At 43.2% G+C, this 72,089-nt stretch overlaps 4 protein-coding genes across 5 annotated transcripts in view; 2 read left to right on the forward strand and 2 right to left on the reverse strand.

The window, feature by feature from the left end:
- Nucleotides 1-3,849, reverse strand: part of LOC120049821 (CMP-N-acetylneuraminate-beta-galactosamide-alpha-2,3-sialyltransferase 1-like) — a 13,147-nt gene extending 9,298 nt beyond the window's left edge. The window contains exons 1-2 of the mRNA XM_038996270.1: nucleotides 3,485-3,849; nucleotides 495-688 (exon numbers count right to left, since the gene is read on the reverse strand). Coding sequence (XP_038852198.1) covers nucleotides 495-688; nucleotides 3,485-3,745 — 455 coding nt within the window. The 5' untranslated portion in view covers nucleotides 3,746-3,849. The remainder of the gene's footprint in view (nucleotides 1-494; nucleotides 689-3,484) is intronic.
- Nucleotides 3,850-41,879: 38,030 nt separating this feature from the next.
- LOC120049826 (ceroid-lipofuscinosis neuronal protein 6 homolog) lies at nucleotides 41,880-51,188 on the forward strand. Its single transcript, XM_038996282.1, has 8 exons — nucleotides 41,880-41,966; nucleotides 43,272-43,389; nucleotides 46,819-46,917; nucleotides 47,534-47,722; nucleotides 48,008-48,063; nucleotides 49,472-49,594; nucleotides 50,123-50,408; nucleotides 50,822-51,188. Exons 1-7 carry the CDS (start codon nucleotides 41,908-41,910, stop codon nucleotides 50,391-50,393), a joined length of 915 nt encoding a protein of 304 aa, XP_038852210.1. The 5' UTR covers nucleotides 41,880-41,907; the 3' UTR covers nucleotides 50,394-50,408; nucleotides 50,822-51,188.
- A 184-nt stretch (nucleotides 51,189-51,372) lies between these two features.
- LOC120049836 (calmodulin-like protein 4) lies at nucleotides 51,373-59,292 on the forward strand. 2 transcript variants are annotated; one of them, XM_038996299.1, is made up of 5 exons: nucleotides 51,373-52,039; nucleotides 52,126-52,156; nucleotides 52,523-52,663; nucleotides 55,797-55,985; nucleotides 59,180-59,292. In XM_038996299.1, the coding sequence occupies exons 1-5, from the start codon at nucleotides 52,037-52,039 to the stop codon at nucleotides 59,275-59,277; spliced, it is 462 nt and encodes a 153-aa protein (XP_038852227.1). In that variant the 5' UTR covers nucleotides 51,373-52,036; the 3' UTR covers nucleotides 59,278-59,292. The 2 variants fall into 2 exon arrangements, with proteins under 2 accessions (XP_038852227.1, XP_038852221.1); XM_038996293.1 differs by having other exon boundaries at nucleotides 51,373-52,156.
- A 5,313-nt stretch (nucleotides 59,293-64,605) lies between these two features.
- LOC120053247 (relaxin-3 receptor 1-like) lies at nucleotides 64,606-70,741 on the reverse strand. Its single transcript, XM_039000395.1, has 2 exons — nucleotides 69,686-70,741; nucleotides 64,606-64,671 (listed from the first exon to the last, which is right to left on the reverse strand). Exons 1-2 carry the CDS (start codon nucleotides 70,739-70,741, stop codon nucleotides 64,606-64,608), a joined length of 1,122 nt encoding a protein of 373 aa, XP_038856323.1.
- Nucleotides 70,742-72,089: the final 1,348 nt, after the last annotated feature.

The following is a 72,089-nucleotide window of genomic DNA, read 5'->3' on the forward strand; positions in this document are numbered from 1 at the left end:
AGCTTGCGTGCCCCCGGTTGCCCCCAGTCTGCCCCAGTCTGCCCCAGTCTGCCCCAGTCTGCCCCAGTCTGCCCTGTACGGAGCTTGCGTGCGCCCGGTTGCCCCAAGTCTGCCCTTGCGCGCGCCCCATTATCCAAACGATTTGAGATGCGGTCACCAGTTGAGTGTGTGTAGCAAGCCATCTAGTGTAAATATCAACAGTACTGCCACAGCAGCATAACATTTGATCAACAATTGATTTACATAATAGTCAGTCTGGTGGGCTGATCGCCCGTCTTTCTGCTGCGTGTTGGCTGTTGCCGGTGGGTGCCCTTCTTTTCCAATTTTGAGCACCTACAAGGTCTGTTTACGGCCCTGCTTTATGGAATCCTGTGATCCTTCCTTAACCCATAGGAAGACCCACCCAGTTGACTAACTCAAAATGGCTTAAGTCTTCAATGGCACTGCCAATGCTTAAACAGGCTTTGTGACAAGTGCGCCCTCCGTAGGCCTACCTTATGACGACGTCACTGGAGTCTATGAGGGCTCCGAAGTGGGAACCCTTGAGGTTCCCAGAGTTCCCCACCACAGCACAGCTTCCATGGCGCTCATGGCCCGCGTCCATGTGGAAGTCAGCATCAGGGATGACCTGGAACAACTTCTCCACCACCTCGCTGAATTTGGCTGTGCTATTGTCATTCTGGATTTCCTGGTGATAAGATGGTACTTTATTTGATTGCACCAGTCAACACATAAAACACCAAAAATACACAATGGACACGCAGCACAACTCAGATGACAATCATAACATCAGCACAAACCAGTCAAATCTGATGATGTATATTGTGTGATTTGTATACAATGATTTCATGTTCACCTGCCCAGCAACTGCAGAGGGAACTGAGCTGTTAAATCTGCTGCAATGCATCATTCCTGAGTATTCTGAGACTTATGTTTGGATTGTACATGGTCTCTGTCCAGAAAAACAGGTTATTGGTGACTACAATAGCAATCAGTTAATCAGTTGTCAGTGACAATGCTTGTATTGCAGCGTGTGAAAGAGCTGGCCTTACTCGATCACTTAAAGAGGCTTAAAAACAGAAGTGTGAATATTATTTTTTTTATTGTAAAAGGGCAGGATAAAACAGGAAAACTGACAGCTAAAACTGTGGTTCACCAGCTGCATTCACACAGGCAACCAAATTCTGACCTTTGCTCCACAAGGATCTCTAAACAATGACACCAGTTCATTCAATAATTCGGTCAGAGGGACCACAAGTGTTCAATTAACCAGCCAATCAGGATTCAAAACCAATTAACAGGGAAGAGGCACAATTTACAGTGTTGCCTGGAATGACAAATGGTTAAAATGAGAGGAATTCTGCATCCAACTTGTTTTATCCGGTAGATTAGCAATACATTAAGACAATGTCCTAGTAGTGAAGGGCTCACTCATTCACACAGCCTAAACCCAACCAATACAAGTTCATTCTGAATTAAACAACAAGAGAAAAAGAAACATGCAACAGTATTAACAAGATACTTAACATGTTTGGCCATTTCAATGTATAGTAGTAATGAGCGTTTGGGACATTCATTGACCAACGTTAATAGGCTAATCGATCTCCAAGGCATTTCTAGTCGATCGCCAAACATTTCTGTAAAAAACCCAACGATAAAGCCTTGTGTTCCTATTTTTTTATTATTAGTCTCGGGCTGTTGTTGTTAGGTGCAGCCAATTTAGCTTCCCTGCGCCCCGGGTAGGCAAACTGTTGCCATGTCATGTGTCTGAAGGTACAAACTCTGCCTTCCCGGTGGGCCTGGAGAGGAAATTAAGTCCACTATGCCAATGCTGGTCAATCAGATTGCTCAAATGACCGAGTCTGCAGTAACGTAGCAGGCATAAAAGAAAGCTACGGCAAAATTGATACTGTGAGATTTCAAAAACATGACTAGATTGACACTCAATGAGTACAGCAAAGAGCTGCTGTTTTTATGAGTGAGTTTGTTTAAGTTCTTACCCCGCAATGTCAACACTTTGTATTCAACACTTGTATAACCAACGCTACATCAAGCAATGCAGCAGTAATGATTGAGTATGAAGTGCATCTATAGGCTTGCGATGTATTTTTAGCGGGTTGGGTCTTTTTTAATATCAATGAATATTTCACTTTCTCTGTTCATAGGAGTAACAACATGAATTTCTGCATGAGGCAGAAATAATGCGGTGCGACTCCAGTTTCGCCATCAGCTGGAAGACGGTGACCCTTTTTGGTCAGTGTCAGTGGAGGGAAGGGAGAGCGGAGAGATGTTGAGAGACGGACCCTCAGTCTGCTGCTCTCTCCCTCCGCTGAGACTGACCATCAGATGTAGGCACCATCAGCCCAGTAAAATAAACAGCTAATTATTTAAATGTATGCTCACTCAGCTGTGCCTCACAACTAATACAACAATAGATCTATTACCGGTGTGATCATATAGTCCACCTCAAATTTGGATTAAAAATAAAAAATGTCCTGAACAACAATGCATTGGCAGGTAAATTCAAGCAAAGCCAGTATGCGGTGATAATGTATTGGGCCAATAGTTTACTGCACAAACCTCATTGTTACAGTACTGTTTTTAATTGGTTATTGTTGCATAGGCTTACAATTAATCATGTTGTTAAAATAATTTTAAAAAATCAGAGCGGTAGATCTCGGCATGCATTTTGACTCAGTGATCTTGACTCAGAAAAGGTTGGTGACCACTGGGCCAATCTATATTGGAGGCTACTGTGACAGTTGATCAGTCTCATGGGCAAAAACTGGTTGAATAAATGTTTCCACATCATAGGTCTATGACCTTGCATCAAAATGGAACATTAATTGGACTTGCATAAAATCATCAATGTGAGGGAATTGCGTCTTCACCGAACGTTTAATCTAAATACAATAACATGGTATGTTTTGTTGATTTCACGTTAGTTGACAGCTCAACCGAAATGTAAATCAAAACGAAAAAGTTTGAAATGATGTCTGCGCTCAGTGGGGTTGTTCTTTAGAGATGGGGTAAGTTAGTGCAATAACGTTTTGAATAAGCAATCATTACGCTTTGAATAAGCAATCATTACGCGCCACAAGCTACTCTGGTGGGATCGTGTTTTATTTTTCCTAATTTATTTTTGTTTTCTTTTAACGGTTGACTCAATAAGCATAGTCTTTTTGATGTTGCTAGGGTCAGTGTATAGGCTATAACTTTAATGAATTATAGGCCTATTGCTGAATGCGAACGTGTTGGACTTGCGCTGGAAATGCTTCTATTTATACAATGTTTGTCATGGCTTTTTGTTTTGTAACGACCCTGGGTTTATGAGCGCGGATATCGATTCTGCCGCTCGAGCATGCTTTTGGGCCACAGTTGATAGCCCGCTGGACTTCGGGCTAGAAGGTCGACGCCAGCTCCCTGCCTGTTACATTAGTTAAGACATATTTAAATATTAATCAAAAAAATATATTTAGCCTACCCGCCACCACGTTCTGGTATCATCGGGGAGTTCCTTGTTCTCTCTCGTCAGAAATGGTTTGATAGATCTGATGAAGCGCTTCTGAAACCATGGGTCGTCGTCCGGCGGTGGAGAGAAGATACGGTCCAGCGGCCGAAGGGCATTTTTTACAAAATCAACAAATGAATTGGAGGATTGCTGTCCAGAATAAAACACAATGATAGTAGTGATGCAGAGTAGAACCTTGGTTAGAAGGCATTTTCTAATCCTGAAGATACTCATTTCGTAGGTGGTATAGAATCCTCACCACCTGTGAAGAGATCAATAATGAATATGTGACAACGTCCCTAATAATGCTGGTTTCAAATCATCAAGGATCTGGCCGAGCTTTCAAGACTACTGCGAACTTGGAAAGAAAAATCGTTTGATTCTTCTTCTATGAGGTTTAACGGCGGTTGGCATCCAATTTGTTGCGTTACCGCCACCTACTAGACTGGAGTACAACTCCCTTATACCTTGCTTGAAAAATTAAAATGTACTAAATAAATACCCTACCATCTAACACTACACTCACTAATTTCAAAATTATATAAAATTAAATTAACACCACCCTACTCCATTAAATGGGACATCACCACTTAACACACCCTGTAACTCTTCTGATGTCAAGTCTCGCACACCCAAATACCTCTTTGCAGCTGCCACCACAACCTCAATTTTCTGCGACTTGCTATAAATGATACAAATCTAATCTTACTGAAACTTATATCACTTTTGGCCTATCCCTTTGTACTGGTATACCTCTACTACTCTCACCACTCCTCTACTTTCTTCACTGGGGGTACAATCACTGTGGAAGCCAAGCCATATTATAACCTATGTGTTGTGATAATTGCGAAGTAAATCACTGTGGAAGCCAAGCCATATTATAACCTATGTGTTGTGATAATTGTGAAGTAAATCACTGTGGAAGCCAAGCCATATTATAACCTATGTGTTGTGATAATTGTGAAGTAAATCACTGTGGAAGCCAAGCCATATTATAACCTATGTGTTGTGATAATTGTGAAGTAAATCACTGTGGAAGCCAAGCCATATTATAACCCATGTGTTGTGATAATTGTGAAGTAAATCACTGTGGAAGCCAAGCCATATTATAACCTATGTGTTGTGATAATTGTGAAGTAAATCACTGTGGAAGCCAAGCCATATTATAACCTATGTGTTGTGATAATTGTGAAGTAAATCACTGTGGAAGCCAAGCCATATTATAACCCATGTGTTGTGATAATTGTGAAGTAAATCACTGTGGAAGCCAAGCCATATTATAACCTATGTGTTGTGATAATTGTGAAGTAAATCACTGTGGAAGCCAAGCCATATTATAACCCATGTGTTGTGATAATTGTGAAGTAAATCACTGTGGAAGCCAAGCCATATTATAACCTATGTGTTGTGATAATTGTGAAGTAAATCACTGTGGAAGCCAAGCCATATTATAACCTATGTGTTGTGATAATTGTGAAGTAAATCACTGTGGAAGCCAAGCCATATTATAACCTATGTGTTGTGATAATTGTGAAGTAAATCACTGTGGAAGCCAAGCCATATTATAACCTATGTGTCGTTGTCACGATCGTCAAAGGGACTGAGAGAGGACCAAGGCGCAGCGCGTGGAAAGTACATCTTCTCTTTATTAGAAGGAAAAACCCGAAACAAAAACAAACAGACGAACGTGAAGCTAAGCAAGAACTAAGTGCATACATGCAACATAGAACATCGACATAGACAATTCCCCACAAACAGCTAAAGCCTATGGTTGCCTTAAATATGGCTCCCAATCAGAGACAACAATAACCAGCTGTCTCTAATTGAGACCCAATTCAGGCAACCATAGACTTTCCTAGATACCTACACTCAACCATAGACACAGCTAGACTTCTATACTAAACATGAACCCAACTACTCTAATAAACCCCCTAAACTTTACAACCACCCTAGACACTACAAAAAACACATACATTCCCCATGTCACACCCTGACCTAACTAAAATAATAAAGAAAACAAAGAATACTAAGGCCAGGGCGTGACATAACCCCCCCCCTTAAGGTGCGAACTCCGGGCGCACCAGCACAGTCTAGGGGAGGGTCTGGGTGGGCGTTCGTCCACGGCGGCGGCTCCGGCACTGGTCGTGGTCCCCACCCCACCACAGTCACTACCCGCCTCCGTAGCCTCCTCCAAATGGCCACCCTCCACATTAACCCCACCGGACTAAGGGGCAGCACCGGACTAAGGGGCAGCACCGGACTAAGGGGCAGCACCGGACTAAGGGGCAGCACCGGACTAAGGGGCAGCACCGGACTAAGGGGCAGCACCGGACTAAGGGGCAGCACCAGACTAAGGGGCAGCACCAGGATAAGGGGCAGCACCAGGATAAGGGGCAGCACCAGGATAAGGGGCAGCACCAGGATAAGGGGCAGCACCAGGATAAGGGGCAGCACCAGGATAAGGGGCAGCACCAGGATAAGGGGCAGCACCAGGATAAGGGGCAGCACCAGGATAAGGGGCAGCACCAGGATAAGGGGCAGCTCCGGACTGAGGGACGGATCCTGGCTGGACGGCTCTGGCGGATCCTGGCTGGACGGCTCATGGCTGGCTGACGGATCTGGCTGCTCATGGCTGGCTGACGGATCTGGCTGCTCATGGCTGGCTGACGGATCTGGCTGCTCATGGCTGGCTGACGGATCTGGCTGCTCATGGCTGGCTGACGGATCTGGCTGCTCATGGCTGGCTGACGGATCTGGCTGCTCATGGCTGGCTGACGGATCTGGCAGATCCTGTCTGGCTGGCGGCTCTGGCAGATCCTGTCTGGTTGGCGGCTCTGGCAGATCCTGTCTGGTTGGCGGCTCTGGCAGATCCTGTCTGGTTGGCGGCTCTGGCAGATCCTGTCTGGTTGGCGGCTCTGGCAGATCCTGTCTGGTTGGCGGCTCTGGCAGATCCTGACTGACGGATGGCTCTGGGCAGACGGACGGCTCTAACGGCTCGGGGCAGACGGACGGCTCTGACGGCTCGGGGCAGACGGACGGCTCAGACGGCGCTGGGCAGACAGACGGCTCAGACGGCGCTGGGCAGACAGACGGCTCAGACGGCGCTGGGCAGACAGACGGCTCAGACGGCGTTGGGCAGACAGACGGCTCAGACGGCGCTGGGCAGACAGACGGCTCAGACGGCGCTGGGTAGACGGACGGCTCAGACGGCGCTGGGTAGACGGACGGCTCAGACGGCGCTGGGTAGACGGACGGCTCAGACGGCGCTGGGTAGACGGACGGCTCAGACGGCGCTGGGTAGACGGACGGCTCAGACGGCGCTGGGTAGACGGACGGCTCAGACGGCGCTGGGTAGACGGACGGCTCAGACGGCGCTGGGTAGACGGACGGCTCAGATGGCGCTTGGCAGACGGGCGGCTCAGATGGCGCTTGGCAGACGGGCGGCTCAGATGGCGCTTGGCAGACGGGTGGCTCAGATGGCGCTTGAGAGACGGGTGGCTCAGATGGCGCTTGGCAGACGGGCAGTTCAGGCCCCGCTGTGCAGACGGCAGACTCTGGCCGGCTGAGGCGCACTGTAGGCCTGGTGCGTGGTGCCGGAACTGGTGTTACCGGGCTGGGGACACGCACCTTCAGGCTAGTGCGGGGAGAAGGAACAGGGCATACTGGACCCTGGAGACGCACATTAGGCCTAGTGCGTGGTGCCGGAACTGGTGGTACCGGGCTGGGGACACGCATCTCAGGGCTAGTGCGGGGAGCAGCAACAGGACGCACAGGACTCTGGGGACACACAGGAGGCTTGGTGCGTGGTGTAGGCACCGGTGGCAAAGGGCTGGAGACACGCACCATAGGGCTAGTGCGTGGAGGAGGCACTGGTGGTACTGGGTCGGGGCGGGGAGGTGGCGCCGGAAATACCGGACCGTGCATGCGTACTGGCTCCCTTGAGCACTGAGCCTGCCCAACCTTACCTGGTTGTATGCTCCCCGTCGCCCGACCAGTGCGGGGAGGTGGAATAACCTGCACCGGGCTATGTAGGCGAACCGGGGACACCATGCGTAAGGCTGGTGCCATGTACGCCGGCCCGAGGAGACGCACTGGTGACCAGATACGTTGGACCGGCTTCATGACATCCGGCTCAACGCTCAATCTAGCCCGGCCGATAAGTGGAGCTGGAATGTACCGAACCTGGCTATGCACGCGTACAGGAGACACCATGCGCTCTACTGCGTAACACGGTGTCTGCCCGTACTCTCGCTCTCCACGGTAAGTACAGGGAGTAGGCGCAGGTCTCCTACCTGACTTCGCCACACTCCCTTTAAGGCCCCCCCCAAGAAATTTTTGGGTTGTACTCACGGGCTTCCAGCCTTGCTTCTGTGCTGCCTCCTCATATCGCCTCCTCTCGGCTTTAGCTGCCTCCAGCTCTTCACGAGGGAGGCGATATTCTCCCGGTTGTGCCCAAGGCCCCTTACCATCCAGTATCTCCTCCCATGTCCATGAATCCTGTGTAGGTGGATCCTGTTGCCGCTTGACACGCCGCTTGGTCGTAGATTGGTGGGGAATTCTGTCACGATCGTCAAAGGGACTGAGAGAGGACCAAGGCACAGCGCGTGGAAAGTACATCTTCTCTTTATTAGAAGAAGGAAAAACCCGAAACAAAAACAAACAGACGAACGTGAAGCTAAGCAAGAACTAAGTGCATACATGCAACATAGAACATCGACATAGACAATTCCCCACAAACAGCTAAAGCCTATGGTTGCCTTAAATATGGCTCCCAATCAGAGACAACAATAACCAGCTGTCTCTAATTGAGACCCAATTCAGGCAACCATAGACTTTCCTAGATACCTACACTCAACCATAGACACAGCTAGACTTCTATACTAAACATGAACCCAACTACTCTAATAAACCCCTAAACTTTACAACCACCCTAGACACTACAAAAAACACATACATTCCCCATGTCACACCCTGACCTAACTAAAATAATAAAGAAAACAAAGAATACTAAGGCCAGGGCGTGACAGTCGTGATAATTGCGAAGTAAATCACTGTGGAAGCCAAGCCATATTATAACCTATGTGTTGTGATAATTGCGTTGTTTGTTCTCTAAATCCTGTTAATTCATATGCCTTGCGACCGTGATATATAGTTCTAAAAGCCGAGACAATAAGAAGACACAGTGGCAGAATAAATTCAACCACATCTTCTCGGTCTATCGTTCTATCATACAGTACACGCTTTTATTTTTTGTTGTCTTAGACTATCTGGCTAAAATGCTTGCTTTCCAGCCTAACTTCCATTCATGGGCAACGTGAACTAGTTAACATTAGCCTCCTACATATTGAACTTCCATCCTCTCAAGCCAGGGGCACAACAATGTATGAATTAATGGTTGAATCAGAATCTCCCTAATAATCATTGGCCAGTATGGATAATTAAGTAAAACCACAAGTCCAAATCCCTATCTCCATCCATGGCTAATTTAGGAAAGAGACAAATTTCAGCTAGCTAGCCGCCGGAGGACAACACAACCAGATGCAACAATTCAAGTTTTTCTGTCAATGACATATGCTCTCAATGGGATTTGATAGGAGCAGTGGCGACCCGTCTTCAGGGCAACAAAAATATATATATATAAAAAAAAATATTTGATTGTTGCCTGTTTTGCATGTTATTTCGGCATTAATATGTGTCACATATCAGTTTGTAAGTAATGTAAAAAATGTAATAATTGAGTTAATAAGGCAGCATACAAACATGGCCTCTTTGCTTTCTTGAGTAAAGCAGCTCCAAAATGCAGGTGTTGCAGCCTAGCTCAGTGTTTTCTGTGGTGTTGGGGCAGCCAGCGGAAAATACACAGCGTAGGAGTTGGTCATGTTCTCTAGTTGCACCGTGATTGGCTCAGTGTTCTGTCACTCATGGGGATACTACGTCACCCGCAAAATCTACAGGGAGAGCAAAAAAATTCACGCCCCTTGGTGTTGCCATAGATTTACATTAGAAGTGTCCATCCAAGAAGGCTCAAGGTCATTGGCCACAGATACAATGACGTCAAATTACGTTATATCTACCCTAGCTTTGATTGGACTGATCATGTCAACATCATGCTTTCAAAATCTTAGCTAGCAAGCTAGACAAGCAGTCATCAAGGAATCAAGTCGACAATCTACTGGAAAATCCTTTTCAATCCTTGTCATATAAAGAGAAATTATAGATATCGGTGCTCATCAGCCATTGGACATAAACATTACACAACCAGCTGGAAATCGCAAATTCAACAATGAGTGGTTTGCAAGGAAAGGAATCCGTGGCTAACTGCAAGTGTTGCAAAGCAACCACTAGCCCGCTAGTCAGTGGAGGAGTGTGTGTGGTCCAAGTCTGGATTTAAGAGTCTCTTTTCCAAGCTTAAAAGGATAAACATTCACATGCAACACCATAGGCCAGAAAAGATTGAATATATTGGCCATACTGTCAATCCAGCATGACTTCTGCAGCGTTCAAAACAACTGGAAACTCGGAACTAGGAAATCTCAGACTTCAGTGAGTTCAAGACAACTGGGAACCTGGATAAAAACGAGCTCCGACTGGGAAAATACGTGTTGAACAGAATTCACAGATTCCAGGGGTATCGTCGGATGGGGCCACAGTGTCTCCCGACCCCTCCTGTCTCAGCCTCCAGTATTTATGCTGCAGTAGTTTATGTGTCGTGGGGCTAGGGTCAGTCTGTTATATCTGGAGTATTTCTCCTGTCTTATCTGGTGTCCTGTGTGAAGTTAAGTATGCTCTCTCTAATTCTCTCTCTCTCTTTCTCTCTCTCGCTCTCTCTCTCTCGGAGGACCTGAGCCCTAGGACCATGCCTCAGGACTACCTGGCCTGATGACTCCTTGCTGTCCCCAGTCCACCTGGCCGTGCTGCTGCTCCAGTTTCAACTGTTCTGCCTGCGGCTATGGAACCCTGACTTGTTCACCGGACGTGCTACCTGTCCCAGACCTGCTGTTTTCAACTCTCTAGAGACAGCAGGAGCGGAAGAGATACTCTGAATGATCGGCTATGAAAAGCCAACTAACATTTACTCCGGACCTGTTGCACCCTTGACACCACTGTGATTATTACCATTTGACCCTGCTGGTCATCTATGAACATTTGGACATCTTGGCCATAATCTCCACCCGGTACAGCCAGAAGAGGACTGGCCACCCCTCATAGCCGCTTCCTCTCTAGGTTTCTTCCTAGGTTCTGGCCTTTCTAGGGAGTTTTTCCTAGCCACCGTGCTTCTACACCTGCATTGCTTGCTGTTTGGGGTTTTAGGCTGGGTTTCTGTACAGCACTTTGTGAGATATCAGCTGATGTAAGAAGGGCTTTATAAATCAATTTGATTTGATTTGATAAGCATTCTAGTACAGTTAAATAGTTAACACACACGGACGCAGCGGTCTAAGACACTGCATCTCAGTGCAAGTCAGAAACTCGGCTCTCCTTCTAGAGCTCCGACCTGAAGATCACTGACGTCATGATTCAACCTTGTTTTTTTCCCTGAGTTACCAGTTGTCTTGAAAGCACCATACATCCAGAGAATTACAGACTTTGATAACAAAGTTTGATGACAAAATCTCCCCACAGAAGGACCGCTGCGCCACCTTTCTGTTCAAGTGAGCACAGCACAACAAGGTGAGTCCAAAAATGTCTTGCTTGTCCTAGAGAGATTTACACAGCTATCAAAACGTCACACTAGGGTAAGCCTACATTAAACACAGCCCTTATTTTAAGTGTTTCTAAATTCCCTATGTGAAAATAAATTGTGGAAAAACGTTTCGAACCATTTCTCTCTTTGACCCCTATCTTTTATGGGTATTATGACTCATACTGTGATACTGTGGTAATATATAGGCTTTGCCCAAGGAACCATGGCGGAGTTAGTGCCCACAAAAAGACGGCATTAATATTGTCCTCTATTAGGCTACAGTTTAAATAAGTTATGATGAACTTGACTGGGTGGTGAAAGTGCACGGTGATAAGCTTGATGCTGTCAAGTATGCTCTCTCTCCGGCACTCAAGGTCGCCATGCTCCCGCGCCTCAGCCCGGAATGACAGGTTCCCCGCTTCAGCAGAGGTGACCGGTCCTGATCCCCGGGATAGTAATTTTGGTCGGAGTCCTGCGGCTGGAGCCGCGCGTAAGGGAGGGGGTACTGTCACGTGTGCTCCCTCTCTGACCTCTAGGTCACCAGGCTGCTGATTATTCCCATTAAAACTTTTTTTACCTTTGATGCAAGAGAGAAAGAGACAAGAAAGTAGTCAAGACGACTAGCTTGATTAAGTCTCCTCCATGTATATCTCACTAGGTCTGGGTTTTTTAGTCTCCAAATATACACTATTTCTAATGTGTCCATAATATTTGTGATTTCCTTAAGAGCATGGTGATGATAGTTTGTAGAGTGATTACCTTTACGGTCCATTGAGGTACTTAACACTGTGTTATAGTCTCCTACCATAATGATTAGATCATTTGTTGCCTGTCAGTTCAATAAATTGGTATAAATGTTTTCGAAGAAGTGTGGATCATCCTGATTTGGAGCATATAGATTAATGAGCCAAATCTCTTTTTCGTCCACTTTCATATTCAAAAGGATCCACCTTCCTTGCGATTCATTCCTGACTATTTGCACATTCAGATCGACATTTTTGTTAATTAATATCATCACACTTTGAGTTCCTTTGTCCATGACATAAAATTATTTCACCACCTCATTCCTTTTTCCACGCAACTTCATCTAAGGATGTAGAGTGAGTTTCCTGTAAACAGTATATGTTATATTACTTTTCTTTTAGCCACGTAAAGACTGATCTTCTTTTTATATAATCTGCGAAACCAATTATAACTGGCTATACTTATTTCACCCCTTACCATAACTAGATACTATTCTCAGTCTAAATTGACAATAATTAGTGCTTGTAAAGTTACTGCCATCAGAGGTATTTGTCACGCCCTGACCTTAGAGAGCCGTTTTATTTCTCTATTTGGTTAGGTGTGATTTGGGGTGGGCATTCTATGTTGTCTATTTCTTTGTTTTGGCCGAGTATGGTTCCCAATCAGAGGCAGCTGTCTATCGTTGTCTCTGATTGGGAATCATACTTAGGCAGCCTTTTGCCCACCTGTGTTTGTGGGTAGTTATTTTCTGTTTAGTCTCTGTTACCTGACAGAACTGTTCGCTTTCGTTTTGTTACTTTGTTCGAGTGTTTTTTTTAATAATAAAAATAATCTTGAACACTTTCCACGCTGCGCTTTGGTCCACTCCTTCCGACGACAGGCAGTATTATGAATGTCAAAACTAGAGCTTTCAAATGTCTGATATTTAGAATTCAAGAAATAGGTTCTAGCAATATTTGTTTCATTCCCTTGCCTGTTTGCCTGTGAGCCAATGCCACAGATGTTAGAAAATTGAGACAAGATATTATGTGTGTAACAAATCTGAGTAGGTTGATGTGTATGATATTGGATGTGATATAATGAGAGTGTGTACGGTGTCTGTATAAGAGTAAGACTATAAAGTGTGTTGTCCAAATAAATAATAACTCTGCCAATTTGCATGGTTGAGTGTCTATGTGTGTAACATGTAGTGCGTATAGCCTTAATATTCATGACGATAATTGTAATCCATATCGTATCACCATCATAGTTGCATCATAATTACCTTTAACATAACTGAAAAACACATCCCAGCATTTCCATAGCAATTTACGTTTTACATGATCGTGAAAGAGACCTTGCATTACTCTAGAGACGGCTTCACTACAGTACAAATGTATTCCGCACAATATGTTATTATTCCCCAATGCCCCTATTCTGATATCTTCCCCTTGCTTGTTGTAAACATATATAAACTTGTAGACAAATACAGAAAAAAGATAGACAAACAATAAACACATGAAATTATAAAACAGTTCTCGACAATAGGGAGAGAGGGAGAGAAGAGAAAAGAAAGAGGGAGTGAGAGAAAAGAGCAAGATCAGGTGTGAGTGTGTATGTCCAGTCGTGGACAACATTTTTGAGAATGACACAAATATTCATTTTCACAAAGTCTGCTGCCTCAATTTGTATGATGGCAATTTGCATATACTGCAGAATGTTATGAAGAGTGATCAGATGAATTGCAATTAATTGCAAAGTCCCTCTTTGCCATGCAAATGAACTGAATCCCCAAAAAACATTTCCACTGCATTTCAGCCCTGCCACAAAAGGACCAGCTGACATCATGTCAGTGATTCTCTCGTTAACGCAGGTGTGAGTGTTGACGAGGACAAGGCTGGAGATCACTCTGTCATGCTGATTGAGTTCGAATAACAGACTGGAAGCTTCAAAAGGAGGGTGGTGCTTGGAATCATTGTTCTTCCTCTGTCAATCATGGTTACCTGGAAGGAAACACGTGACGTCGTCATTGCTTTGCAAAAAAAGGCCTTCACAGGCAAGGATATTGCTGCCAGTAAGATTGCACCTAAATCAACCATTTATCGGATCATCAAGAACTTCAAGGAAAGCGGTTCAATTGTTGTGAAGAAGGCTTCAGGGCGCCCAAGAAAGTCCAGCAAGCGCCAGGACTGTCTCCTAAAGTTGATTCAGCTGCGGGATCGGGGCACCACCAGTACAGAGCTTGCTCAGGAATGGCAGCAGGTGTGTGAGTGCATCTGTACGCCTGGTGTCAAGAAGGGCAGCAAAGAAGCCACTTTTCTCCAGGAAAAACATCAGGGACAGACTGATATTCTGCAAAAGGTACAGGGATTGGACTGCTGAGGACTGGGGTAAAGTCATTTTCTCCGATGAATCCCCTTTCAGATTGTTTGGGGCCTCCGGAAAAAAGCTTGTCCGGAGAAGACAAGGTGAGCACTACCATCAGTCCTGTGTCATGCCAACAGTAAAGCATCCTGAGACCATTAATGTTTGGGGTTGCTCTCAGCCAAGGGAGTGGGCTCACTCATAATTTTGCCTAAGAACACAGCCATGAATGAAGAATGGTACCAACACATCCTCCTAGAGCAACTTATCCCAATGTTATGGGAATTTTATGAATTATGTATACATTAAACGTAGAATTATAACTAACAGAATTATATCCTGTCTGATGAATCATGTTTGTCCATAAGAAAGAGGGACTGTTGGTAGGCAAGGAACTGTGGCAGACAACTTGTGACCACTGTGAAACTGATAACAGGGATGGAAGTCACCCCACCCAAGGAGGGGAGAGACCTTGGGCTTGTAGTAGATTGTTTAACAGGTGGCAGACAGTGTGAGAAGACTGGTGAACTATGTTGCCATTGTATCTGAGAGGAGGAGGGACATTTATGACGAAATGTGAGGTATATAAACCAATGTACATGGTATTATGACAGAGCTCTCGAGAATAAACGCTATTGGCTAATTTTGGTGGCTGGTCTCTGTCCATTTTATGCAAATAAGAACCTTACAAATTCTTAGAAACGGACAGAGGGTTTTAATTGAATTGGTTAATGATAAAATTCCTCTATCATTTGGTCCTTCGAGAGCCGGATCTAAAAATCTGTCCCTGTCATCTGAAGGTAATAAGCCGAGAACCATGCACGGGCGGGACGTGGTCCCGTATAACAAAGTCCTGTCCCCTGACAATTGGGGTTCTATAACAGGCCGGTATACACCCCAGACCGACAGGGACGGTGACTAGATCCAACGAACATTGCTTTTCCCAGTCAGCGACAAGGTCAGTAGCCTATATTCTCGATTCTGGGGGGAATGATTTAAGTTATCTTTGATTTGATGTTCTAAAATGTTTAGAATTTATCAATAATAGGAGCTTTGCTATTCCAAACAGATTCCCAGGGTTTTGTATGACCAATATACACAGGGTTTTGTATGACCAATATACACAGGATTGTAACAGGTCCGCGATGACCTGAGGTAAGGTGCGCTACCATAAATAAAACTAAACTTAATAACTGAGGCCCGTTCGCCTGAGATTAAGCTGGGATACTAAATGGGTGTTGTTAGGTAGGACGGACGTCTTGTACAAATAATAAGTAACAGGATAAGAACCTACTCAACACATGGATAGTGTCCAAAAAGGAGGAGAGGGAAGCCTAAAGTAGCGGAGTGAGGTACGAGATGTTGGTGTACTTTAAAAGCCCTCGGACACAACCCGAAATAAGAGGTTAACTAGGGATTTATGACTCCTGGGTAATAGCTTATAGTTGTATAGGTAAGACCTAATGTCCGATCGACAGTCAACGCTATAGATAAAGTTTCCAGAAAGGAGAAACACACATTAAACATTACATACACATAGAGTGTGTAGAAAATACCATAGAACATAGCTAAAGTAATCAGATGACAGTAGGAAGCACACACATAGTTCATAGAAATACATACACATAGATAGTGGTAAATGCCATAGTGACTAGGAACGACAAGGATTTATCAAACATGGGTAGTAAATCCTCAAAAGAGGTCCCGGAATTAACGGGAGATGAGCGCTTCATGGAACAGAGAGATAAAAGAAACATTGATTTCGGTCCAAAATGGAGAGAAAGGTTTAAATTGCGATGAGACAGGACATGTCGCCCGGGAGTGTAAGGCTCCCTGTAAACATTGTGACCGAGTTAAAAAAAAGTCAAGAGAGGAAAGGAAGAGAGAGAGAGGAAGGAGAATCATCGTTGGAGAAACGCTTGGACCTTAAAATTAGGGCAAGTTTCTGGGAATTGTCTCGTTAGAACTTGACGGATTTTATGACTAATTAGACAATTATAAATAGGGTTATTCGCAAGGAGTTTTCGTCATTCCAATAGTGATGGTGGTCGAGGGGTGGAACTCTTGCCTACAACGCGGGAGACTCGGGTTCGTGTATCAGACTATGCACCAATAGACTAAAATTAATTCGGATTGTAATCCAACTATTGATATGTTTTGCCTGGAAAGATACGGTCGCTAGTGTTTGGATAGGATATAAATTGAACGTTTTAATAGATTTTTTAGGTTAAATTGAAAGACTCATCCATTCTAAATAATAGCGAGTCGATTTCGATGGAATAAGTTGTCTTGCCTAAATCGTCCGCTGGAATAACGTATTGGGAATGGATCCGTATTTAAATGACTGAATCATAGAAGAGACAGTTGCTTAAATCCAATGAATTCTAAATTATAACGGAAAGATAATTACGATAGAGTTGTGTCCATCGAAATGTTTTTAGTCTTATGGATTGACTGACATACATTATAAACTTAGCGAAGTACATGGTACTTTTAAATTTTGGAGTAGAGAGAGTTGGAACGTTTGGTTTTACTCTTACGATAGAACTAAAGCAGAACTCAGTTTGAGGAGGGGGTATATTTTTGCCTAGATGCAGGAATAAGAGAGTTGGTTGCAGTGTTGCATGTCGGGCATCAAATAAAATTTGATTTGATTTGCCGACTAATTTTCAGGGTAAATGCTGGAGGCAGGTTGAGTTGTTACGAAATGACATTGTGATATCATTGCGTGATAACGTAAAACTGTGTCATTACGTAGAATACACTAACGGTACTCAAATTGATTTGAAAGTTGTTCAGGGACAGACTCCCACTCTTTTCTGTACTTCTGGCAGTACAATTTTGATTGGGAGATGTTGATTGATGTTGTAAGTTCTGTTCAAAATCAAACATTCGTGACCAACTATATTCCTTGGGTTTGGCTTGTCGAACCCGTACTACTGCTGTTGCAGTCAGCAAATAATGATTTGCAAATCGCTGAAATTGCTGCTGCCTGGGGACGGGCTGACGTCACTCACAATGCACTTTTGCAGCCAGGCAATGATGTTGTGACGGAGGGGGTGACAGAGAAAATTGTGTCATTTAGAGGGGAAATGCGTGCATTAAAGCTTTGAGACACTTTTCAAAAGTTGCTAAAAGTTCCAAATACATTTTTTAAAAAGTAGCTGAATTTGTCAGGATAGTCTGAAAAGATACTAAATATAGAAACCAAATTGCTAGGTGGGCATCACTGGTTAGTTGTGCGCGCTGGGTTATATTTGGCTGTAAGCAATTCAGGTCGGAATAGTTGAATCGTAAAAGTTTTGTGATAGTTTCTGGTTATTGATTTTTGGTTTGATTGTTTAGGTAACAGCAGTGAATTTGAAGAGGAAGTTAACGTATTCTAAACATTATAATCTGTTTCCATTACATGGAATCCAGGTCCGGTCAGTAAAGGGGATTGCAGGTTAGTTAATTTTATTTTAAAGGGACAGTGCACGTTAATCACAGTTGTGGGTATCTAATGGCAGGATATTCCTATTAAGAATTTTGAGAGACTGTCTGCAAACGGACTGAATGGGTTTCACATATGACCATTGAGGAAATTTAAAAGGAATGGTTATTAGGTTTTGTTTGTAGTCAACGGTTGTATTTCTGAGTCCGGGTAGTCTGATAAAGTGTTTTTTTTCTGGGAAAAGGAATGCTTCATTTCCTTTTAACCTGTTTTCTGGGGCTGTTATCTTGAAGGGAGCGAGTGAGACAGAGGCATGTTTCTACCAAAATTGCAAAGGCCTGGATATGTTTGTTTTTAGCCTTTGGGTTTGAGGAATTTTCCATTTTCTTAGAGACACGATATCAAAACGGGGTACACACATGTGGAATATGAGAAGTTTTTTTTCTGAGTTTTAATTAAACACATGAATTATTTTGATAAGGGAATGTACTGGGAACCTGGGATACAACATGTAAGAAATTGTTTGATGGTTTTTCTTCAATTTGTCTAATATAGTATGGAAAATGACTGTAAAAGGGTGATATGACTCTTGACCTCTATCGTGGCTTTCCCTTGTGGTCGGATCAGCCTCATGGGAGGGCCATTTGGATGGAGATTGAGAGGTCATTTGTGATACTGATTTTAAGGTAAATTGAGTAATTGATAATTATGAATGACTTTATAGTTCTTTTACATGGTGGTAATTTGAACCAATGAGAAGACAGAGGCATAGGCATAGCCTTGGGTTAATTGTAGACTTATGTTAAGTATTTAGAACATAATCCAGGCCAACAGGACAGGGATAAATTACATTTGTGTGGATTCCGAATTATTGAGAACACAGAGATAACCTTAAACAAACCTATGTAATTACTTTGGAGATGGCCACCATAGACAGGTAATTTTTCAAAATCTAGGAGTTCAGACAGTGAGACACTTAGTCAAGATTTGGCAACAACCCATATAATAGACAGACAGATAGGAGAAAGGAGAAGCCCTCCCCGCACTGCTAAAACCTTGAAGGTTTGGGAGCAGAGAGGAGAAGGTGGGGAAGGGGGGCCAGGAAATCAGCAAGATAGGAGTGACACAGACTGGGTCACGGTTACTGAGGGTAGACAAAAGAGGGAATGAAAACTTAGATGGTTTCAGGAACTAAGGTGTTAAACACGGATACATTGCCCAGAAATTATTCGACACAGCAGGCCGAAATAGTAGCATTGACCAGTGCCTGTGAAATAAGAAAGGAGAGAAAGGTTACTGTTTACATAGACAAGCACATATATATCTAAGACCATACAAAGCAGCACAGATAACTCTTAAGGTAGATAAGACACTTGACAGAGAATTGATACAGGATAGACATGACATACAGGGATACTTAGTGATTTGATCTATGGTAGGACTATGGCAGCAAAAGACAAAATGATATGGACAAAAGAGGCGGAGAGCCAGTTTGTGACTATTAAACAGTTATTGGTATCTGACACTGTTCTGGCATTCCCTAGGTTTGACCGTGAATTCACACAGACGGTGGATTGCAGGGAGGGGTTCATGACATCAGTTTTGACTCAGAGACACGGAGGGAAGAATAAGCCTGTGGCCTATTATTCCTCCCGTCTTGATGAGGTGACGCAAGCAATGCCTCTGTGTTTGCAGTCAGTGGTGGCTGCAGCACGGGCTGTGGAGGACTCAGCCTCTGTAGTGCTTTATCATGATTTGACTTTGAGGGTACCACATGCCGTCTCAATCTTATTATTAGAACATAAGATGGCGTACATGTCACCAGCTAAACATTTGTCTTGTATGATTATTTTGTTAAATATGCCAAATCTAACAATTGAGCGATGTACTACCTTGAACCCCTCCACTCTAATTCCCATAGCCACCGATGGGTGTCCCCATGACTGTGTAGCGGAGACGGAGAAAGTAGTTCTCCCCAGACCAGATCTAACTGATTTGCCTTTGCCATATGCTGAAATAACTATGTTTGTTGATGGGTCTTCCAGAAAGAACCCGGATGGCTCAAATGCCACTGGTTATGCAGTAGTGACTCTCACTGAGGTGCTTGAAGCGGAAGCTTTAACAAAGAATTACTCTGCTCAACAAGCTGAAATTGTTGCTCTTACCAGGGCTTGGGAATTGGGGAAGGGTAAATGCATTACGATACATACTGATAGTGCTTATACTTTTAACACAGTCCATGTATTTGCAGCTCAGTGGAGAAACAGGGGCATGGTTACCACGGCAGGTAAACCCATTACCCATGCGCAGCTAATCTTGAATTTATTGGAGGCAGTTTTATTACCAAAGAAAGTAGCAATTTGTAAATGCGAAGCACATACTAAAGGCACGGACAGCGTCAGCATTGGTAATAGACGGGCAGATGAGGAAGCTAAGAAAGCGGGTGGAAAACCACACTCACACAGACTCAAACTTAAAGGAGGAAGTTAGTATTGACACAGAGATACTGAAGGAAAGTCAGCTTAGAGCCCCCATTAAGGAAGTTGCTAGATGGGTTAAGATGGGAGCCGTTGATAAAGGAGGAATATGGCACAAAGGGACACTATCTATTTTACCTAAGTCATTGTTTAGATGCAGCAAGATTGATACATGGGCGGGGGCAGGTATCAACCGGAGGGATGAGGGTCTAGTGGCCTATTGATGGCCCAGTGGCCTAGGCAGGATAGGAAAGATGTCGTGGCCTGGTGGCCTATGTGATAATGAACTACTAATTTAAAAAAAAAAATTGTAATGAATAAGCTAAAATATTAGGTCAAGATATTATCCCTAGAGTGGTTTACTCGAATATATGTCTTTAAATAATGGATGACATTTTAGCTAATCATGTAGAACAAATAAAATGCCAGAGTTAGGGACCAGAACAAGTAGACAAGTAGACATAGAAGTTGAAGATATACTAGCAGAACCCAGGAGAAGACTTTCTGGTAACCAAACCCGTATGTCCAAGATTTTGTGTCCAACAGGTGAATTACATTTGATGAATGACAGGGGAAGGTGATTCACTCAATCCAACCAGGAGACTGGGGGGGGATCCCGTCCCTGAGGAGAATAGACGGGAAGCAACCCGTTGGGAAGGCCCATACCAGGTTCTGTTAAACCACCGCTTTGCCATTAGAATAGCTGAGAGAGTCACTTGGGTTCACGTTACCCACTGCAAGAAGGTATGTACACATATAAGCACTGCTGATCACACATAGAGTTAGGAGAAGAACCGAGTACCAACTGGGTCCGGGGGTTACCTCCTTAAACGAAGATTTCCTACCCCGACCGTTCCTCACTGTGTGTGCTCCTAGAAGTGTGAATATGGGGTGGTACCTAGCAGACCGACTAAGGGCAGGAGAGGGTTGGTGGTTTTTGGGAAGAGTAGGGGCTCTGAGCTGCATCCTAGTCTTTGAAACCTTTCTGATTATCCAAATCAACCACCTGTCGGTACTAATTATATGACGCCATTGTCATGGATAAGAAGTAAAAGATAAACTATATAATTCACTGATGACTAACAAAATAAGGAGCCAAAGAAGATCAAGATGTAGGATTTAAGGTAAACATTAAACAATTCCCTAGGAAAGCAAATAACTCTACAGGGATTGGGATGGTCAGATTGAAGTACTCGGCCAACCCACCTCGGTTCACTTTAACTTCTGATGAGTGCCAGTGTTAAAGATACAAGGATGGCACCGAGAAATTAGATGATTTGAATGGCTGAAAGGTAATCGTTAATGTGACGGACTTAGGTTTGGAAGGACAGGAGACAATTCTTAACCTCACAGCACCTATAACTGATGTAGGGTGGGCTCATACCAGCAAAGGATGCATACGACAGAAACTACCAGAAAGGGTGGTTAGGAACTTGCGCCCCGGGTTTATTGGTCAGACCAGTTCGAGTTAGTCATCAGAGGCCAGTTATAGGAGGCCACAGTAGGTACAGGAGGCGTTTTGACCAGGATGAGAGTAGCTTTGTCTAGATGGATGCTATTGGCATCCTCAGGGAAGTTACAGATTAATACAAAGCTATGGATCAAATAGGTGAAGACTTAACCACTACCTTATATTGGTAGTTGACAATAAATACAAATGTGGATTGGATTAATGACATCTATTATAAGCAACAGAGATTCGTGAATGAGAATGGGGATGCAGTAAAGGGGTTTTCTGACCAATTATCCGCCACCTCCCTCGTGGCCTGACTCTCGATATGTACATTGGCAGAAAAGGGTGGGGTATGTAGAATGATTGGGATTCATTGCTGTATGTTTATTTTTTAAATAACACAGCTCCAGACGGATCAGTGACCAAGGTTCTGGCAGAGAACTATGGGATGGATAATTCTCTTACAAATGGATTTGACAGTATGTTTGGGAAATGGAACATTGTCATAATCACTGTGTTGTGGGCCACTTTCACCTGTATGAGTGTTTTGGTTCCGTGTGAATGCTGTTTGATTCTAGGTGTGAAAGGTCTCATTTCCAGGACTCTGGAGAAATCGATGACACTACAGATGATGAGATACGGACCGATACCGAGCTCTGACTAGTGGGATAATAAATACATGTCCCCAGACTTAGTAGATGGACCCGGCTCCTTCACATACGAGGAGCCTATGCTGGACGAAACCATTTTTAATGTTTAGGGGTTTTCCTTGTTTAGCGATTTAGACTGTTTCTTTGATGAAGATCATAACGAAAATCCTGATAAGAAGAGTTATGATTCTGATGTAGGCCTAGAACAGTCAGTGTAAATGCATATATTGCATATATTGTCACGAATCCCGTTTCCTGAGTCTGTTTTTTGCCTGTGTTCTGTCCTGGAGTGTTTTTTCCGGCGTCCTGGAACGCACCCTGTCTGGTTGCCGGGCAAGGTAGCCAGTTGGGAGAGTTCTGATTACCCGCACCTGTATCCCATCAGCTATCTGCACACCTGGTCCTGATCATCATCTCTCCTCTTCTTAAGCCCGGACCTGACATCCATTCCCTGCCGGATCGTTAGCCATGAACAGTATGTTGTGCCCACGAACCAGCCTCCAGTTGATAGAGTTTGTTTTGTTTTGTTTTGTTGTTTTGTACGTCTTGCTTGCCTTTAACTTACCTCCGTTTGTTCTGTCTACAACCATTCACCCGGAACCCATATCCCATCCCTGTCTGCTCGTCGCCAGTTTTTGTTTATCCCTTGGATCTGCCTATCCAATCCCATCAACACACCTCCGCTGCCCGCTCCACCACCTGGAACTATCTACCTCCACGTTCTCATTTATTAATAAATACTCACCATCTTCATACTCACCTTGTCCTGGTCTGCTTCTGGGTCCAATTTTGGTAAACCCTGACATATATTGGTATATAGGTTGATTTTGGATAACCATAGATATTTCCAATAAAAATAGATGTGTGGTTTTTAATATTTAGTCAAAGTGTGGAATATTATCTAATAAAAATAGATGTTTGTTCGTATGTATAATATTTAGTCAAAGTGTGGATTGTTATGGGAATTTTATGAATAATGACAAAATTATGTATACATTAAACGTAGAATTATAACTAACAGAATTATATCCTGTCTGATGAATCATGTTTGTCCATAAGAAAGAGGAACTGTTGGTAGGCAACTTGTGACCACTGTGAAACTGATAACAGGGATGGAAGTCTCCCCACCCAGGGAGGGGAGAGACCTTGGCCTTGTAGTAGATTGTATAACAGGTGGCGGACAATGTATGTGAGGAAGACTTGTGAACTATGTTGCCATTGTATCTGAGAGGAGGAGGGACGTTTATGACGAAATGTGAGGTATATAAACCAATGTACCGGAAATGATAAACAGAGCTCTCGAGAATAAATGCTATTGATTAATTTGGTGGCTGGTCTTTGTCTATTTTATGCAAATAAGAACCTTACAAATTCTTAGAAACGGACAGAGTGTTTGCTTTGTTATAATTGAATTGGTTAACGAACACATAGGAATAAAATTTCTCTATCACCCAACCATCCAGGAACAGTTTGGTGACGAACAATGCCTTTTCCAGCATGATGGAGCTCCTTGCCATAAGGATAACTAAGTGGCACGAGGAACAAAACATCGATATTTTGGGTCCATGGCCAGGAAACTCCCCAGAACTTAATCCCATTGAGAACTTGTGGTCAATCCTCAAGAGGCGGGTGGGCAAACAAAAACCCACAAATTCTGACAAACTCCAAGCGTCGATTATGCAAGAATGGGCTGCCATCAGTCAGGATGTGGCCCAGAAGTTAGTTGACAGCATGCCAGGGCGGATTGCAGAGGTCTTGAAAAAGAAGGGTCAACACTGCAAATATTGACTCTTTGCATCAACTTCATGTAATTGTCAATAAAAGCCTTTGACACTTATGAAATGCTTGTAATTATACTTCAGTATGTGTCATTCTCAAAACTTAAAAGTCCGTATGTGTAAGCAAGCATGTAATTGAGTATGTGTGTGGTACCTTGCCATCCCAAATAAAATGCATGAATGTTTGATCCAGTGAAATAAAAAAAGATTTTGGAATAAAAATGGGTAAACATTGAAATAAATATAGAAATTTGGGCAACACACTCATTTTAATGACATTAATCCTTCCGATAAGAGAAAGAGGTAGCGCATTCCAAAAAGTAAAAGATTGTTTCAAACTGTCTGCTAGAGCAACCAAGTTTTCCTGAAACAGATTTGAATATTTCCTTGTCACTTTAATTCCCAAGTAGGTGAGTTAATCCCGGACAATCCTAAACTGAGAACTTGTAAAAGAGCACTTTAAAGCAGCCTTGTTTACAGGAAAAAGCTCACTCTTGCCTAGATTCAGCTTGTACCCTGAGATTGATCCAAACCTTTTAAGAACAGATAAGGCGCGTGGCAATGAGGTATCAGGGTTAGAGATAAACAAAAGGAGGTCATCCGCATATAGCGAGACTTTCTGCTCTGAGCCCGTCCTGCTTATTCCTTGAATGGCATCATTAGAGCGTAGTGCAATGGCGAGAGGTTCGATTGCCAAAGCAAACAACAAGGGGGAGAGTGGACAGCCCTGTCTGGATCCGCGGTGCAAGGGAAAATAGTCAGAGGACAAGTTGTTAGTCCGTACCGAAGCCATGGGGGAAAAATAAAGAATCTTTATCCACGCAATGAATTTGGGGCCAAAGCCAAATCTATAAAGGGTAGCTGTTAGGTAATCCCACTCAACGCGGTCAAACGCTTTTTCTGCATCAAGTGAGACCACCACCTCTGGGTCCTCCGACGCTGGGGAGTACAGTATATTCATAAGGCGCCTAATATTGAAAAACAAATGCCTATTTCTCACAAAGCCAGTCTGGTCAGAGTGTATTACTTAATGCAGCGAGCCTTCCATACGGATGGCTAAAAGCTTGGCTAGGATTTTGTAATCACAGTTTAAAAGCGAGATTGGGCGATAGGATCCACATTCCAGGGGGTCTTTGTTTTTCTTTAATAGTAATGAAATTGAAGCCTGATAAAGACTAGGCGGTAGCTTTGAGGTATTAAGGCACTCTGCAAATAGTCGAGACAAGAATGGGCAAAGCAGACCAGAAAACGTCCTGTAAAATTCGGTTGGAAAACCATCCGGACCCGGTGATTTACCACTTTTCATTGCGGACACTGCTGTTGCAATCTCCTCAGGTGTAAATTCTTCTTCTAGACAGTCATGGGTGTCTGTATCAATTGAAGGCATATTCAGGCCATTAAAGAAGGAATCAATCAGCAAAGGGTCTTGAGGGGATTCAGAGGTGTATAGCGCAGAGTAAAATTGTTTGAATTGATCATTGATCTCTTTATGTATAACTGTGGTGGCACCAGACGGGGTCCTTATTTGTGGGATTAAACGTGAGGCCTCAGATTTACGGATCTGATGTGCAAGGAGTTTACTGGCCTTGTCGCCTTGTTCATACACTCTGTACCGAGCTCGCAAGAGTAACTGTTCAGCTTGCCTGGTAGAAAGCTCATCAAATTCAGATTGGAGTAGTTGGCGCTCTTTATGCAGATCAGAGGAAGGAACCGTAGCATACTTCTCATCCAATGTGGCTATGGATTCGCTCAGGTCCCGAAGTCGCTGAGAGCGAACTCTGTTTTGGTTGGCTGTATAAGAAATAATTTGGCCACGTAGGTATGCTTTGAGAGACTCCCATATGGTAGAGCAGGACATACCTGGTGTTGAATTAGTTTCTAGGAATAAGGTGATTTCAGAAGAAATGAAATTGACAAACTCCTTATCTGAGAGTAAAATGGGGTTAAGACGCCATTGATAACACATAGGAGGTCGCTGGGGAAACTCTAGTTCAAGCACTAATGGTGAATGGTCAGAAATAACAATACTCTTGTAAGTACACTGCCGAAGGTTAGGCAGAAGTTTTTTGTCCAAAAAGAAGTAATCAATCCGGGAGTATGTTTGATGAACATGAGAATAAAAGGAATACTGTCTATCTGTAGGATGTAGGAAACGCCAGGCCTCAAACATGGCATATTTCTGAAGAAAGGCTTGAATAAGTAGGGCACATTTAGATGGGCCTGTAGTTGTTCGTGAGGACTTGTCAAGAACTGGGGACATTTTGCAGTTGAAATCCCCCCCTAAAATCAACAAATGAGAATCTAAATTGGGTATAGCAGACAAAAAGGAAGAAATGAAACTTGTGTCATCCCAATTGAGAGCATAAACACTAGCCAAAACAAGAGGGGTAGAAAACAGTTTACCGGTTACTATGACGTATCGTCCCTTAGGATCAGCGATAACCTCAGAAGCTACAAAGGGAGTGGCTTTATCAACCAAAATGGCAGCCCCTCTTGATTTACTATGAAAGTTAGAGTGGAACACTTGACCAACCCAGTCCCTACGCATCCTAAAGTGCTCACCAGTCCTCAAGTGAGTCTCTTGTAGAAATGCAACATTTGCATTCAAACCCTTTAAGTGTGTCAACACCCTCTTACGCTTCACTGGGTTATTAACCCCTTTGGTGTTCCACGAAATGTACTTGATCGCATTGTTTCGGCCCCTCTGGGCATTCCCGTTATACAACCCTGTCATTAGAGCATAGAATGGAAAAGCAATGAGCGCCCAAAAACCCCAGAATAACTTGTCTCAGAGTAATAATGTACGGTGGTAGATGTTTGGAAAAAGTACAGAAAAAAAAACAAAAAAGACAGAATGACAACATTAGAACTGAACAATTCAACCCCTCCCCCCACCCCCTCCCCCCATCCCAGACAATACCTCCCCAAACGAGGTACAAGCCTAAATAGAACATGTTCTCTTCGCACAGTATGTCTGTGAGAGTGCGGTCTTAAACCTAAACCCACAGTCCCGCTCTTTAAAGTCGCGTTTTGTTAGTGGATCAAACAGCAAAAAGAGATAATCATTTTTTAAATTAAAAAAAAAAAAAGTGAATCCCTTGTGCAGACGAAATTACAAAAGCACCACTTGCAGATGTATATAATTATATTCCCAGTCTTATAACAGGCATTTGAGAGAGAAAATAAATAAAATGTATAAAGGCTCTCAGCCGAAAACCTAATTTGAAGTAAGGAAATCGTAGTAAGACAGCTTACAACCAAGACCAAAAAACTACGTGTGCGCAACGTTGAACGCTTGCTGGGCATAAATGACGCTCAGAACTTTTAAAATTTAAGTGAAGACCCCAAAAAACGTGTCGCCTCGGGAAGCATTTACTGTTTACTGGGTCAATGCAAACGGATGCAGTAAGCAAATAACCAAGAATATTTTGAGTCACTGAGACACTATGTAAACAAACTGAATAGGTGAGCAAGACAGCCTAGAAAACACAGGAGTATAGTAAAACCTCAATACAATGAAATTAAAATGACTGAATGCTTGTAAGGCAAGCACACTAGATGATCAAAACATTAGATCACATCAAATAAGCCTGAATGGGTTCGCCAACTGTGGGGTTTTTATAAGTTTTTTTGACATGCTTAACTAACTATAAGCTAGTAGGGCTTCTTATGCATTAAAGTTTGAATTGCTGACTCTTGTGAACCTGCATTTTCCATTGGTCTCTACTCTTACCAGTGCTCTGTCTAACCATGAATATCAGCCTGAAATGTGTGTGTGTTAAAGAGAGCGCTGTACTGTATGAAATATGTGTGTGTATGCAACAAATGTATCAGTAGTGTGGGCGCTGTACTGTGTGACCGAGACTGTGCTAATCTTAGGGAGACACAGGAGGGGGTGAATCATAAGACTGCTGACTGTGGTGTACAATGGACAATAACAGATAAGCTATACACACGAAAAACATATGTGAGGTTCTGAGTCATGCACTATAACCCAATACTATAACAAACGTGATTAGCAACTATATCATATGTGATTGAATACTATAACAAACGTGATTAGCAACTATATCATATGTGATTGGATATTGACAAACTGTTGGCCTGGGCGCCTGGATGTCTGTGTGTGTGTGCTGGAAGTAACAGTTAGCTCAGATAAGAAGCTGGGAAGCTGTAGTTAGCCTTGAGCGAGAACAGTGGACAATGTATACAGGTGCAGATATCTCAGACAATGTTATAAAACTGTCTGACCCCAGTCTCTGGGGTGAAGGAGCGTAATCTACACAGCAACAATGAAGGGACACCAGAAAGCGCAAAGAAGCTGGGACCAGCTTATGTGCCAACATCAACGATAGGCTGGGTGAGTCTAAACCACGCCCAGTCTCTACTCTGACAGGCCGGCTCGGAAGCGGGAGCTATCTCTGTCACGAGTATAATATACTATCTTTGTCAGAAACAAATCAGTTCCTTGTTCCACCCTGCGGGGTGGTGCAGTGAACCCGTATATACGAAAAATGTATTTGCCATTTATTAACTTTTGAATTAAACAATTATTTTAACCAAGTTCAGGTGTGGTATTGTTCCTATCTCAGTTGAACTTTCGCAACCCTAACAATTGGTGACCCCGACCGTGAACTGAGGGAACTTCGCTGGACATTGAGTCATCCAGCCTTTGGCCTAGACTGTCGCCAGACGGGGTCCTCTCACAAAAAGACCGGTCTACTAAAAATCAGGTAAGCAGAGCCTATTGTTTCAAAACTGAAATTCTGCATATTGACTTTAACCAAATTTATTTTGTGAGAAAACCTAACTGGTGTAAGTTGCTAAATTTTTGAACCATATGTTCACTACAACAAAGTAAGGATAAAACTAACTACGTATTATTTAATTACGTACTACTTGATGGCGAATGCATTTTCAGTTGGCCAACAGAATAACAATGGAATGACTGTATGTGTATGACGTGATATTAAAAGCCTGTTTGTGTGTGTGTATGTATCTAAGCTAGGGTTGTTTTATTAAAAGTCTATAAGACTTTAGGGAAGTGATTGAGGACAATGGCCACATAACCACCGTGACAGGCGGAATATTGGACATAAGACAAGTTCTAATATTGAACGGCAATATACCGACTTCACGGATTTTTATGTATTTACATGGTATGTGGGATATAAGACAAATTGTCGATTAATAAGTCTAGGTGGACCCTCGACTAAAAGTGGACGGCAACATAGTCCAGGGGAAGGCAGAAGTATTGGAATATAAGATAAGTCTAGGTGGACCCTAGACGGCAATACACTGTATAAGACAGGTCCCCTGTTACAAGTAAACGGCAAGACATTGGATATAAGACAAGTTGGGTTTATATGCGCATATTACCGAACAGCAATGTTTTGGAAATAAGACAAGTTCACTGATTGAATAAGACATGTTGGATATAAGACAAGTCACACTGTATGTCTGTTGCTTTATGATTGTATCCCTCTGTATGTACTGTATCAGGCTTTTATGTGAAAGGGAGTAAGGACATATATACATAACGTAACCATATATACTTAAGTTACACATTAACCACATACTATATTCTCATATTATTAGTCACAGACACACTAGTCACTGGGTAATAATAGATAAGAACAAAATAACGATAAAATTAAGCAAAAAATAAAAAATAAATAACTACCTCATATGGCTCAAGTTGAAAAGGTGGATGGGAGAAAAGCTATGCAGAGAATGGACAGAAGATGGCAGTATTGCAGCACTCAGCGGTCTCCCAGTCGACGGGGAGCCTGTTTGAATGCTGGTGACAGAGAAAAACTTAAAACCAATTCGGAGTAGAGAGAATACATCTAATAACTTATTTAGGTTAAATTTACAGACTAATGTTATTATTGTTATGGATTGGCTGACATGCGATATAAATTTAGCAAAGTATATGGTACGTTTACACTTTGGAGTAGAGAAAGTTGAGAAGTTGATTTTACTTATACGATAGTTTTGATGAAAAATTCAGTTGGAGTAAGTAGATGTTTTGCCTAGAGGCATGAATAAGACAGTTACTTTTGGTATTGTATTGGCTACTAATTTTCAGGGTAAGTTACTAGGGACAGGATGATTTGTTTTGTAACGACGTAAAACAACGACACAATTACGTTACTCGAATGGATTTGGCCATTGTTCAGGTACACTATTTTCTGTACTTCTTGCAGTATGGTTTTGATTAAGAGATGTTGATTGACGTTGTAAATTCTATTCAAGGTCCAACCTTTGTGATAATTTGTGTTTGGTTTATCGAACCCGTACTATTGCCTGTTGCAGTTAGTTAACAGTGATTTACAGTGAACACAGGTTGAGCGCTAGTGAATGCATGTCTTGATTTGAACTATACTAATCTATTTGATAAAATTACTAAACCTATATATTCAACATTTGATAATGATTGGCAAATCCGTATATTTAACCACAACGTTGAATTTAGCATTGGGTATTATAGGAGGAACGGGATACAATTTGTACTTTCCCCACCGGGTGTGGCCGTATGACAGAAAAATTGTTTGTGTCATTTAGAGGGAAAATGCGTGCATTATAGCTTTGCTTCACTTTTCAAAAGTGGCTAAAAGTTATTGGTTTTTGTTTGGGTAACACAAGGGATTTCGAACAAGAAGTAAACGTATTCTGAACGTGATCTTTTTCATTATGGGGTACAATGACCGGCCCGCAAACTGGTATGGCTGGCTGGGAGTTTTTAAAGGGACAGTACACGTTTATCACAGTTGTGTGAATGAGTTACATGAAACATCGGGGAAATTTAAAACGAATGATTTGAGGGTATTATCATAATTATTAGGTTTTGTTTTTGTGGTAAACGTTTGGGTTAAGGGGTTTCCGTGTTCCGAGAGACAAGATAATATTAGGAGTTTTATTTTCTGAGTTTTATTTAGACAAGGGAATTTTTATGATAAAGGGTTCTTTATGGAACACGAATGTAAGGGGGTGGTGTAACCTTTGACCTGTTTTCATTGCATTCTCCTGACCTGTTTTCATTGCATTCTCCTGTGGTTTGATCACCCACGGGGGGATGTAGTGAGGATAAAGAATTTGTGGTCATTTGGGATACTAGTTTTGAGGTAAATCTATAAAGGAGTTTATAGCTCTTGAACATAATTGTAGTTTGAACCACTGAGGAGTCAGGATTCTGTTTTTTAACATTGGCTATGAAGGTTTTGAATTGGCTATTATTGATTTGGTATTACAACAGAAAAAATATATGATACATTGAGGTTTGAACAGGAGATATTTTAAGCCAATAGGGCAGGAAAGTATATAAACATTTAAATTATTAATGCCAATAAATAGGTTTCAGTTCTTAGAGGAGTGATCCTGGGGGGAGAGAGCTTATTAGTAAAGAAAGGATTTTATATTGTTTGCATTTGTTTTGGCCATTAGAAGATTTTTATTTAAATAGTATTAAAATTGACAGGGGTATATGACATATGTGATGATTTAGGATTATTGATAGTTTGATTAAGGTTATGTAAGGACTTTAGATATTGACACTATAAGACATGTTGTTGTTTTTTAATCCATGATTTTAGATCAAGTCAAAACAGTGAGACACTTAGTTAATATTTCAAAGGAATACATAGTTGTTATTGACTATTATGAGAAAAAGGCAGACAGAGGGGTCTACCCCGCACTGTTGAGACCTTGAAGGTTTGAGAGCAGAGTAGAGAGGGGGACCAGGAAATGAGCAAGGTAGACTGTGGAATAAGATAGGAGAGAGGGGGGTTAACATATATAAGCAGCACAGATACATTTTAAAGTAGATAAGTCACTTGACAGAGAATTGGTAAAGGATAGATATGAATGGACGCCCAAGCCCAAGGGACAATTGGACATGTGGAAAATGAAAGGGGCGTTCCTACATTATAATGTAGAACATAAGAATATTTTACTAATCTTACCTAAGTCATTATTTAGAGTAGGTAAGGTTGTTACCTGGCCAGGGCCAGGTATCAAACGGGGGAGGGGTACATTGTGGTCTAGGATAGCATGGGGCCTATTGGATAATAAACTAATAAAAAATAAATAAAGAAAATCTAGCTAACAAATAGGCATAGAAGTTAAATATATAATCAGATAGAACAAATGAGAAACTGTTTGTTAACCAAACCTGTATGTCCAAGATTTTATGCATTACAGGTGAATTAAAGGAGAAGGTGATTCACTCGGCCTGGGGGCATATCGCATTTGGAGGGTGAGACACACTGACACTGCCGAATGATCACAGAGTTAAGGAGAAGAACCGTAGCTAATAGAGTTCGGGGATCAACTCCTTAATGAAGAATCCCTGACCCCGCCCTCTCATCACTGTGTACGTTCATAGAAGTGAAAGTGTTGCTTGGTCTCTGGCTGATGATGTGTTCTCTGGGAGAGGGTGGGGCTTTACAGGACTGCTTGTAGTCCTGAGCTGTCTGATTAGGATACAATGGGGATGTTACCATCACAGTACTGCCAGAACCACCACCAGTTCCAACAGACCAGGTTCAGCCGGCCTCCTCCACCACTTCAAGACCAAGTCCCACACCATCACCTAAGCACTCCAATCTGGTACAGGTAATAAATGTGAAAGACATCTCAGATAGTGACCAATTGGGGACTGATTCTGGTTATGAGGGAAGTGAGAATATGTGGTTGGCCTATATGAGATACACTGCCAAAACACTTAATAGAAAGGACTGTGTCGTATGTGGACATGCCAGACCTATTCTGGCTGCTCACCCATTTGCCCTAAGCAATGGGAAAGGTTGGATGTGCATATTGGAAAGTTTCTATTATAATAAGCCAAATTCAACCCTGTGTAAAACTCTGAGTCTTGTGTTCCCAGAAGTCCCTCCCCAGAAGACACCATGGGGGGTTAAGGCATATGGGGAAATTACAGCTGTATCACTGGTACAGGTAGGGGTATAGACTATGGGAGGCTCCCTACTACTGCCTGCATCACTAATGTCACTATTAACTAGAGGTGTTGCTGATGTATGGTGGATGTGTGGACCTGCCAGGCGGTTGACCCCCATTTTGAAAGGAGATTGTCAGGGCACATGTGCTTTGGCCAGTCTGATAAAACCATTGACTATTATTGAGGTTGCAGCTAACCACCTCCTGGGAGCTGCACATGACACAGAGGCTCGGGACCAACCCAGGAGTCGGCAGAAACGTGACGCTCCTTGGTCCGAGGGTACAGATAACATCCACACCAACCTGTTGGGGTCCCAATAGGGGTTCCCCACTAATTCCAGACATTAAACAGGAATGATGGCCTGTGGCATTTATTGCCCATTATTGGCCCAGCTATTGTTGATGCTAAGCAGAATGCCTGGATCAATTATATCTACTATAATCAACAATGATTTGTTAACTACACCCACACTGCACTTATAGGGATGGCTGAACAATTGGATGCCACCTCTCGAACCGCTAGACAAAATAGACTAGCACTAGACATGATTCTGGCCAACCACGGGGGTGTTTGTAAAATGTTTGGAGAACAATGTTGCACGTTTATCCCTAACAATACCAGTCCTGATGGGAGCATTTCAAAAGCTCTGAGCGGGTTGGAAAAGTTATCTGTGGAGATGAGGGGTCTTGCAGGTGTGGAGGAGAGTGGACTGTTCTCCTGGCTGGGTGGTTGGTTTGGTGAGTACATTGTATTGATTCTGGATTTCTGACCCTAATAATTGTATTTTGCTATGTTAATGTGTTGTGCTGCTTGCATTTTACCTTGTGCCAAGAAATCTATTGCAGATGCTAAGGCCTCTGGCATGATGCCCCTGCTTGCAGCTAGTAGGGAGGATACTAAGACCAATGAACAGAGGGGGTTGACTGAGGATGACCCATGGTTTGCTGTAAAAGATGTTTATGAATAACACTGTTCTCCCTACGAAGGTTTTAAGTTCCTGGGTGGTAACGAGCCCACCTAGTATATGGAAAAGGGAATGAAATGTTTATTGTATGTGACACCTTTCAGGTGTCAAACGGGGGAATCAAAAATCAAAAATAAAAATTGTCTATGTTAATCAAAAATGTTTATGTTGACACCTTTTAGGTGTCAAACGGGGGATTGTGGGGTTTTTATACGTTTTTTTGACATGCTTAACTAACTATAAGCTAGTAGGGCTTCTTATGCATTAAAGTTTGAATTGCTGACTCTTGTGAACCTGCATTTTCCATTGGTCTCTACTCTTACCAGTGCTCTGTCTAACCATGAATATCAGCCTGAAATGTGTGTGTGTTAAAGAGAGCGCTGTACTGTATGAAATATGTGTGTGTATGCAACAAATGTATCAGTAGTGTGGGCGCTGTACTGTGTGACCGAGACTGTGCTAATCTTAGGGAGACACAGGAGGGGGTGAATCATAAGACTGCTGACTGTGGTGTACAATGGACAATAACAGATAAGCTATACACACGAAAAACATATGTGAGGTTCTGAGTCATGCACTATAACCCAATACTATAACAAACGTGATTAGCAACTATATCATATGTGATTGAATACTATAACAAACGTGATTAGCAACTATATCATATGTGATTGGATATTGACAAACTGTTGGCCTGGGTGCCTGGATGTCTGTGTGTGTGTGCTGGAAGTAACAGTTAGCTCAGATAAGAAGCTGGGAAGCTGTAGTTAGCCTTGAGCGAGAACAGTGGACAATGTATACAGGTGCAGATATCTCAGACAATGTTATAAAACTGTCTGACCCCAGTCTCTGGGGTGAAGGAGCGTAATCTACACAGCAACAGCGAAAGGACACCAGAAAGCGCAAAGAAGCTGGGACCAGCTTGTGTGCCAACATCAACGATAGGCTGGGTGAGTCTAAACCACGCCCAGTCTCTACTCTGACAGGCCGGCTCGGAAGCGGGAGCTATCTCTGTCACGAGTATAATATACTATCTTTGTCAGAAACAAATCAGTTCCTTGTTCCACCCTGCGGGGTGGTGCAGTGAACCCGTATATACGAAAAATGTATTTGCCATTTATTAACTTTTGAATTAAACAATTATTTTAACCAAGTTCAGGTGTGGTATTGTTCCTATCTCAGTTGAACTTTCGCAACCCTAACACAACTCCCCAACTATACAAAATTAGCATGTTGTAGCTAAACATAATTGTACCACAGGTGGGTTACTTACTATCCACAGTTCGCAAGCAACAGTTGCTGAACTATGAGCAAGTTCAAGACTTCTTGATGTGACGTTGAATGTGAGAGAGAGCCTCATCCGGAGATTCAAATGTGTAGTCTTTACCATCATGAGATAGCCATAAACGGGCCGGGAATCGCAGTCCGTACTTCACACCTGGATGGTCCCGAAGTAGTCGTTTGGCCTGTCCGAAAGCTGCGCGCTGCCTGGAAACAGTGGGGGAGTAGTCCTGGTAGATGGAGAAGCTCTGTCCTTGAAAGCTCAGAGTGGTATTGCGGGCTCGTCGGAGAATCTCCATCTTCTCATGGAAAAAGTGCACTCGAAGAATTATGTCACGGGGCCTCTCCCCATCCCGGGGCTTTGGGCGCAGCGACCGGTGGGCACGATCAATCAGGGGCTTTTCATCTAAGGCAAGAACATCCTTCAGCAGCCCAGAAACGAAATCCGTGGCGCGAGGCATTTCCGCTGACTCTGGGACTGATACAAGTCTCAGGTTATTGCGGCGAGAGAATCCCTCTAAACTTACACAGCTCTCCTTCACCTTTTTCAAATCCGCAGCTAGGCGTTTCACGTCAGCCTCCAGGGATGTAGTTAAGTCGGAGACATTTGTAGCGGAGGTCTCCAGTGCTGCAATCGTTGTAGTGTGCGACGCCATTGTTGTTTTGAGTGATGTGATTGCTGGCACCGTCTCGTTCCGCAGGATGGTTAGATCTGCTTTTAAAGTATCAGAAACCTCCTTTATTCGGGCCTCAATCGTAGCAACCACCTCCGTTTTCATTTCAACTATCTCAGAGCGTAGTAGTTTGATGGCCTCGAGAATGTTCACTTCAGCGCCGCCAGGCCAAGCCGCCCCCCCGGGTAAAGTATCAGTCCCCGGGCCGTCAGGCTCAGGGGAGGGCGGTGATGAGAGTGTGTCTTGTAGGCCGGGTTTTCTCAAAGTCATGCTTTTGGCCTTATGTTTCGTCGACATGCTGACATTTGGAAGTAAAGTAGTCTTGGTTTTTACGGGAAGGGATCACCAAAATAATATATGAAAATAAATACGGTTCTGCTGCAAAATTCACATAAACTTTAAAAATACCACGGGAGCAAACGGAAAACACGTCAGTCGCACATGGCGTCCCTCCAATCCCCCCACCTGATCATTTCTATACACAAATAATGGATATGTATTACAAACACACAGTATATCACCTCAAATATAGATATTATATCTACGGTCTAAGGCATCGTTTCCTAAACTAGGGGTGGCTAGATTTAAAGATGGGGTTTTGAGAGGTTTTGTGGTAAACGGCACTGCGCAAGTTAAAAAAAAGTAAAGAAAGATTAGCATCATTGTTTCTGCAGCTAAGCTATTTCTGGATTTTAAAGATTTAACATCTGAGGAGCTACACAGATTACTGACTCGTGCGGTCCCACTCTCTCAGGCCCTAGAGCCTGAAAAGGGGATTTGAGGTTTCAAATGACGTAAGAAGCGGGAATATATATACAGTTGAAGTCTGAAGTTTACATACACCTTAGCCAAATACATTTGAACTCAGTTTTTCGCAATTCCTGACATTTAATCCTAGTAAAAATTTCCTGTTTTAGGTCAGTTGGGATCACCACTTTATTTTAAGAATGTGAAATGTCAGAATAATAGCAGAGAGAATGATTCATTTCAACTTTTATTTATTTCATCACATTCCCAGTGGGTCAGAAGTTTACATACACTCAATTAGTATTTGGTAGCATTGCCTTTAAATTGTTTAACTTGGGTCAAACTGGTGCTGGTGTAGCTGAGTTAGGTTTGTAGGCCTCCTTGCTCGCACACGCTTTTTCAGTTCTGCCCACACACTTTCTATTGGATTGAGGTCAGGGCTTTGAGATGGCCACTTCAATACCTTGACTTTGTTGTCCTTAAGCCATTTTGCCACAACTTTGGAAGTATGCTTGGGGTCATTGTCCATTTGGAAGACCCATTTACGACCAAGCTTTAACTTCCTAACTGATGTCTTGAGATGTTGCTTCAATATATCCACATAATTTTCCTTCCTCAGGATGCCATCTATTTTGTGAAGTGCACCAGTCCCTCCGGCAGCAAAGCACCCCCACAACATGATGCTGCCACCCCCGTGTTTCACGGTTGGGATGGTGTTCTTCGGCTTGCAAGCCTCCCCCTGTTTCCTCCAAACATAACGATGGTCATTATGGCCAAACAGTTCTCTTTTTGTTTCATCAGACCAGAGGACATTTCTCCAAAAAGTACAATCTTTGTCCCCATGTGCAGTTGCAAGCAGTAGTCTGGCTTTTTTATGGTGGTTTTGGAGCAGTGGCTGCTTCCTTGCTGAGAGGCCTTTCAGGTTACGTCGATATAGGACTCATTTTACTGTGGATATAGATACTTTTGTACCTGTTTCCTCCAGCATCTTCACAAGGTCCTTTGCTTTTCTTCTGGGATTGATTTGCACTTTTCGCACCAAAGTACATCCATCTCTAGGAGACAAAATGTGTCTTCTTCCTGAGCGGTACGACTGCTGCGTGGTCCCATGGTGTTTATACTTGCGTACTATTGTTTGTACAGATGAATGTGGTACCTTCAGGCATTTGGAAATTGCTCCCAAAGATGAACCAGACTTGTGGAGGTCTTGGCTGATTTATTTTGATTTTCCCATGATGTCAAGCAAAGAGGCACTGAGTTTGAAGGTAGGCCTTGAAATACATCCACAGGTACACCTCCAATTGACTCAAATTATGTCAATTAGCCTATCAGAAGCTTCTAAAGCCATGACATCATTTTCTGGAATTTTCCAAGCTGTTTAAAGACACAGTCAACTTAGTGTATGTAACCTTCCGACACACTGGAATTGTGATACAGTGAATTATAAATGAAATAATCTGTCTGTAAACAATTGTTGGGAAAATTACTTGTGTCATCCACAAAGTAGATGTCCTAACCAACTCTACAATGGGATAGTTTGTTAACAAGACATTTGTGGAGTGGTTGAAAAACAGGTTTTAATGACTCCAACCTAAGTGTATGTAAACTTCCGACTTCAACTGTATAATAGACCTTTTGTGTGTAGTTCACTAATAAATCAGAAGAAGAAGGAAGTAACAAACCAGAGCGAATTTTGGCCCTGGTGAGGAGAACTATCCATCAAGCAAAGAGGTCATGTTGACATCGGTTCTGTAACACCATTAGAAGGGCGACACCTGTGGGAAAAGTGTGGGGGAGGATCAAGAGGAGGGAGTGGTATTATCCAGTGTTGACGAGTGGGGGAGGACATGGCAGTAACAGATGAGAAGGCAGAGATGAAGGCCAAAGTGTTTGTCCAAGTGCATAGCTTGGCTAATCTGTCAGAGGAGGTGCAGAGGGGGAGAGAGAGAACGAGAAAGGAGCACCTTGGAGTGCTGGATATGAGGGAGGATGTCAATTATGCATTGAATGCACCATTTATCATGATTTGATGAAGAGGTCAATAGGCAAGGCTGGGTTAACTTCAGCAGAAAGATGAGGTGTACTATATCATGTTGGCTCATCTTAGTGATGAGGCACTGGATAAGGTGTTGGTGTTGTACAACAGAGTGTGGGAGGAGGGGAAACTACCAGGCAGCTGAAAGAAGGTAGTAGTGAGACCAATCCGGAAGCCAGGGAAGGACCCAACGAAGCCATCAAGCTATCAACCAATATCTTTAACATCACATGTATGTAAGATTATGGAATGTATGATTGCAGAGGGGCTAACTTACTTCCTGGAGAGCATGGGGTTAGTATCACCACATCAGAGTGGGTTCAGGAAGGGGAACTATGGACCCAGTGCTCTGCTTAGAACAGAGGTCAGGAAGGCTCAGGTGAACAAGGAGACTGTTGTGGCTGTCTTTGTTGATGTGGAGAAGGCATATTATATGATGTGGAAAAGTAGCGTAGCTTAATGATGACGGGCGCAGGTGCCAAAAACAATTACGGGCCCCTATCACCACCCATATTGCCCATAAAATGTAAATAATTTTGTTGGTAAGGCTGTGTGTTAATATTGTGGGATGGATGGAGTCAAACAGACTCGATGTTGCCCACAGACTTTTAAATCTGTTTGACAGCTGGTGGATAACGAAGTCAAGGTTTGTATTAAAGACGTTGACTCTAAAACTACTCTCCCCATCAGTCGCTGGTCCTCGCATAGCTCATCAAAATGATGCCTCGCCATCCTTCTCGAAGTGTCTCAAATGCGTTCTGAGCTCCCCATTTGTCGGCAAGGGTCTTTGCAGTGACTTTGGCCTTCTCAAAATCCTGTGGGAATACGGACAGGACCTCTATCATGTCCTTGAGTAGGCTGACTGCTCTGTGCAGGTCTGCGTCTTTGGCCTGTAGCATTTTGAAGACGACGTTCACATTTGCTAAAACCTTAGTCTGCAGAACGACGAAAAAAATAAAACTACATTTTTTCATTTTCTTTTTCAGTGCTGCATCATCCCTCTCATCCTTCTTGTCACTTAAAAGCACAATCTTGGTGAAGGCCTTCATTACGTCCACATATCTGTATCTCACGGGGGCTAAGGGACTCATATCTAGATGACTAGCGGGCGGGACACAGTTGTTTTATAGTTACATTTTCTTTTTCTGATGCCAAATCAAACATACCACTCAACATTGACCATCTCTTTATGCTATTCCCGAAGAAGGTGTAGAGCAGTATCATAAAACGGTTTAGTCTCTGGCACATGTTTGACAGAGTCGTTGAGAGCCAGGTTAAGATTGTACGCTGCTCAATGCACATAAACAGCAAGCGCCTCTTTTATGGATATTCTGGCCTGCACACCCGAATAGATCCCGCTCATGTTAGCAGCTCCATCATACCCTGCCCACGACATTTTGAAATATCCAGCCCATTATCCTCTACGCTGCCCAGGATTGTATGTTGAAGCTCAGCTGCTGATGTGTCAGCAGTCTCCAGAAATCCCCAAAACGACTTATTTGCATCCCTTATCACTCTCACATAGCGATAAACTTGGCTTAACTGGTCTACTTTGGATACATCCGGTATGGTGTCCATAATAATAGAAACAAAAATGGGCTTCCTGCATCTCTCCCTGAATGTCACACTTCACTCGCTCGACTCAGATATAAATCAGCTCATTTTGGATTTGAGGACTGAGGATAGTTAACGGATCCTGCGGGGCGTTATAAAAGTTATTTCAGAACTGGGTCGTAAAAATGACAGCAGTTCAATTATACTAAGAGAAGTATCACTGTTGGCCTGCCCCAGCTTTTCACGGTGCCCTCTGAACGCCAAATTACATGATGCAAGTGTGAGAGTTACATTAACTATGCGCTCTAACAACTGTCGCCTGAAATTTAAAAAGGCTGTCTGTCCCACTTTCACCTGTTTCCTCAGCCGTCACGATTCTAGCCTCGCCCTGCTCCTCTTCCTCCCCGCCCAGCCCGGGGATAGCTTGTCTGGCCTGGCTTGTGCTCGGGGTCGTATCCGCCGATACCTGCCAACCTGTATCCTCCTCTGTCAAAGTTGCTTCTTCTGGCATGATGGAACAGCTTGGCCTTGGCTCTCTTGGCCCGCTAAAAGCTGCTGCTGGCGATGATAAACCTACACCCTCCTCTGCTCCCGCTACATTGCTTGTTTTAGCAACGGCTGCACTTTAACTACATTTGAAAAAGGAATCTCATTTAACTGATTTTGATAACTCCTTTGCTTTCTCATGTTTGGCCTTCCTCTTTTGGGCTCCACTTTTGTGTTGATACATTGCTGATTTTTAAATCCATAATTTTCTATTCTCGACTTTCTATCTATATTTTTTTTCTCGGCCGTTGTCTCTTGATAGCTAGCTCAACTGTTGCATAAAACGGTGACAGAAACAACAACGCTTTGGAGAGTATTTCCACAATGAATCCCAGAATGCATTTCATTATCTTAACATGGTATTGAAACTATTGAATAATATGATTTATTTAGCAAATTCATTTGATTTATTGTCATCAATACACAAAAATATCATGCTTTAGTAGTGGCAAAAAAAAACATTTTGTTGGTGAAACCATCAGTGGGATCATTTATCATATAACCTACATTAAAGAAAGATCTTCTTGTCAAATCGGAAACGTAATGGACCCGCGTCAACAATTAATGCTTGGGCATGGTGGGGTGGTATTCAAATTACATAAGGTGCCTGCAGCTCCGCAGTTCGGGCCCAGAGGAGGCCATTTTTTAAAAGATGAAGGCTGGAACACAGCTGGTTGAATAAGACTCTAAATGGGATAGGAAAGCATCCAACAGGAGAGTGTGAATATTGCCAGGAAACAGAGACAGTGGAGCATGTACTGACACAGTGTGGGCAGTATCAGAGGGAAAGAGAGAGGCCAAGATCCAGTTTGAGGGAGAAGGGGATATAGGAAATGAGTTTAAAGAGGATACTGCGTAGAACGTCATTAGATACAGTCCCAAATGTTTTGTTATCTTCTTTTTTAAGGAAAACGGGACTGGCAGCTAGGATTTACAATAGTTTCTGTCTTTGGCCCACACTCCAGTACAGTAGGTGGCGGTAATGCACCATAAGGTTGGATGCCAACCGCCGATAAACCACACCAAAGAAGAAAAATAAGGAGCGAATTTTCGTTGCAGGACATCAGGAAGAGAATGCAAGCTGCGGTACGGAAACGTCAAAGCAATGCACCCCGGTCGTCAACGAACCCCAGGTTTGAACAGTTTGCTTGTGATGAACGTGTTTATATCATCGGCAAGTATTTAATGTTCACATCTAGCGGGCCAGTGGTTGGAAGGCACCGTGCATGTCGAAAGAATCGCCCTGATAAGCCGAAGTGTCTCAGGCATTTGTCTATCAACGAAACGTAAACAATAAAGACTAGGCTACTGTTAGTTGACTGAACTCCACCCCGTGGTTTAGGAAGTGTGTGAACTTTACCAACAGAGTGGAGCGGCTTTGTGGAATCTTTCTCCGACTACATCGATTCGCCCATGGTCAATACTTGTAAAATGTAAATTATGAAACGCCCCACTTGTACTTATGTTTGTCCTCTGTAGTTGCATACATTTATTTGCTTACTGAAATCTATCACGTTAATTACTGTTTCAATAATAGTTCATTCAAATACAACCACCGCCTGTTTGCTCATTGCTGTTGCTGTAAGCCAGGGTTCTCCTACTGTCGACTTGGCCCACGAGTGGTTTTATTTGTCCCAAAAGCTTCGAGTGCTTTTAAACATGTGTACAAGGTGGGCGTTTCATAATTTAAATTCTTGTTAGTATTGACCTAGGGCGAATTGATCTAGTCAGAGTTAGATTCCACAAAGCCTGGTCTCGGCTCCACTCTGTTGAAGTTTATCAGACACTTCCTGCACCGTGGAGTTTAGTCCGCTAGGCTACTGTCAGACAGTGTCAGTAGAAAATATACTGTAAAGGCATATCAGTCTGCCACTCAAAACTGCCCCATATATTCTAAACTAGGTTAGTTATTGCCTGTGCTTGCTGGCTGAAGTTCTTCTTGCCTTGTAATGTGCTCATGGTCAGTGTCATGTGACCAAGGACAGGGAAGTTGTCAGCCTGTAATGCTTTCAAATGATGGCGGCTGTGAAGGTTGTCAAGCACAGCTATACAATACAGTGTATCTTGGCCTTTATGTTGCCCATTATTTGCAGAGATTTAGGAACAGATGGGGCCTGTTCAAGGAATGCACTGGACTGTGTCTCCACCGTCTCAAACAGCCCACTGAATAACATGCATCTTATCTACATGTCCTCGTCCTATTTCCCCCACTGGCGTTAACCTCGGAGGTAGATCAAGGCCAACAACACTATAATAGAGTAGGCTACATGAACAGAAAGATAATGATTATTGATGTGTATTCATATAGGTGTAGGCCTACCACAGCACTGTTGTGGTCCTACATATTGGCTAACGTCTTGTTCATACATTGTCATTCTGTATCATGTTGTTTTGGAGTTGGAGGGAATTCATACTTCATAATGTGTCTTTCTCTAAAGCCAACCAGGGTCCAAGCCAGAGGGGTCATCAATGAAGAGGCCACAGTTCCACTTTGACCTGTGGTTCTATCTCACAGTGCAAAACTGGGTACTGGACTTTGGAAGGCCCATTGTAATGGTATGGACAACCTGCTGAGAGATACCATACCAGGACAGCTTGAAAAGATTTGGGTATCTCAGGTTGTTCTGGCATTTGGGCTCCCGAGTGGCGCAGCGGTCTAAGGCACTGCATCTCAGTGCTAGAGGTGTCGTTACAGACCCTGGTTCGATTCCATTCACAATCGGCCGTGATTGGGAGTCCCATAGGGCGGCGCACAATTGGCCCAGCGTCGTCCGGGTTAGGGGAGGGTTTGGCCGGTGTAGGCCGTCATTTTAAATATGAATTTGTTCTAAACTGACTTGCTTAGTTAAATAAAGGTTAAATTAAAAAATGTAAAATTCTTACTTAGAAACTTCATTGGGGTGAAGGATATTTGACATACTTTTTTACATTTGTATCACAAACCATTTTTGAGAAAATCATGATGAACGTGGCCATTTTAGGCTACCTCATATCCCAAAGAGGAATAAGCCTACCACACGGGGTGGAGTACGTGACTCCACAACAACATCTTGAAGGAAATGATTCATGATACAAATCCATTATGGATTACTTTAGTCAACCATATAAGCTTCATGTGGAGGTGTATTTGAACAGGGACAGCTGTTGCACATTTTCAGTCCCCGCCTGTTCAATGTGTTGTAAGGGCAAGTCCATGTTAACTTTGTGTTGGTCTTTGTCAACGAAGTCATTTAGAGTTAGATTCCATGACTTGTCTTAAAACTGTCAGAACAAATCATAATGAATGACCACGAACAAACATGATTTGTTTGACACTAATAGGTTGATGAATGTGTACTTCTATGGTGCACAAACCATACCCTTCATTCTCATGTTTGGCCACGCCATTTTCAACTATTGTAACAAACAAGCTATTTAATACAAAATGTAAGCCCTTTTTAGACCTATGCCTGCTCTAATGTAGTTTGGTTGAAATTATCCAATCATTATGTAGAAAGTATGTTGAATATAATGAACTACATTGATCAATCTGACTGTAATATTATGTGAATAAATACGTCCTGTACGTCTCTGGATAAACCTAGTGCAGGTAGCGAGCCTTGAATTACCTCTGAATAGAATTAACATGTCTCTAACTTGCACCGTTATAAAATTATTAAGAGACTTGTTACAAATAGCTTATCCTGGCGACCAATGTTCTAGCATTGATTTATTGAGGCAAGCAGATCAGAGATGTCAAGGTGGTATCCAAGCATGTATAGTGTAAAAAACAACTATCGATAGACATAAATTATAAGCGTATAGTCAATTAATCTGTAGAACGAGGAATCAATTTACTCATTTCAACTAATATCATTTTAGTCACAAAATAATTAACAGAAGAAGAAAAAAAGTGTACATGATACCTTACAGAATACTCCGAGTAAATGACTGTCACCAATAGGCTTAACGTAGTTACACGTGTCTTCAGTTCAAAATCCTCTCTAAAAGAAAAAGCAGTGGGTGACACAGCAGCTTGAGCAAGTTATCAAAGTATAAGTGAATTCACTGTCAAATTCAAGCAGAAACTCACCCCCAACCTGAATTAACATTTCTTTACACTTTGCTAGCAAAAACAGAAGACAGGAAAACACAACCAGATTCTAATCAACTGAATTTAAATGATAGGAGCACACCCGTGTCGCTCCTCTTTGAACTATCCGCAATCCGACGAACAAAATATCACTTTCCCTGTAACAATAAATCCATACCACTTACATTACAATAAAACATATAAAAATTCTTTGCGCTCTATAAACTCTTGAAACATTCCAAACATGACAATGTAATTCACACAGTAACATTCATTTAGTCGATTCAAGTTTCACCAGTTTTCCCAACTCTCCTGGCGTCACTGACCCCAGGACATCCATGGGAACGTCTCACCACCGGAGAAAACCACAGAGAAGGTGTGCTTGACCTCTGTGATAGCCCACAGATGGTCAGCCATCCAAACAACGTCATAAATCATGATTGAGTCTTCAAGCTGGGCCTCAGTAAGTCGCTAGTCACGAGTAGATAACCTTCTCTCATTCTTCCACTAGAGTAAGACCCTATGATCCGTGAACCGTGCAGTCATACTCCTTAGAGTGTGGAGTAGGGGATTGCCAGGGACCTCACAATACGTTATTATCACCATGCTTAGGTGCCGATACGCTATGTATTGCGATTCTCACGATTCTGCTATTTGATACACTATGTCTGCTGTGGAGAGAGAAGAGAGAGCATGGGGAAATGAGTTCTGATCAGTCATTGATATAAAAGAGCTGAAAACATGTTGGCTCACTATTTAAAAAGATGGAGAACAAGCTATAGGATGAGTTTTGGTGAGTTTGATATTTTTTCAAAATCTATCAAAGTATCGATATGATATCGCCCACAATAATATTTTGATATGGAACTATAGATTTTATTTTATAGCCCCTATCACTAGTATCGAGTATGTTTAAGTTCTGAAATTCAATTTATTCAACATAAAACTCATAAGTACCCTTTTTGATTTTCCTAATTTTACGACAATATACTCTATAAGTACATCACATTTCCAGAGGTGGTTGTCTGCTAATTTTTAAGTTATGATGCATTTTATTACCACCACCAACACAGTGAATGGGAAAATGGATTCAAATGGAACTCCCTCTGCTGGTGATTTGCTGAATGTGCAATCCTAAAGGAGGGCTATGATTTATTAAAGACCTATGTCTTTAATATATGCTTCATATCTTCTAAAGTACCAGAGAGCCACTCTAGACATGTGACCTGTTTTAAGAGTATATTGTTCCAAACAATGTCTAAAAATATGCTACATCAAAAAAGGTACTTTGAGATATTAATGTTTTATGTTGAATAAATAAATGTTCAAGACATATTCCATATTTTAGAGCGCACTATAAGGCAGGCCTGGGCAACTCCAGTCCTCTGGGGCCTGATTGGTGTCACACTTTTCCCCCATCCTCTAGAAAACACAGTTGATTTAAACTAATTACGTTCTAAACTGAAGATCATGATTAGTTGATTATTGGAGTCAGGTGTGTTGGCTGGGACTGAGGCAAAAGTGTGCCACCAATCAGGTCCCCGAGGACTGGAGTTGTCCACGCCTGCTATAAGGAGTACAATGACACTGAGATGTCTGTATCACGTTCTGTTCATGGATCATAGGTTCTTACAGGAGGCACTTTCAACATGACTTTCAAATAAAAAAACATTGTGATGCAAGTGTAAAAAGAATGTCAATCATACTTCCTTCCAATGAAGTTTCCATGTGAGAATTGCCATAACAATCTGTGACACCCAAAATACTTCCGGGCTGTCCTGGCGTGGAACCACCCTGCTACAATAATATATTTGACTAAATAACAAAGTGTAACAAACAAATAGCCTAGTTATATCAGCATTCAAGTCTGTGCTATGAATGCAACCCTGTGTTGTATCCATGATTTAATTCAGATCATTCTCCCTCTGGAGTGGTTCCCCCTGAACAAGCCCAGTGCTGGAGACTACTTTCACATGGCCTACAATGTCATCACGCCATTCCTACTGCTCAAGGTGGGTGACTGTCTGGAACCAGCAAACACAAACTGCAACACTGGTTGATACCGTTTGTTCACAATCACAGTTGCCCTATAAGAAGCTACAGTGATAATGAAATGTGTCCAAAATAATCGCTTTTCAACATGTAATGAATTAATCTGATTCATTTGTGATGCTCACATGCTATACTAAGTGCGTGTGTGTGCATGCACACTGACTGTACATGCACACCGCAGCAACCAGTGATCCGGGTCAACAGCATCAATGTAACAGTATAACTTTAGTCCGTCCCCTCGCCCCGACCCGGGCGCGAACCAGGGACCCTCTGCACACATCAACAACTGACACCCACGAAGCATCATTACCCATCGCTCCACAAAAGCCGCGGCCTTTGCAGAGCAAGGGGAACCACTACTTCAAGGTTTCAGAGCAAGTGACGTCACCGACTGAAAGGCTGCTAGCGCGCACCACCGCTACCTAGCTAGCCATTTCACATCGGTTACATTTACATGCCTGTTAATGTGTGTGTGTGTTTACATGCCTGGTAATGTGTGTGTGTTTACATGCCTGTTAATGTGTGTGTGTTTACATGCCTGTTAATGTGTGTGTGCTCTCGTCCCTCTCCGAGCAGCTGATTGAGCGGAGTCCCAGGGCCCTGCCTCGCTCCGCCGTGTACCTGAGCATCATCACCTTTGTGATGGGCGCCAGCATCCACCTGGTGGGCGACTCCATCAACCATCGTCTGCTGCTGAGTGGCTACCAGCTCCACCTGTCTGTCAGAGAGAACCCCATCATCAAAGACCTCAAACCTGCTACACTGGTAGGCTACACCTTTTTATTAGAGAAGATATACTTTATTAATCCATACGGGATGGAAACGTCTTCTGCTTTTCACCCAACTCCTTCTGATACAATACGACCAAATTATGCAAGGTTATAGTTCTGGGTTAACCGAGATGAATGAACGGATGGTGCCTGGTGGAGCTCAAATGTATGCTGTCCCTACAGCTCCTTCTGTTACTGTCCCTAATGCTGTTTTATATCCACCAACAACAGAAATGCTGTTGATGTTGTTTGAACATGTTTCTTATTTTATTTATTTTAGATTGATTCGTTTGAGCTTCTCTATTTTTATGATGAACAACTGGGACATTTGATGTGGTATGTGGTAAACCCTTTTAATGGAATATTCTCTTCTGCTTAACTGTCATAACATGCTATTGGTTGATAATATAACTTAGATTAACAACTTTTTAAAGTGGTTGAAACAATGACTGTTTTTCAAATTGAGTTGCTTTATATGTTTTTGCCTGTATATCTAAACATCTAATCAAATGTATTGTCCGGGTACACATACGTTGCAGATGTTATTGTTCGGGTACACGTACGTTGCAGATGTTATTGTTCGGGTACACATACGTTGCAGATGTTATTGTCCGGGTACACATACGTTGCAGATGTTATTGTTCGGGTACACATACGTTGCAGATGTTATTGTCCGGGTACACATACGTTGCAGATGTTATTGTCCGGGTACACATACGTTGCAGATGTTATTGTTCGGGTACACATACGTTGCAGATGTTATTGTCCGGGTACACATACGTTGCAGATGTTATTGTCCGGGTACACATACGTTGCAGATGTTATTGTCCGGGTACACATACGTTGCAGATGTTATTGTTCGGGTACACATACGTTGCAGATGTTATTGTTCGGGTACACATACGTTGTAGATGTTATTGTTCGGGTACACATACGTTGCAGATGTTATTGTTCGGGTACACATACGTTGCAGATGTTATTGTCCGGGTACACATACGTTGCAGATGTTATTGTCCGGGTACACATACGTTGCAGATGTTATTGTCCGGGTACACATACGTTGCAGATGTTATTGTCCGGGTACACATACGTTGCAGATGTTATTGTTCGGGTACACGTACGTTGCAGATGTTATTGTTCGGGTACACATACGTTGCAGATGTTATTGTTCGGGTACACATACGTTGCAGATGTTATTGTCCGGGTACACATACGTTGCAGATGTTATTGTTCGGGTACACGTACGTTGCAGATGTTATTGTTCGGGTACACGTACGTTGCAGATGTTATTGTTCGGGTACACGTACGTTGCAGATGTTATTGTTCGGGTACACGTACGTTGCAGATGTTATTGTTCGGGTACACATACGTTGCAGATGTTATTGCAGGTTTAGCGAAAAGCTTATGTTCAGTGCAGTAATACCGAACAATACAAAACAATAAGCAAATGCAAGTCCAAAACATTTCAATAAAGGAATTAAGAAATATTAGAACAAGCAATATCAGAGTCCGGAATATAAATATGTATGTATATGATGATATGGATAGACAATGACATTATGGACAATATGTGACTAGAAAAGGTGTGTACAGCAGTAGTTATATAGGATGAGTCTTGACTAGAATACACTATATACAGTATGTAAACATTATTACTGTGACCCGTGTTCAGTATTTGTAATGAGTTTGTAATAAGTTGACATGAACTAGTTTAACTGAGTTCTCTCCTTCTCTCTTCCTCCAGGTATATTCCTTTCTTCATCATCCTCTTCCTCTACTTCACTGGCTGCTTTACTCACGTCAAAGAGGAGAAGACAATGCCCCTGTCTGGTTGGCTGCTACTCGGACCCAGTGCCCTCTACTATTGGTCAGTCCCCTCATTACTTCCTTCTTTTGACTTGAGAAAAGTTTTACAATGTATGTAAAACTTTTTTTTAAACTTTATTTATATTTTTTATTGTTAGACATATAAGACTGTGAAAACACCAGCAATTCACCTCCAAGTGATTTTAATTTTGGAAATCTGTAGAAAGATATATGTGATCGTATACAAATGTGAGCAAGTTTTGAAATGATTGTTTTAGTCATATCTGTTTGGGCTTCTTGCGATCAATTTGCAGTTTACAAATGATTTGTAATTATGTTCCGGCCCTCTGACCATCTGGCCCGCGGCTGAATCTAGTTAATGATCACTGTCTTAGAGGTTTGCTGAATTCTAATTGACAAATGTACTCCATTGTGTGATTTATGTACTCCGATTTGTCGTACTGAAAGTACCTGAAGTATGGGACATTTCACTGTGTGACGCATGGCTCAACTCTAAGTATTTCCTTCTAGAAAGTGAAAGTATCTTGACTGCAGCTCTCACTCCTGCCCCTCTCTCACACCCTCTCAGGTACTTGGTCACAGAGGGTCAGATCTTCCAACTCTTCCTCCTCACTTTCCTAGCTATGGTAGCCACGGTGATCCACCAGCGGCATAAGGGCTCTGTCCCAGACGCCAATGGCCTCTTTCTGTTTGTCAGCTTCTCTGTCACCATGTGCCTGGTGGCCGTGTGGGTGGCCTGGCTGTGGAGCGACCCGGTACTGCGTAAGAAATACCCCGGTCACCTGTACGTCCCCGAGCCCTGGTCCTACTACACATTACACGTTAAGGACAGCCACTGATAGGAGTGACAACAGGTGAGTGTCCAGTATGATGCTAGTTTGTGTTAGCCTGGGTGCCAGAATGATGATGCTAGTTTGTGTTAGCCTGGGAGCCAGTATGATAATACTAGTTTGTGTTAGCCTGGGAGCCAGTATGATAATACTAGTTTGTGTTAGCCTGGGAGCCAGTATGATAATGCTAGTTTGTGTTAGCCTGGGAGCCAGTATGATAATGCTAGTTTGTGTTAGCCTGGGTGCCAGTATGATGATGCTAGTTTGTGTTAGCCTGGGAGCCAGTATGATGCTAGTTTGTGTTAACAATTAGTTACCCAGGTTAGTTTTGCATGGAGTAAGGGACGTTATTATGAGCCATCCTCCCATCACCAGCCTCCTGTGGAATGGACTAATACTGACTGAATGGATTCCATCAATATCTTGCATTTCTGTAGAATTGACAGGTCTGAAACTTTCCTGCTCCAGATAAATGGTCTATCTGCTCCGCTCCCGAATGTCAGAATGACATCATCAGCAAGCGCCACATGGAGTGTGGATCGAGCACAGTGTTGTGCTGCATTCTGGGACAGGCCCCTCTTTTCTACAGTTGCACCCCACCACTCCCCCAACCCCGTCCGCATGACAATGACCATCTTACAGTATGCAATGTTACAGTATTCATTTAAAATAAGCCAAACTTTGAAATGGACTCAAAGAAAGGTCAGTGTTGGATGTACTTGAACATCATTGTATTGCTTCAAGTAGGTTGTCTGAACATTTCAATATCAGATCTTTTTAGGAATAAATGTTTCTTACTCCACTTTGTGTATATTGTGATTATGAACTTTGATGCTTAACTGTACTTGTATATACTGTATAACAGACATCATCAGGGTTTATGTCTCCTATAGCAGATTTACATTTGACATTTTAGTCATTTAGCCGATGCTCTTACCCAGAGCGACTTACAGTAGTGAGAGCATACATTTAAAAACAAAAATTCTTACTGGTCCCCTGTGGGAATCGAACCCACAACCCTGGCACTGCAAGCACCATGCTCTATCAACTGAGCGGAATACAGAGTACACGCCAGATGTAGTGGGGTATACACATACCAAATTATTATATGCCGTATTAGTACATGGCTGGATTGATACACAGTGACCTCTAGTGGTGATGTTATATATTGCAGCTACCTCAGGAAATGTATATATTACTCAGTGTCATCACTGTCTTTTCATCTGTCCTTTCACTAGACATGAAATGGTATTGAACTGAAATGGGGGAGTTGTATTAGTTGAGCAAGATCAATCATACTTACGCCCACTTTTAATATAGACAAAGTTACTTATCTTACTGAAGAATTAAACTTTTTATTAAACTATTATTTCCATGTACTGTAACTTGTCTGCTAATGGCCACGCTGTGTAGTTTAACATATCCTGGTTGTCATATCAGATAATAAGGTAGTGATTAGTATCACAAGTATTTGATAGAAGAGAAAGGGAGAGGATAATATGATACCTTGGATCCACTATCTCAGTTTCCACAGCAACCGGTATTAAATAACATGCACTCTGTGGCGGACTTTGAACTGGCAGGCAGATGGGTGTGGAGACAGGTGAGGTAAGCCAGTTGCATTCCAGGAAGAGAGATCTCTGACTACAGACATGGTAAGAAAAAACAATTGAATTGTTTTGTGTTTCCTAATTTCTGTACATGTTTAGGCCAATTCATGGTGTATTGTGTTTTTCCTCAGGCTAAATTCCTGTCAGGAACTCAGATCAACGGTAAGGTGTGCTATATTGTTTGCTATCTTTTCTTTTGGTGTGTGGGAGGTCACATGGGACATAAATAATGTCATTCTTTTTTAATAAATTGATATTGAACAGTAGAGTAAAATGTTGTGATACAAACTTTTAGAGCAATGTCTTTTTAAAAAGGGCATTTTAGAAAATAATAATCCCAATTGAGGTTAAAAGTATGATTTACTTATTTCTCTACACTTGTGAGACAAGAACATTTTAATTGCCTCCTTGGAGAGGAGAAACATTGTAATATGCACTTTTTTAGAATGGATTATCATGGTTTGTTTTTTAGTTTCTTTTCACCCAGCACATTAGTGCATTATTTGCCTGTTTTTCCTCTTTCTGTAGAGTTCAAGGAATGTTTCTCCTTGTACGACAAGAAGCGCAAGGGGAAGATTGAAGCCAAGGACCTGATCACAGTTATGCGCTGTCTGGGGACGAGTCCCACCTTCGGTGAGATCGACCGACACCTGCAGATCCACAAGATAGGTACGCCATCAAGGGCCCCTCACCCTGGGGTCATCTCAGTAGTCTAGAGTGACTTACCCTGGGGGCATCTCAGTAGTCTAGAGTGACTTACCCTGGGGGCATCTCAGTAGTCTAGACTGACTGACCCTGGGGGCATCTCAGTAGTCTAGAGTGACTGACCCTGGGGGCATCTCAGTAGTCTAGAGTGACTTACCCTGGGGGCATCTCAGTAGTCTAGAGTGACTTACCCTGGGGGGTATCTCAGTAGTCTAGAGTGACTTACCCTGGGGGGCATCTCAGTAGTCTAGAGTGACTTACCCTGGGGGGCATCTCAGTAGTCTAGAGTGACTTACCCTGGGGGCATCTCAGTAGTCTATACTGACTTACCCTGGGGGCATCTCAGTAGGTTAGTGACTTACCCTGGGGGGGCATCTCAGTAGGTTAGTGACTTACCCTGGGGGCATCTCAGTAGTCTAAAGTGACTTACCCTGGGGGCATCTCAGTAGGTTAGTGACTTACCCTGGGGGGCATCTCAGTAGGTTAGTGACTTACCCTGGGGGGCATCTCAGTAGGTTAGTGACTTACCCTGGGGGGCATCTCAGTAGGTTAGTGACTTACCCTGGGGGGCATCTCAGTAGTCTAGAGTGACTTACCCTGGGGGCATCTCAGTAGTCTAGAGTGACTTACCCTGGGGGGCATCTCAGTAGTCTAGAGTGACTTACCCTGGGGGGCATCTCAGTAGTCTAGAGTGACTTACCCTGGGGGGCATCTCAGTAGTCTAGAGTGACTTACCCTGGGGGGCATCTCAGTAGTCTAGAGTGACTTACCCTGGGGGGCATCTCAGTAGTCTAGAGTGACTTACCCTGGGGGGCATCTCAGTAGTCTAGAGTGACTTACCCTGGGGGGCATCTCAGTAGTCTAGAGTGACTTACCCTGGGGGGCATCTCAGTAGTCTAGAGTGACTTACCCTGGGGGGCATCTCAGTAGTCTAGAGTGACTTACCCTGGGGGGCATCTCAGTAGTCTAGAGTGACTGACCCTGGGGGGCATCTCAGTAGGTTAGTGACTTACCCTGGGGGGCATCTCAGTAGTCTAGAGTGACTTACCCTGGGGGGCATCTCAGTAGTCTAGAGTGACTTACCCTGGGGGGCATCTCAGTAGTCTAGAGTGACTTACCCTGGGGGGCATCTCAGTAGTCTAGAGTGACTTACCCTGGGGGGCATCTCAGTAGTCTAGAGTGACTTACCCTGGGGGCATCTCAGTAGTCTAGAGTGACTTACCCTGGGGGGCATCTCAGTAGTCTAGAGTGACTTACCCTGGGGGGCATCTCAGTAGTCTAGAGTGACTTACCCTGGGGGGCATCTCAGTAGTCTAGAGTGACTTACCCTGGGGGGCATCTCAGTAGTCTAGAGTGACTTACCCTAGGGGGCATCTCAGTAGTCTAGAGTGACTTACCCTGGGGGGCATCTCAGTAGTCTAGAGTGACTGACCCTGGGGGGCATCTCAGTAGGTTAGTGACTTACTCTGGGGGCATCTCAGTAGTCTAGAGTGACTGAACCTGGGGGGCATCTCAGTAGTCTAGAGTGACTTACCCTGGGGGCATCTCAGTAGTCTAGACTGACTGAACCTGGGGGGCATCCCAGTAGGTTAGTGACTTACTCTGGGGTCATCTCAGCAGTCAGACTAGTGAAAATGATGGTCAGTAAAGAAAATTGTAAGCTCGTCTCTCAATTCAAGAAAACGTGTCAATACTTTGCCCCTTGATAACCAGCAAACTTCTGTATGTTGTAAAAGCCTCATAGGGCAAGAGTTGAGTACCCCTGGTCGAGAGTGACTTACCCTGGGGGGAATGTCAATAGTCTACAGCAAGTCTCTCCAACCCTGTTTCTAGAGAGCTACCTTCCTGTAGGTTTTCACACCAAACCTAATCTAGCGCACCTGATTCTAATAATTAGCTAGTTAATAAGCTGAATCAGGTTAGTTACAACTGGTGTTGGAGTGAAGGGATGCTCTCCAGGAACAGGGTTGGGAGAGCCCTGGTCTAGAGTGACTTACCCTGGGGGCATCTCAGTAGTCTATAGCAGGGGTATTCAACTCTTACCCTACAAGGTCCGGAGCCTGATGGTTTTCTGTTCTACCTGATCATTAATTGCGCCCACCTGGTGTTCCAGGTCTAAATCAGTCCCTGATGAAATGGGAATGATGAAAGAACACAGTGGAACTGGTTGAGTTTGAGGGTTCTAAAGGGACGTCCTCTCCTTCACCTGCTTTACCACAGCATGTTTAAAGGTCTGCAGATGAAGGGAACAAGCAGGGAAGCGGAAGACATTAGAATATTGAGGCGGCTCTAGACACCTGTTGATCTAGCCATACTGTTTATGAATCGTAGTGAGGTTTTGGCTGTAAATTATTTAGTAGGCAGGCAACCTGCTACTTGGGGGATGGGTAGAGGGAGAAGTTGTCACAGTGAGTGTAACCTACACGTTAGCTGAAATCTGTCCCAAGCTTGTTCCAATTACATTTATTACATTAAAAAAATATTTATCTTCTCTCAGCTCTTCATAATTGCTGCACTGAACTTTTTAACCTGAGGGAAGTACTAAGAAATATTAAAACCAATTAACTGATTTGGTAATGTGGAAATGGCTTTGGTTAGAACACGTTTGACGCAACAGAATTTTTTTCCATCAATCCCCAACTTCCCGGTTACAATATTGAACTGAATGTTTTTCTGAGAGTCAAAAAGTTTGTCTGCTCTGTTACTCTGAACTTTATGCCCTTTTGCAGTTCATTATTTTACACATTTAAACAGACAGCCCAATTCTGATATTTTTTCACTGTTTCACTTTTACCAATCAGATCAGTGCTTAAAAAGATCTGATGTGATTGGTCAAAAGATCAATTAGTGTAAAAAATTTCAGAATTGGGCTGCCTGTGTAAATGAAGCTATATTGACACACTCTACTACCCTAACAAGTTATTTTATTGAAGAAGTAAGGAATAGTCAACAATACTCAGTACAGTTGTATGAAAATATACCACAACTCGGCCATGTAGCAGATAACCAGTCACTTTAACAGCAGCATTTAGGCCTATTTTGGATCAATGGTGCCCTTTGCAGGTGATTAGTTCTATGAATATCCTTCCTTCTCCAGATAAGAAGGGCGAGCTAGACTTCTCCACCTTCCTGACCATGATGCACCGGCAGATCCAGCAGGAGGACCCCAAGGCGGAGATCCTGGAGGCCATGAGGATGACGGACAAGCAGAAGAAGGGCTACGTCCTGGCCTCGGAGCTCCGGGCCAAGCTCACCAAGCTAGGAGAGAAGCTCACTGATAAAGAAGGTAGCCTACAATGTGTTTCTATCACTAGGGGTTTTATCTGACATGGATTAAGACCGGACTAGATATCATGCCTAATGGAGCCTCTATTGAAAATGCTGTTTAATGCAGGAGCAGTAGGTAGGCTTAATCTGGGTCCGGGAAACTGGCCCTGAAAGTGCAGCTCAACAGTCTGAATTGGCTCCTTCTTAAAATCTCTTATAGATCATCTGCACTGATCTGAACACATGGTAGAGGTAAAAATAATCAAATATAACTGGTATACCTTTACCTGGTATTAGTTTATCAGTTCAGCTCTTTTAACCCTTTACACTTGTATACAGGTTGAAAATGTCAGATTTGGACAGTGATAAACACCTAAATTGGAACTCAGTGTCTGTACAGTAACATACTATACATGACGTCAGAGCTCAGGCTCTGTGCTTCACAGCTCTGTCTGGGTTTTGACTGACAGCCGATCTGAACTTGAGCACTGCAGCGACAAGAAGTTGCCCCCATCCCTCCAGCTAATTGGGAAACTTTTTTAAATGTTTTATCTGCGTGAGGGAAACGTTGTAAATTAAGAGGACTCTATGTATTTTGAAAGATGAAACGTTGAGGATTATAATAAATACTCCTTTGACGTCATACAAGCAAGCCTAACGTGAGTCCAAATGTGCACTTCACATTTCCATGTCATAAATCTAATTTCATATACAGCGTTTATGATCACCATGTTTGATGTATAGTTACAAGAAGACATGGTGTCATACCCTGGTTTATTTTGAACAGAAGGAGCCTGTCTGTCTACAGTGAAGAACATTTGCCTTGGCACACGCACCTGAATGCACTCATGATGCCTTTCTATAGACTGGTTTGGTTGTTTAGCAACAACCGCGCAACTATGGGGTTGGCTTAGATTGTTGAAACGGCAAATATATTTGTATTTATTGAAAACACAAATAAATTTGCACAATGAGCACTTGTCTCTCAAATACATTGTTACAGTTGTTGGTTAGCTATCTAGCAAATGTTTGCCATATTAGCAGAGACATGACATCTGTCCAAACACCTCAAAACAAGACATGACAGTTGAAGCCTTTTCTTTGAGTCATAAAAGTGCTTTGACATTTCTTAGGAAATGTGCCCACTTTGGAGAGGTGTGTGGCCACTTAGACAGCAGTTACACCTCTCTCTCCTCTTATTGTTCTGTCTTATGTTGCAAATACAACACATTTTACAGGAATATTATCATGCTACTGAATGTATCCAGAGTATTTTCACATTTCGTTATCAACAAATGTGGCAAAAAAGTACATAAAATGTCAAATGCACATAAAATCAAGTGCTTGGATTCAGACTTGTCAGGTAAACTGTTGTCCTCACCTCTTGGTCTAATAATCTCTAAACTGTTCCCTTTCAATTGCTACCATGGTTATGCATATGCTTTTCATATTTCTTCTGTAAGAAACATTTCAAGGTAGCCCTATCCAGTTCGATCCCAGGCTGTGTCACAGCCGGATGTGACCGGGAGCCCCATGTTGCGGCGCACAATTCAGCATCGTCCGGGTTAGGGGAGGGTTTGGCCGGAGGGGGATTTCCTTGTCTCATTGTGCTCTAGCGACTCCTTGTGGCGGGCCGGGCTCTGACACATTGGAGCGACTGGCTTCCGGGTTAAGCAAGCAGTGTGTCAAGAAGCAGTCATGTTTCGGAGGACGCATGGCTCTCGACGTTCGCCTCTCCCGAGTCCGTTGGGGAGTTGCAGCGATGAGACAAGATCATAACTACCAATTGGATATCACGAAATTGGGGATAAAAAAGGGGGTAAAAAAAATACAAAAATAATGTAGCCCTATCCATAGGCCAATTTACAGGAGTGTAAAGGGTTAAATAAGTGCAGAAACAAGGCCACTTTAGACTGTTGTGATGCACCAAGTGGCTCCAAGAGACCCTATGGAAATACACATGCAGATGGGAGCTTCCCCACTGGGGCTCCAAGAGACCCTATGGAAATACACATGCAGATGAGAGCTTCCTCGCTGTGGCTCCAAGAGACCCTATGGAAATACACATGCAGATGAGAGCTTCCTCGCTGTGGCTCCAAGAGACCCTATGGAAATACACATGCAGATGAGAGCTTCCCCGCTGTGGCTCCAAGAGACCCTATGGAAATACACATGCAGATGGGAGCTTTCCCACTGTGGCTCCAAGAGACCCTATGGAAATACACATGCAGATGAGAGCTTCCTCGCTGTGGCTCCAAGAGACCCTATGGAAATACACATGCAGATGGGAGCTTCCCCGCTGGGCACACACTGGTTGAATCAAAGTTATTTCCACGTCATTTCAATGAAATTGAATTGATGTCTGTCCCAGTGGGTCAAGTCATCCTCATTCTGCAGGCTCAAGTTTTGTCTAATCTTAATTATTGTCCAGTCGTGTGGTCCAGTGCAGCAAGGAAAGACCTAGTTAAGCTGCAGCTGGCCCAGAACGGAGCGGCACGTTTTGCTTTAATTTGTAATCAGAGGGCTGATATAAATACTATACATGCCAGTCTCTCTTGGCTAAGAGTTGAGGAGAGACTGACTGCATCACTTCTTCTTTTGATAAGAAACATTCATGTGTTGATAATCCCTAATTGTTTGCATAGTCAACTTACACACAGCTCTGACACACACACTTACCCCACCAGACATGCCACCAGGGGTCTTTTCATAGTCCCCAAATCCAGAACAAATTCAAGAAAGCGTACACTATTATATAGAGCCCTTATTGCATGGAACTTCCTTCCATCTCAAATTAACAGCAAACCTTAAAAAACAGATAAAGCAACACCTCGCGGCACAACGCCTCTCCCCTATTTGACCTAGATAGTTTGTGTGTATGAATTGATATGTAGGCTACGTGTGCCTTTTTAAATATGTATATAGTTCTGTTCTTGTCTAATGATGTTCTGTATTATGTCATTCTGTGTTATGTTTCAAGTTGTGTGGACCCCAGGAAGAGTAGCTGCTGCTTTTGCATCATATAATGGGGATCCTAATAAAATACCAAATGTGTCAACACATACATGAACTGATTCTTGTGTAAATTTGCAAATTATAAAACACATAATTTGAATGGAGTTAATTTTTTTAAGTTTCTACCTGCTAACATACTTGTTGTTGGTCCCAGATCAGCGAATTAACATGAAGTTATTTCCCCTCTAAACTTTGCAGTGGACGAGCTGTTCAGAGAAGCCAACGTGAAGTCTAATGGCAAGGTGCACTATGAGGAGTTCACCAGGATGGTGACACTACCGTCAGTGGATTACTGAGGGACAGGACAGGAGGAGATGACGTCCTTTATGACAGGGAAGCATGGTCATGGAAGGGACCTGGTTATGCTGCACTGAGCATTACCCAACCATCTGCATGCACTGAGCATTACCCAACCACCTGCATGCACTTAATTTATTGATCATCTAGGTTTGTGTCTATTGTACGCTACTTTCTATCATTTATACTAGTGCATTTGATTAATTAAATTGATCTTCTTTTTTTTTTAATTGAGGGTTTTTAGTTGACTTGCTGCAGGAAGAGTAGCTGCTGCATGTGCAATATGTAATGGACATTCAAATAAACAAAATCACCTAAAATATCCCTTTCGATATTGAGTTTTAAACAGTTTGTTGAACTTGTGTTCTAGGTGTAGGATTTTATAAATGTAGTTTACATGATGCAGTCATCCAAGCTCTTTCAGCCATACCATGGAACTAATAAGTTGTGCATGTTTGTTCCTCCCACAATATTCTTTACAGTAACAATTTAAGTCAATATTTACATGTCATAATAACCTAATTATTCAACATCATTAGTAGGAATATATATATTTTTAAATACTAGATATGTAGGAAGGACTGAATTCTTTGCACACACACTGGGCATTTTGTCAAGTGTGCAACTGCAGCCTGCAATTCGAGGTGAATTATTTGTGCGCACACCATGCATTTTGGGTGTAAATTACGCATGTCAAAGGAATTCTCTGCCTAATGTATTGTCAGTAAGCATATATTATTTTTCCAAGAATGTAATGCCATTTTAAGTCCTCCAATATTGCTAATCCATTATTAATGAGTGCAGGGGGGCAGGAAGAATATGTGGAGAATATACATGGAACTGACAAAATGAAGGAAACCCTTGAGTAAATGAGGGATATCAAAGTATATTGAAAGCGGGTGCTTCCACACAGGTGTGGTTCCTGAGCAATTAAAACATCCCATCATGCTTAGGGTCACGTATAAAATTGCCCAGTTGTCCGTCATTTTGGCTACCATGGCTAGAAGAGATCTCTGACTTTGAAAGAGGGGTCTCAAAGGAGCACAGCATGTTTAGAAAAACATTAGAGAATGTGTGTCACTAGATCTCAACCTAATTGAACACTAATGGGAGATTCTGGAGCGATGCCTGAGACAGTGTTTTCCACCACCATCAACAAAACACCAATATGGAATTTCTGGTGGAAGAATGGTGTTGCATCCCTCCAATAGAGTTCCAGACTGTTACGCTCCCCAGTTTCTGTGTTCTGTTTTGTATTTGAGTGTGTGTTTCAGGAGATGGCTTCCTGAAGTACTCCCCAACCAGCTGATTGGTCAACCCCAGGCTAATTGGTGATTGGAGCTGACCCCGCCCCCTCGTCAAGAAGCAGCTGACTCTAATCACCATTGCCACCTGAAGATAAAAGCCAGTGTTCTGCCCAAGAGAGAAAGATTGAGAGAGGAGAGAGAAGAGAGATGAGATTTGGAGTAGAGATTTGGAGATTGAGAGAGAAAAATTAGATTGTGATATAGAGTTGGTTGTGTATCAGAAAGTGTGGTATGTACTGTTGTTGTTGGTAGCAGTTTTTCTATGTCCTGTGTTTGAGTGTTTGTGAAATCATTAATAATTACTCTGTTTCATGTGTTCCCAGGGGGGAAGGAGAAGGCACTTTGGGAGTGCTTAGGCAAGAGGCCCGCGGGCATACATATACCCGTAGCATATTTACTGTCTAGGCACACTAGGTAAGACCTGGGCGGACCACCCCCTGTATTTTGGTTAGGGCACCAGGCGGTGTTAAGTTAAATAAGTTAAGTGGGTAGGCAGGTTAGATAGGAGAGGGGGAACTTTGATATTTACTTTCTTTGCTTTGGTTCCGTCCAGCCCCTTTTCCCCATATTACCGTGTAAGAAAATAAATTCTAGTAAACGGTAAATTCTGCTTTTGTGTCATCCTTGCTCGCACCTACAGTCCATACCTCTTGCACTTCAGAGAGTTGAGTTATAGCAGGGAGTTGCGTTCCCTCTTCGCAGAGGCGTGCGTAACATAATGGGGGCTCATCCGGGATTCCATTAAACCCACCGGACCCTGCTGCACTGAGCTCTCTGTGGTTAGTGATTGAGGTGTGATGGTAGGTTGTGAGTTTGGATGACTTGTTTAGTTTGTGTTTTCAGTAGATTGTTGTGTACAAGATGGCTGCCTCAGCCATCTCCAAGTTCATTGAAGCGCCCTCTATTGATTGTTTGGTGAGGTTTCGAAAAGTAGACCTTATAGCTATAGCTGACCATTATGGATTTGTTATCCCTGAGAAAGCCCTAAAGGCTGAGCTTTTGGTGCTAGTCAGGGAGGGTTTAGTGAGAGAAAGAATTCTCTCATTGCAAGGAGAGGAGACGGGTAGACCTTCCGATGTCAAGTCGGAGGACAGGGCGGAGGAAGGGGTTGCTCGTACCCCCTTTACATTGCCTCGATTCGATCCTTTATCTTCTGCTTCAGGTCGTTCAGACGGGACCGCTAGGCTAAAGGTGAGGCTGGCCCGGTTAGAAATGGAGCAAAAAGATAAAGAGAGACAAATGCATTTTGATCTTGAAATAAGGAAAATAGAAGCCGACAAGGAGGTGAGGATCCGACAACTGGAGCTAGAAGCTGGCTCCGGTACGACTCCAAAAGCTGCTCATCATCAAGCCCACTTTGATGTAAGTAAAAATATCGCTTTAGTCCCACCATTCCGAGAGTCGGAAGTTGATTCCTATTTCTCTGCGTTTGAGCGTGTGGCCGCTGCGCTGCATTGGCCACTTGAGATTTGGCCGCTCCTGTTACAATGTAAATTGTCTGGGAAAGCCCAGGAAGTAGTAGCTGCTCTCTCGCTGGAAGACAGTTTACATTACGAAACAGTTAAAACTACCGTGTTGCGGGCGTATGAGTTGGTGCCTGAAGCTTATAGACAGCGCTTCAGGAACCACAAGAAACCCTCTCACCGTACTTTTGTTGAGTTTGCTAGGGACAAAGAGTCTCTGTTTAATCGATGGTGTTCAGCCAGCAAAGCTAACACCTTTGCTGATATTCGGGAGTTGATGCTGTTGGAGGATTTTAAAAGCAACCTCCCTGATAGAATTGTAGTTCATTTAAATGAACAGAAAGTGGTGACATTGGCCCAGGCAGCAGTGTTGGCAGATGAGTACGCTTTGACACACAAGACTGTCTTTGGTGCACCTCGTTTTGAAGGTAGACTGATTACGTCATCAGTGCCTCATTCAGGTCGCTTTTCCTCTGACAAGCCTTTTCATGAGATCCGTGAATGTTTTTACTGTCACCAAAAGGGTCACGTGATTGCGGACTGCCCAGTTTTGAAAAATAAACCGAAACAGTCCCAGTCACTGTCCCCAAAAAGGAAAAGTTTGGGTTTAGTCAAGTCTTTGGCTCGTCCGTTGGTCCGAGGTATTGATTCAGCATTTGAGAAACCGGATCCTGTCTATGATCCGTTTATCTCTACCGGTCGGGTTTCCTTAACTGGAGAACAAGCTGATCAAAAGCCAATTAAAATCTTACGAGACACCGGGGCGGCGCAGTCAGTTATCATTACTGATGCTTTACCCTGGTCTCCTGAAACGTATTGTGGCTCACATGTTATATTACAGGGGATAGAGACAAAAACAGTACCTGTACCATTACACTGGGTCCACTTAGTGTCAGACTTGGTATCAGGACGTTTCCGTGTTGGTGTAGTGTCTACACTGCCAGTAAAAGGAGTCACATTGCTATTAGGGAATGATATTGCTGGTGGTAACGTTACTCCTGTGTTAGAGGTAGTAGACAACCCAGAAATCAAAATTGCAGATGAGAAATTGGTTCAAGCATTTCCACATGTTTTTCCTGCTTGTGTCTTAACGAGGGCACAATCTCGCAAGCTTGGAGATGTGGTGGATTTGGCTAGTTCCATTTTTGAGAATGTTGAAGTAGAAGACAATGCACCGAGTATTCCTTCTGCAAGTCCGACAGTTTTTACTCCTGTAAAAACTAAGGAAGGGGACTGCGAAATCGCGCCCCAACTACATGACATTCTTTTGTCTGTCACCCCTGAGAAGGTGATTGAATGTCAAAAAGGAGACACCAGTCTTCGCAAGTGTTTTGCTTCGGTAATTTCCATTGAGGAAACTAAAACTAAAGAGACTGCCTACTTTATGGAAGCAGGAGTTTTGATGCGTAAATGGGCAGCTCATGACACCGTTAATGACTGGAGTGAAGTGTGTCAAGTGGTTGTTCCTACACCGTTCCGACAGCAGGTGCTGTCACTCGCCCATGACCAGGCGTGGTCTGGACATTTGGGGATCACAAAGACTTATAACCGGGTCCTTCGTCATTTTTTTTGGCCAGGTTTGAAGTCTGATGTGGTCCAATTTTGTAAAACATGTCACGTATGTCAACTCACTGGGAAAGCGAATCAAACAGTTCCTCGAGCACCGCTCTGCCCGATTCCTGTGGTGGGGGAACCGTTTGAAAGAGTGATAGTTGATTGTGTAGGTCCGTTGCCGAAAACCAGGTCAGGTAACCAGTTCCTACTAACAATAATGTGCAGTGCTACTCGATACCCAGAGGCTATTCCTCTCCGTACTATAACGGCTAAGACTGTGGTGAAGGCACTGGTGAAGTTCTTCTCTACGTTTGGACTCCCTAAAGTAATCCAAACTGATCAGGGATCCAACTTCATGTCAAAGCTGTTTTCAAATGTGTTAAAGACATTGTGTATTTCCCATCAGGTCTCAAGTCCGTATCATCCAGAGAGTCAAGGGGCTCTCGAACGTTGGCATCAGACGCTGAAGGCAATGCTACGCAAGTATTGTATGGATACCAGTACCGATTGGGATGAGGGGGTGCCCTTTGTCCTATTTGCTATTAGGGAAACGATACAAGAGTCCTTAGGGTTCAGCCCTGCTGACCTTGTGTTTGGACACACCCCACGGGGTCCGCTGAAAGTTTTGAAGGAGCATATCTTATCTCCTACACCCAGTAGCGCCCCTAAAAATGTGTTGGATTATGTCAGTAAGATGCGGGAGAGACTGCACGCCGCATGTGCGTTGGCCCAAAAGTCTCTTTCCTCTTCGCAAAAACGCATGAAGGTGCATTATGACAAAAAGGCTGTTGGCCGTTCTTTTGCACCAGGGGATCAAGTTTTAGTTTTGTTGCCAATTCCTGGCTCATCTCTGTCAGCACGTTTTTCTGGACCATATCTGGTGGAAAAGAAACTCAGTGACACAAACTATGTGATAAAGACCCCAGATCGAAGGCGTTCTTCCCGTGTGTGTCATGTTAACATGCTAAAAGAATATTATGTACGTGACTCTCCAGACAGCTCCTCAAGTAAGCCGGTCCAGCCCGCCGTCTCCAGTGTGGCTGCGGTGGTGCTGAAGCCTGGCTGGGACCTAGAGGAGGATAAGGAGGATGGGTTGGAGTTACGCCATACGTTACAGCAGTGTGAACGCCTATGTAATTCAGAGATGCTGAAGAAGTTACCCTCTCAAATGGAACATTTGGATAGCGATCAAACTAAGGACCTTATCCTATTGATAAACAGTTTTCTCAGTGTGTTTCAGGACGTTCCAAGTCGCACGTCCATCTTGGAACATGACGTGGATGTGGGCAACGCTGCTCCTATACGTCAGCATCCGTACCGGGTTAATACAAAGAAAAGGGAGGTAATGAAAAGTGAGGTAGCTTATTTATTACAGAATGACATGGCAAAACCCAGTAACAGCTCCTGGAGTTCCCCATGTATTCTTGTTCCTAAGCCTGACGGTACGTCCCGCTTATGCACGGACTATCGTCGAGTAAATGCAGTTACAAAGTCTGATTCTTTTCCTCTACCTCGATTAGATGACTGCATTGATAGAATTGGCTCTGCTGCTTACGTTAGTAAGTTAGATTTGTTAAAAGGTTATTGGCAGGTGCCTCTGACCTCTAGAGCTTCTGACATATCGGCTTTTGTTACGCCTGATAACTTTGTACAATACACTGTGATGCCCTTTGGCATGTGTAATGCACCTGCTACTTTTCAGCGGCTAGTTAACATTGTGTTTGCAGATGTGCCAAATTGTACTGCTTACCTTGATGATGTGGTGATACATTCGTCTACTTGGTCTGATCATCTCTCCACTTTGAAAAGTGTGTTTCAGCGGTTGGAGAATGCTTCTTTAACCCTCAATTTGGCCAAGTGTGAGTTTGGGAAGGCTACGGTGACTTACTTAGGGAAACAAGTGGGACAAGGTCAAGTGCGCCCAGTATCTGGCAAGGTGGAGGCAATTGTTGCTTTTCCTGCTCCCACGACTCGACGCCAGTTGCGCAGATTCCTAGGGATGGTAGGGTACTACCGTACATTCTGTAAGAATTTCTCGACGGTAGTAGCTCCCCTTTCATCTCTGCTTAGTCGCAAGGTACCATTTAGGTGGTCCAAGGACTGTAACCATGCGTTTGAGTCCGCTAAAGCGCTACTTTGTAGTGCCCCAGTGCTTGCCGCCCCCAACTTTGACAAACCTTTTAAGTTGGAGGTTGACGCTAGTATAGTGGGGGTGGGTGCGGTTCTCTTACAGGAAGATGAAGACGGAGTGGATCGGCCCGTCAGTTTCTTCTCCCGTAAGTTCAACTCGTGTCAGTCAAGGTACTCCACAATTGAACAAGAGACGCTAGCTTTATTGCTAGCCTTACAGTTCTTTGAGGTATACGTGGGATCCAGTGCCTTGCCTGTAATGGTCTTCACGGACCATAATCCTTTAGTGTTCTTAAAGCAAATGTACAATCAGAACCGCCGCCTTATGCGGTGGGCTCTGATTGTACAAGGATATAATGTACAGATAGCCTATATGAAGGGCTCAGCGAATGTGGTTGCTGACGCTCTATCACGGGTTTACTAACTGGGGAAGCGTTGGTTTTTGTTATTACAAACTGTATGTTTGCAATTTGTGGTGGGCGTGTTACGCTCCCCAGTTTCTGTGTTCTGTTTTGTATTTGAGTGTGTGTTTCAGGAGATGGCTTCCTGAAGTACTCCCCAACCAGCTGATTGGTCAACCCCAGGCTAATTGGTGATTGGAGCTGACCCCGCCCCCTCGTCAAGAAGCAGCTGACTCTAATCACCATTGCCACCTGAAGATAAAAGCCAGTGTTCTGCCCAAGAGAGAAAAGATTGAGAGAGGAGAGAGAAGAGAGATGAGATTTGGAGTAGAGATTTGGAGATTGAGAGAGAAAAATTAGATTGTGATATAGAGTTGGTTGTGTATCAGAAAGTGTGGTATGTACTGTTGTTGTTGGTAGCAGTTTTTCTATGTCCTGTGTTTGAGTGTTTGTGAAATCATTAATAATTACTCTGTTTCATGTGTTCCCAGGGGGGAAGGAGAAGGCACTTTGGGAGTGCTTAGGCAAGAGGCCCGCGGGCATACATATACCCGTAGCATATTTACTGTCTAGGCACACTAGGTAAGACCTGGGCGGACCACCCCCTGTATTTTGGTTAGGGCACCAGGCGGTGTTAAGTTAAATAAGTTAAGTGGGTAGGCAGGTTAGATAGGAGAGGGGGAACTTTGATATTTACTTTCTTTGCTTTGGTTCCGTCCAGCCCCTTTTCCCCATATTACCGTGTAAGAAAATAAATTCTAGTAAACGGTAAATTCTGCTTTTGTGTCATCCTTGCTCGCACCTACAGTCCATACCTCTTGCACTTCAGAGAGTTGAGTTATAGCAGGGAGTTGCGTTCCCTCTTCTCAGAGGCGTGCGTAACACAGACTGGTAGACTCTGCCAAGACACATTGAAGCTGTTCTGGCGGGCACGTGATTGCCCAATGCCCTATTAAAACACTTGTTGGTGTTTCCTTTATTTTGGCAGTTACCTGTACATGTCTCCTTCATTTCATCATGACCCAGCACCCAGCGTTTCCCAAACTTGTTCCTGGGGGACTCCAAGGGATGCACATTTTGGTTTTTGCCCCCTAGCACTACACAGCTGATTCAAATAACCATAGCTTGATGATGAGTTGATTATTTGAGTCTGTCGTGCTAGGGCAAAAACCTAAATGTTGTCCCGAGGACCGAGTTTGGGAAACGCTTCAACACACCTACCAAACGTAATAGTTTTATTTTGATTTAACCAAGTAAGACCCATTGAGGTTAGAAACCTCTTGCCAGGGTGACCTGGCAAAACAGGGAAATAGCAGCGTGTACATAACATGTTTCAAAAAATACAAATACATAAAAAATATTAAACTGTAGCTATCAAAAACATTGTCTTAAAAACCGGGAAGAACACTTAACTCCCCAAACTTGAATATCTTTTGAAGCATGGTCCAGGATGAAGGGGAATTCTGGGGGGAAAATCTTGTTTCCCCATATCAGTTCTAGACTTAGGAACAGACAAGGACGGCAGCGACTGAACGAAGACTGTATTGAGTGACTGATCTGGTCAGGAAGGAACAGAGACGCTGCCTTATCAATGCTTTCTATTTACACACAAGTGTACCAGTGTGTTTGCACCATGGAGAGAGAGGTCCATTGCACCAGGGCATACAAATCACAGTGATGGGTGAGAGAAGTATCTGGTGTTGGTGATACGTCTTAAAAGCACCATGATACACTGTGTCCAGAGTTAAGGTACTAGCTAAGGCCTGCATATAGGCACTATAATACAGCACCGATAACAAAGTGCTTTGAACAAGATCCTTTCTGACTAACATTGAAAAACAAGTTTTGTTCCTAAAATAAAAACCCAATTTCAACTTCAGTTCTCTGGTGAAGTTATTAATTAATGTGCTGTTTAAAATTCAGCTTTTCTTCTAACCAATTCCCAAGATACTTATAGGTGACCTTATCAGTTTGCTGACTTTTTAGAGTTAAAATCTGCAAGTGACTCCATGTGTCTACTTTCAAAGAGAAAACCATAAATGTAGCTTTCCTTGCATTAAGCACAAGTTTCAATTCGAACAGCATCAAAAGCCAACTGTAAATCCTGAAAAGCCTTCAAGATGTACTAGAATAAATAATTGTGTCATCAGCATACAGTCTTCGCTGTATCATGTATATGCATTGTAAAAAGGATCAGACCTCAAATTGAGCCCTGGGGAAATGCTTTCATAAGCCTTTGAAATTCAGATGCAATACCCTCTGTGCTACACACTGCATTCTGTCAGAAAGGTGGTTCTGGAACCAATCCAATGCTTCAACACTTAAACCAACCTTTTTTGGCCAGGGAATGGTCAACAAAGGCCTTTGATAAGTCAATAAAAAGTGAAACACCGTGATGTTTCTTGTCCTGAGCATCTAGAATATCACCTACAACCTTAGTTACGAGAGGGACAGCAAAGATCTCTGCACCAATTTTGGGAAAATAAGGGTTAAATTGGTCCGGGCCGGCCGCTTTCTTAATATTAATAGATTTGAGTGTCATTACGATTTCTGAAAGTGTAATCTCGGTCAAATGAAGTAGATAACCTTAGGCCGGATTCCGGAGTTGTCGACCTTCCCAAACTCTCTATATGAACGAAGAAAATAGACATGCAAAATAGACTTATCTTTATTTATAATGTACTGTCTACTTGCAATCCATTATAGCGTCGCAGTTACAGCACAGCTTGTGCGGCCTTGCGCATGAAGTAATCTCCAATAACGCATTGAATATCTTCAATCGACCATTTCTCGACATCTAATGAGTTTTAGTAATTGGTATCTAGCGTTTTCGAATGTTGCAAATTGACCCACACAACATATTGTCTGAATATATCAATCGACCAAGATGCTTAATTTATATGCGCTTTATTTCACATACATTGCAATGACCCTTTTACATTCAGCCATATATTCAGATACCACAACAGAAGCACTGATAACATATTAATAGGAGCACATTTATTTAGATTTTGATGTACCAAAAATGTGTGCATTGGCTCTGAATGGCAGTGTGAGCTTGAATGGACGACAGAAGAAACATCTCAACATTCCAACAAAAGGTATAATATCCACAGGGAATATTGACTTCGGTGTACTCTAAATTTGTGACTCTCTTATCTTAAAATCAACATGTAATCATTGCGCGTAAAGTTTACCAAGTACATGTCCTACCCATCCCAGTGCGTGCCAGGGACGCACCAAATTTCTGTAAATACTGCTTTTCACTCCGTTGGCCTACTCTGCGCAATTGGTGCCTCGTGGGTAATGACAACATTGGGAACTCAAGAACTCTGTCATTTATAGTTCCAAAATGCATGCGTGATTGATTACAGCAAGTCGTTTCATAAAGTAAGTGCGTTATGTCTGGTGGATGCACTGTGAATCTTCCGGTGCCATTCCGGGTAGACCCGGTATTGCGGGAAGATCCGGTCTGTCAATAAATGATAGTCGACATTGTGTGGTGTCTTGAACATTCAAGGGAATAACTACTTGGTTGTCGTCGTGTGTTACACGTGTGTTGCACGTCCCCGTAAACGTACGTATTGTACAGGCTTTGGAGATGGCTGGTGAGGAAATTCTCCAAAACAAATCCTTCAGCATCTTTCTGAATTCTCGTCGCATGAGACAATACAGAACTGGGTTCAAGCAGCTATTGGCATGCGCGAGGCACACAGTCACCGGGAATACATAGGTGTGGACCAAATAGTAGGATTTATCCCAATTGACAGCGTTAAATTTCACCAATACACCCCAGAATGTGATGGCGTGATTTGGCATCCAGCAAAGAAAGAAGGAGAGGACCACGATGGTGACAGATTTGGTCACCCTCGACCTCCTTTTGGGGTGGTTGTTGTTCATGCTCCTCAGACGGATAAACCGTAAAAGCATCAGATAGCAGACGGACACTATCAGCATGGGTATGACGAACGCTATGATGATTTTTTGGAGATGATAGAGCGCGAGCCAGTCATGTCCCTCGGGGAACCTGATGAGGCAGAGCTTCTCCCCAGCCACTACTGTCACGGAGGAGAAAATGGTAGTGGGAGCTGTGGCAATGGTTGCGGAGACCCACAGCACCGCGCACACCAATTTCACCGAACACGACCTCTGTCTCGACCGGTTCTTCAGAGCCGAGGCGACAGACCAGTATCTGGTCACACTCATAGCAGTCAGAAAGAACACGCTAGCGTACATGTTCATAACTGTTACGGAAAGGATGATTTTACACATGGCGTCTCCAAACGGCCAGCTGAAGTCCAGTGCGGTGTCCACTGCCCAGAACGGCAGAGTCAACACAAACTGGAAGTCCGTCACTGCCAAGTTGGTAATGAAAAAGTTAATACTCGATTTCTTCCGGCCCTGTTTTAACCTCATTAAGAAAAAGACTAACAAGTTCCCAATTAACCCTACCGCGCACACAATAGAGTAAACAACCGAGATGATTATCCTTAGAATCGGGGTGCCGTCCGCGGTCACGTCAATATCCTCCAGACTGCCGAATTTGTCATCATCCATCAAAGTCCTGTTCAATGCCAAAATCCCGCTGTGGTTGAGTAGCTCGCCCATCCTCACAGATAAGAATGCAACACCGCTGCTTCTACTAGCATCAGGTCGCTTCTCGATAGCCTATCAAACACAGAATAGTCCTCGCGCTCCATAAAACTGAATGCTTATTTTAGCTGTTCATTTTATGTAATTGAAGCTTGTATGATAAAAGTTATCGTGTCTACAGTCCTTTATAACGTCGCAATCAATGTGAAACTTTGCATCTTGACTGGAGTCTTATACAGGTGCGTAGTCGTGCGCGTTCACAGCGCCTGCCCCGGCATCGCGTGGATTGGTCGATTGAGACATGATGGACCTTTCTGTGATGGACCTTTGTGAATAAACTGCTGATAGGTCTCGACAAAAATATGAATTTTCAGATACCAAAATAAAATAAGTTACACTATATGTATAAAAGAATGTTGACACCCCTTCAAATTAGTGGATCCAGTTATTTCAGCAAATGTCCTTTGCTGACAGGTGTATAACATTGAGCACACAGCCATGCAATCTCTGTAGACAAACATTGGCAGTAGAATGGCCTTACTGAAGAGCTCAGTGAATTTCAATGTGGATGCCACCTTTCCAACAAGTCAGTTCTCAAATTTGGAAATGTCTAGGAGCATTAACGGCTCAGCTGGGAAGTGGTAGGCCACACAAGCTCACATAACAGCACCGCCGAATGCTGAAGCGCATAGCGTGTAAAAATCGTCTGGCCTTGGTTGCAACACTCAATACCGAGTTCCAAACGGCCCCTGGAAGCAACATCAGCACAAGAACTGGAGCTTCATGAAATGGGTGTCCATGGCAGAGCAGCCACACACAAGCCTAAAATCACCATGCGCAATGCCAAGAGTCAGCTGGAGTGGTGTAAAGCTCGCCGCCATTGGACTCTGGAGCAGTGGAAACATGTTCTCTGGAGTGATGAATCATGCTTCACCATCTGGCAGTCCGACAGACTAATCTGGGTTTGGCAGATGCGAAGAGAATGCTACCTGTCCCAATGCATAGTGCCAACTGTAAAGTTTGGCGGAAGAGGAATAATGGTCTGCGGCTGTTTTTCATGGTTCAGACTAGGCCTCTTAGTTCCAGTGAAGGGAAATCTTAATGCTACAGAAAACAGTGACATTCTAGACAATTCTGTTCTTCCAACTTTGTGGCAACAGTTTGGGGAAGGCCCTTTCCTGTTCCAGCATGACAATTCCCCCATGCACAAAGCGAGGTCCATACAGAAATGGTTTGTTGATCGGTGTGGAAGAACTTGACTGGCCTGCACAGAGCCCTGACCTTAACCACATTGAACACCTTTGGGATGAATTGGAACGCAGACTGTAAGGCAGCTCTAATCGCCCAACATCAGTGCCCAACC

The sequence above is a fragment of the Salvelinus namaycush genome, chromosome 1 (genome assembly GCF_016432855.1).
Source record: "Salvelinus namaycush isolate Seneca chromosome 1, SaNama_1.0, whole genome shotgun sequence".
Taxonomy (NCBI): Eukaryota; Metazoa; Chordata; class Actinopteri; order Salmoniformes; family Salmonidae; genus Salvelinus; species Salvelinus namaycush.

Coding starts and splice junctions, on each gene's coding strand:
- LOC120049826 (XM_038996282.1), top strand. CDS start 41,908: ATGCAAGCTGCGGTACGGAAACGTCAAAGCAATGCACCCCGGTCGTCA. Junction 47,723..48,007: donor ACCTCAAACCTGCTACACTG/GTAGGCTACACC, acceptor TATTTATTTTAG/ATTGATTCGTTTGAGCTTCT. Junction 49,595..50,122: donor CCCAGTGCCCTCTACTATTG/GTCAGTCCCCTC, acceptor ACACCCTCTCAG/GTACTTGGTCACAGAGGGTC.
- LOC120053247 (XM_039000395.1), bottom strand. CDS start 70,741: ATGGGCGAGCTACTCAACCACAGCGGGATTTTGGCATTGAACAGGACT. Junction 64,672..69,685: donor CGGGGACGTGCAACACACGT/GTAACACACGAC, acceptor ATCCTCCTCTAG/GTCCCAGCCAGGCTTCAGCA.
- LOC120049836 (XM_038996293.1), top strand. CDS start 52,102: ATGGTGTATTGTGTTTTTCCTCAGGCTAAATTCCTGTCAGGAACTCAG. Junction 52,157..52,522: donor GTCAGGAACTCAGATCAACG/GTAAGGTGTGCT, acceptor CTCTTTCTGTAG/AGTTCAAGGAATGTTTCTCC. Junction 52,664..55,796: donor CCTGCAGATCCACAAGATAG/GTACGCCATCAA, acceptor TTCCTTCTCCAG/ATAAGAAGGGCGAGCTAGAC.